This window comes from Jatropha curcas, chromosome 9 (genome assembly GCF_041381405.1).
Source record: "Jatropha curcas cultivar XTBG-Jc1 chromosome 9, XTBG_Jcur_1.0, whole genome shotgun sequence".
NCBI lineage: Eukaryota > Viridiplantae > Streptophyta > Magnoliopsida > Malpighiales > Euphorbiaceae > Jatropha > Jatropha curcas.
Window position 1 is genome coordinate 23,288,674 of NC_143159.1, and position 72,089 is coordinate 23,360,762.

At 29.7% G+C, this 72,089-nt stretch overlaps 3 protein-coding genes and 1 non-coding gene across 4 annotated transcripts; 2 read left to right on the forward strand and 2 right to left on the reverse strand.

Annotated features, from left to right (window-relative positions):
* Positions 1–5,089: 5,089 nt before the first annotated feature.
* On the forward strand, positions 5,090–8,795 carry LOC105643995 (protein NRT1/ PTR FAMILY 5.10). Its single transcript, XM_012229242.4, has 4 exons — positions 5,090–5,434; positions 5,507–5,724; positions 6,819–7,369; positions 7,807–8,795. Exons 1-4 carry the CDS (start codon positions 5,299–5,301, stop codon positions 8,609–8,611), a joined length of 1,710 nt encoding a protein of 569 aa, XP_012084632.1. The 5' UTR covers positions 5,090–5,298; the 3' UTR covers positions 8,612–8,795.
* Positions 8,796–20,590: 11,795 nt separating this feature from the next.
* LOC149493840 (uncharacterized) lies at positions 20,591–21,289 on the reverse strand. The gene has a single exon (XM_089726365.1). It carries the CDS (start codon positions 21,287–21,289, stop codon positions 20,591–20,593), a length of 699 nt encoding a protein of 232 aa, XP_089582491.1.
* Positions 21,290–27,639: 6,350 nt separating this feature from the next.
* Positions 27,640–27,746, reverse strand: LOC149493841 (small nucleolar RNA R71). The gene has a single exon (XR_016322748.1). It is a non-coding gene; the product is annotated as a small nucleolar RNA R71 (small nucleolar RNA).
* Positions 27,747–46,313: 18,567 nt separating this feature from the next.
* On the forward strand, positions 46,314–49,060 carry LOC105643996 (patellin-3). The gene is made up of 4 exons (XM_089726145.1): positions 46,314–47,744; positions 47,839–47,963; positions 48,114–48,255; positions 48,446–49,060. The coding sequence occupies exons 1-4, from the start codon at positions 46,464–46,466 to the stop codon at positions 48,698–48,700; spliced, it is 1,803 nt and encodes a 600-aa protein (XP_089582271.1). The 5' UTR covers positions 46,314–46,463; the 3' UTR covers positions 48,701–49,060.
* The last annotated feature ends 23,029 nt before the right edge of the window (positions 49,061–72,089 follow it).

The window sequence follows — 72,089 nt, forward strand, 5'->3', positions numbered from 1 at the left end:
GATTCATTTGTAAATGAATTTCAAGTAGAATTTATTTGCAATGAATTTGTCATGTTTGGTATGCTACAATTTAAAATAAGGAATTCAATTGAACTCTACAAAATTATTTTTAGAATAAATTCTTAAATGAAAATTCATTTGTCTTTATTTCTTATAATACCCTTGACATAATAATTTAATAAAAATAAATAACAAACACCAATTATATTTATTATGTACAATATAATAACTTGTCATTTTTTATTAAAATATAAATAATAAATTTCATATAATTAAGTACACTAATATTCCACGCTAATTAATTAATTATATAAGCAGTAACATTCATGATAATAAATATATCTAATTGATTTAAAAAATTTTATTGATTTAAGTAATTAATATGGAAACTAAACAAAATATTAAGAATGTTATTATTATTTTTAATTGCATTTGAAAACAATTGTTGATACTCAGTTTTTATAATTTTACAGTAATAATAAATAACGTTATTACTAGACTTCAAAAAGAAAAAAAAAAACAGTGATTACTAGTTTAAAAGTTTTCAAAAAAAAAAAGGAAAAATATAAAAATATAAACTAAAGTCATTATTGGATAAAAAAATAAAGTTGTTATAGTTCGAAATTTTCCAAAGAAAATAAACAAAACAGAAAAAAAGTAAAAATAGTTCAGTTCATAGTGGAGGGTAATTTTGTCAATAAATATTTCAATGGTTAATTTTATGGAATTCATTTACAAATTCCATCAATGTTTGTAGAATTTAAATTAGGCATACCTAATTTCATAGAATTTAATTCGTAGAATTCAAATATATTTTTTTTTTATTCCAAACACAACATTTTGAATTTCCAAATGAATTCCACAAAATTTGTTCCAAACACAATATTTTGAATTTTGTGAAATTCATTTGTTTCAAACGGGCTCTTAGTGTTGGGTGTATAATTAAGTTTTTTTAAAATATTAAGTTATATCATATTCTATTTTACAACAAATTATGATAAATTGGTTTCTTTAATATGTTTAAATGTACTATTATAATAGACCTTCTAAGAAAAAAAAATATAGGTCTAATCATCAGTTTCACTTGAACCAACCTCACTATAGTTTTAAGATCCATTTAATTAGTTGTTCATACGATAACCTATAGCTAGTATTTGGCGATTAGTAACGGTTAACCAATGAATATTGGTATTTGGTACAATTTTGATAGCAATTATTGTTGAAAACTAAAATGATTATTAATGGTATATTTGTTTTTATATATTATGATGTATTTTTAATTTAGGATGAACATAATATTTTTAATGTAACATAACAAAACGCTAACTACATTTTTAAAATAAATATTTAATAGAATTTTGTTATTTTGAATGATTATAAATAAGATTATAAAATATATTAACTTAAAAAATATAATTTTACTATTAACTATTTTCATAAGTTAAAACAACAATATAAATTATATCAACTAAAAATTGATACGAATAAGTTTTAAAATGTGAACAACTAATTGAGACTTTATAGCTATCAGTTTTCTAATTGAATTCCTTACCAAAATCTATAATTTAGAAGGCGTTTGATTCAGCTGATTTCTGCAGTCGATAACTGATTTGCTCTTAATAACTAAATTGCAAGTGTTTGGTAAAAATTTTAATTAGCACTTAATAACTGATAGAAGTTTCAATCAACTGATTGGGCAGCTGATTTCGCTGGGTTTTAGAACATTTCCTATCAGCTCGTAGTTGATTTATATTCATTTTATATTTCGACTTTATTAACCTTTTAAAAATAATTAATAATAAAATTATTTCTTTTCAAATTATTATTTTTTATCATTTTATTTATAGTTATTTGAAAATAAGTCGAATACATATTTTAACCTATGAACTTTTAAAAAAAAATTATGTGTCACTCTCAACTTTAAAACCAGCATAATGACACTTTGAACTTTATTTTTTGTAATAATCATACACTTCCTTGTACTAATAGCAATAATTTTAAGATTTTTTACTTTTATAAGCAAAATATTGATTTGGTACGTGGTTAATGCAATGTTTGGAATAATAATAATTTTTACATTTTTCGATTATTTAATTATTCAATCAAGTATTTAATCGATCTAATTTTATAAGTTGAAGTGTTCAGTAGATCAACTAGCGTATATAGTCACCTAATTCTGTAAGTTGAATGTTAACTGGGTCAAAGTAAAATTTGAATGTATCCCGTAAAGAATACAAGGTAAATTTATGTATTAAGTGATTAAAAGTAATAATTTTCTATTAATATTATTTTTAAAAAATTAATTAATATTTATTTATATCACACATTAAAATGAAAAACGATACATTCACTTTAGAAATTGCAAAAATTATATATAATTATATATCATAATATACAAAACCAATTATATACTTCGGTCTAGCTTTCAGCAGGAATGTACCCGCAGAATTACAACAAAGTATTATTCAGCTGCTCGGGATCCGGCCGATTGACCATTTCAATAAGTATTTAGGTCTGACGGCTATTATAAGGAGGAAGAAAAAACAGACGTTTACAAATCTCATTGACAAGGTGGGGAAAAAACTTAAAGGTTTTCCCTTTCTCGTGCAGGTAAAGAGGTTTTATTGAAATCTGTTATCTAGGTGATCCCAAACTATACCACGTCTTGCTTCTTGCCACCGCAGGACATCTGTGATAAAATTGAAAGTTTGATGTGTAATTTTTAGTGGGGACAAAAGAAGGATGAGAGACGAATCCATTAGGTTAAATGGCAAAAGTTGTGTAAGTCGAAGTACTGGGGTGGCCTTGGTTTTAAGGATTTGCCTTCATTCAATTTAGCCATGTTGGCAAAGTAAGGATGGCGATTAATTCAAGATGACACTTCATTGCTGGCCAGAACCTTGAAAGCTCGATATTACCCAAACAAAACATGTCTTGAGGTTCTAAAGGCTATCGATCCAGCTTTACATGACAAAGTATTATTGAGGCTAGATGGATTGTTGAACGAGGTACTCGTTGGGTTGTGGGAGATGGGTCTCGAATTCGTCTCTGGTTTAATAGGTGGATCCCTAACTTTTCAAATATCCAACACTTCTCTTCTTCATCTGACTTGGGAGAAAACGCAACGATACTTGATTGACAAGGACAGAGGTGGATCGGATAAGGAATTAATATACCGGATATTCCCTAATGAAATTGTTGTGCGAATTTGTCAGATTCCACTTTGCTTGGATCACCATCCTGATTTGCGTTGCTGGATTTTTTCAAAAAAAAAAAAAAAAAAAAAAAGGAAATTACACTGTTAGTTCAGCTTATGCTATGACCTTTGCCTCCGTCCTAGCAATGTCGACACCTAGTTCTTCTGATCCCACTCCTGATTCTAGTTGGAAACGACTCTGGTCCCTATCTGTCCCACCAAAAATAAAGCATTTTCTTTATCGAGCTTGCACTGCCCAGCTTCCTACAAAAATGGCTCTTGCCCTACATGGAGTTCAGGTGGAGACTCTTTGTGCTACATACGGAGAGATGGAGGAGTCTATTGAGCATTGAATTCTTTTTTGTTCTCATGTTTCTAGGGTCTGGCTAGTCAGTCCACTGGGATTGACTGTCGGGTAGGATCAGACAACCTTCAGAGATTGGTTTAGTTCAATTTTGAATGTACTTCCAAAGGATCAGATTGAGCTAGTAGCTTCAACAGCTTGGGCTATCTGGAAAGGTCGAAATAGTTGGATTTTCCAACTGAAAATATTTTCCGTGCTCCAAGTAAGTGAATTTGCTTTCTCGATTCTTTATGAGTACCAAATTCTGCAGGGTAATTTCGCTCCTCAGGTAGCAGAACCGAGATGCCCAAAATGGAAACCTCCAGATGAAGACTTCATTAGAGTAAACTGTGGTGCGGGCTTGGCAACTAATGACAGAAATGCTGGTCTGGGTGCGATGATGAGAAATGCAGATGGTGCAGTAATGGCAGCAGCGTATAAGCGGATTGAAGGTGAATTCATGCCAGAAGAAGCTGAAATGGAAGCAATCTTATTTGCTGATGAGCTTGAAAGAACTTCATCTTTCACCAAAATAGCTGTGGAATCTGATTACTTATCGCTGGTTCGTCAATTCGGCTCTAGGCCTTTCCCTTACACTGAGATGGGAACACGTTTTTGGAATTTGCAACTGTTAGCCTCTCAGTTTAGTTTATTTTCTTTCGATTATGTCAATCGAGTGTGTAATAAACCAGCCCATCAGTTAGCTCATCTTGCTTTGGATGATGATACTGGCTGGAAAGTGTGGGTGGAGGAATGTCCTTCATCTGTCGCTGTTTTTGTTGACTCTGATTGCTTGACTATTACTTTATAAAATTAGCAGTTTCATTCTTTAAAAAAAAACTTATATACTTCCGTCATTTTACATTTTAATAACAGCTACTACTAAAATTTTGTGAAATAACAACGTTAATAAGCTAATCAATGTTAATTATCAATTACATTTACGAGGTATCACCGACCAACTGTCAGTAATCTTTATACACTATATATTTCTTGATATAAATAATTAAATCAAATAGACTCTTTAGTTATTAAATATGAATCAGTTATTAACTAACTGAATTAGCCAAACTAAACCACCTCCTAATGACAAGTGACCATAGCCTAAGTATTGAACTTTCTTGTCTTCTTAACTACATGTAAATACTTTAATCTCCCTCCATGATAATGTCATATCCCTAATTTCTTTCTACATATATATTTTACTTTGGGCACTCTACCTATTACATTCTCAATCCAAACCTCACAAGCAAATTTGTTTTATGACCAAATTTATTTTACATCACAAATGCAAATTTAAACAAGGGCTGAATTATACTTTAAACATTAAGAGAATTAAAAATAAAATTGAAGCTCTTTTAAATTTGGAAGAGACTGAGTATTTACATTTTTTTTTTAAATATAAATAAACTTTAAGAAAGATAAATTGGTTAACTAGCGTCTCCTTAAATATTGAGGGGAGTAATAAAAAATTAGTGCAAAAAAGTTTTGGTTTTGTTTGGTTGGATAAATAAATATGATTAATGGAATCCCTGATTCATTCAATTACAGTCACTCGTTCAAAAAATCAAAAAACAACAATAATTAAAATTCAAATCAAAATAAGGACGAAATAAATAAAATATTTTATGAAAATATCATCCACTTGCTTGCGGTTCTACTGTACAAGTAGTTATTCTGCAATTTTGCTTCTTGGCTAACCATAGAGAAGAGAGCTGGGTTCTGGTGGCTGTTCCAGGTTCGCTCACTAGCAGCAGTGATGGCCACCATAACCGACTCGTCGGACATCCAAACTCCACTTTTATATGACACCGTAGAACCCGCCGTTGACTACAAAGGCCGTCCCGTCTTTAGATCCCGTTCCGGTGGCTGGAGATCTGCCTCTTTCATAATAGGTAAATTAGACATTAATTAATCCATTAGTTTTTTTAGTCTATTGATTAATTTTTTTATATATGTATTTTAAGGCGTGGAGATCGCAGAGAGATTTGCGTATTACGGAATAGCTTCGAATTTAATTACGTATTTGACTGGGTCGCTTGGTCAGTCGACGGCTACTGCGGCGGAGAACGTGAATGCTTGGTCAGGAACTGCCTCCTTGCTGCCTTTGTTTGGTGCATTTGTTGCTGATTCTTTCCTTGGGAGATACCGTACCATTGTTGTTGCCTCTCTTATTTATATCTTGGTAAATTCCTGTCTCTTTGATTTATTTTCACTTCTGTATTTCCAGTTTCTTAGTATAAGATATGCTCAGTAACATTGTAGTATAAGTGAATTATGTGATTTCACCTTATATATGCAATTATTGCTGTTGATGGGATTGTATGACCAATGAGCTTCTTGTATGCAAGTGCCTATATGAAACCAAATTTAATCCAGTTTCACTCCATATTATTCTTCTTTATCTCGAGCTGATTTAACTTAAAATAAAATGGAATTTTTCAAAATTATCTAACTCAAAGAGTATATTATTAAGGCTTTAGTTTAAGAATTGGCCATCCTCCAAATTAAATGTGAAAGCTACTGCGTTCTTCACACCTTTTTGTCCCACTCAAAACTCTATAGTTTAAAGCCATTGAGTTTATCATAAATGGTTGCTTATAATTGTTATCGATTGTGGATAACTGGTAGTTGAGGACTGTTGAGTATTCATTTTTTTGTGAAAAATTTTGTTAACTGACATTATTCATAGACCAAATTACCATTAAGGATATGAGATGATAGTATTTATATATTTTCATTTGTAATTTTTTATTGACTTGTACAATCCAAAAATAGCTAAAAGTATTATTTAACAAAGTCACAATTAATTTTCTTTTAGATTTGGTAATAAATTTTAGTTCCAAATACGAATATGATAACTAATTCAAGTATTGTAATTATAAGATATGTTGCCTACAAAAATTTCATTCAGAATTCAATTAAACTGTAATAGCTACTAAGTGAAAAGGAAAAAAGCCACATATTAGAGCGATTTTACTCAACAACTGCTTGGACTCCCAATTGCCAATTGAAAGATGTACTATTGATCCAAACATACTCCTATGAAAACCTTTACAAAATCTAATTTCTTGACCAACACTTGAATTGATGGGATGTATCTGATTTTGAAAACATCAACATTATATGGTGAAAGCTGCTAAATAGCTGGTTACTCCCTTTTCTTGACCATTTTCTAATGCTTTCAAATGTTTATCCTGATCTATTGGAAATAATCATCATACATGTTTTTATGGCTTTGGTTTTAAGATGTATACCATGTTTGGAATTTAATCACAGGGACTTGGCTTGTTGACTCTATCAGCTATGCTTGCTTCTTCTCACAGTGCTTCTGATTGCCCAAGCACCAACATTATCAAGTCTTGTTCTCCTAGTTCATGTCAAGTAGTTTTATTCTTCTTTTCTCTGTACTTGGTAGCACTTGGGCAAGGTGGACACAAACCTTGTGTTCAGGCCTTTGGGGCAGATCAGTTTGATGGGCAAGATCCTGAGGAGTGCAAATCCAAAAGCTCATTTTTTAATTGGTGGTATTTTTGTATGTGCGGAGGCACTTTAGTTTCACTACTGTTCTTAAACTACATCCAGGACAACCTAAATTGGGCTCTTGGATTTGGAATCCCATGTATTATGATGGTTGTTGCACTATTCATTTTCTTAGTTGGAACTAAGACATATAGGTATAGTGTCAAAGTAGAAGAGAGAAGTGCATTTCTGAGAATCGGTCGGGTATTTGTTGCAACAGTCAAGAATTGGCAAACTTTGCCTTCTGCAATAGATTTAGAGGAAGAAGCTCGTGGAATTCTACCGCATCATAGTTCAGATCAATTCAAGTAAGAGATTATAAATTTTTGCTTTTTGGTAATCAGAAAAAGTAGTGATTGCAAATGCATCAACATGTCCTGAAAAATTTTAACATAGTTGAAAGATCATTTAGGGTTCCTGCACATAAAAATGATCTGAGCTCTATGATCTCTCTGAAGCAATTAGGTATATTTATAGCAATTAAAATGTGTTATTTATGTTTGTACTTGCTAATAACATTCTGAAAAGGCAAAGATGTGAATTTGAGGGGATTTGTAAGAAAATCACTGTTTAATAACTATCATTTGTATGGCAGCAATGGACTCTAAGCTGTGTTGTTTTTGCAATGGACTCTTGCAGCTCTTTGCAATGCTTAAATATTGAAGCAATGCATAACCAAAATAGATTTTGATTGCTACGACACATCAAAGCTCTTGTAAGCAATTTAGATTTTCTAATGTGTCAGGTTCCTAAACAAAGCACTGGTTGCACCAAATGGCTCAAAGGAAGGTGGGAAGGTGTGTAGCCTCGGTGAAGTTGAAGAAGCTAAGGCAGTACTCAGGCTTGTTCCAATATGGTTTACATGCCTGATATATGCAGTGGTGTTTGCACAGTCCGCAACTTTCTTTACTAAGCAAGGAGTAACAATGGATAGATCCATTTCAAAGGGTTTTGATGTACCACCAGCTTCACTTCAATCCTTTATCAGCCTTGCCATTGTTCTTTTCGTTCCAATCTATGACCGTGTCTTTGTTCCCATTGCGAGGACATTAACAAGGAAACCTTCTGGCATCACAATGCTCCAAAGGATTGGAACTGGGATGTTTTTATCTGCACTGTCTATGGCAATTGCTGCTCTAGTTGAAATGAGGAGGCTTGAAATCTCTCGAGAATATGGACTGGTCGATATGCCAAATGTAACCGTTCCAATGAGTGTTTGGTGGCTAATTCCTCAGTATGTCTTATTTGGAGTTGCTGATGTGTTTACGATGGTCGGTCTGCAAGAATTCTTCTATGATCAGGTTCCTAGTGAATTAAGAAGCGTGGGTCTTTCTCTCTACCTCGGCATCTTCGGTGTAGGAAGCTTTATAAGCAGCTTTCTCGTTTCTGCTATTGAGAAAGCCACTGGCGGTGAAGGTCATGATAGTTGGTTCTCTAATAATCTGAACCGTGCACATCTTGATTACTTCTACTGGCTACTTGCTGGTCTTAGCATAGTACAATTGATTGCCTTCTTATATTTTGCAAAAAGATATGTATATAGCAGGTGAGGGCCAATACAAAATGAATTGTTTCCTTGCTATTTATGCATGTTAGATGGTTATGTTTGGTCGATTATGTGCAGCTGAAAAAGTTATATTTCATGTAATAGCAAATGTACAACAATTGTATAAGCCACGGTATGTCTGTTTTACTCAAGATAGTTTGATCTAGTGGTTGAAAGGCATAAATTCATCCTGGTGATTTTATGATCGAGTTGTGAAGTTGCCTATTGAGAAGGGTTTTTAACGTAATCGCTCCTGAACCCGAAAGGAATTAGTAACTCATCTAACCATTAAACGAGAGGTGGGAGGACAGCTTAGTAGTACCAAAAGAAAATGATATGCAAAGAAAATGATATGCCTGTTTTGATGTACAGGAGTTTGAGGTAGTTGCATATTTAAGGGTAAGAATTGGTTGGCTTAATTCAATTTGAAATTAAGCAAAACCAAAAGGCTTGAACGATACACCATAATGGCTGGTGCTTTGCAGGCTGCATGCCAAGGCTGACCCATTGGCCCAGTCTGCGTTGGCAAGAGTCATAAACCAAATGAACCTGGGTCTGGAACAACTTTTGCATCTGAGTGACCCATGCTTAAGACGGGACATTTGTTTAAGAATTAGGTCTATTGCCACTAAAGGTGGCCTACAGGAGGCATATTAAAATCAAATGTAATTTTTTTTTTTTTTTTTTTTGAACAAAATCAAATTGAAATAGTTGTAAATATGTAAACAGTTCACCTTAAATTCATGAGGGTTACTTCCAGCCTGGGATTTGAAGTCAAGTAGAAGTTTGGTTAATCAATTGTAGAGAGCTGTTGTTGGAGAGTGAGGGGTCGTCATAAGGCTATTGCTATTGCTAACAACTAAAATTTTCAATTTGGCGAGTTTTATTTATATTTTTAATTTTTTTTTTTGAGTATTCGGGATAAGGATTCAAATCTGAATTTATTCTTGATTATATACAATTACCATTAAGCTATGTCTCGATATGCTATTATATTTTTAATTTTTAATTACTAACCATTAGACTTGGAAAAGCTATTTCAAATATTGTATTTACCAAATAATCTAAAATAAGGGTTAGAGCTGATACATGTGATAAGATTAATGGATAAAACTTGCGAAGACCTGGTCTATGGGCCATATAAGCTTGTAATTAGCAGTTTGGGAAACCAAATTATAAAAATAAATTTAAAAACCATTTTTGTTAATACAATATAAGCTTAATGCCTGTATGAATGCAGAATGGCAAATGAAAACCAGTAATGTGAGTGTTATCAAGATATGGGATTTGGGTTCTTGCCATTATTAGTAAACAAAGGGTCCTGCATTGTCTGGCTTTTGGGCCTTCAAACTCAAGCAATCAAAGTCCACATAAAGTACATGATGAAAATAAAACATTAAGAAGCAAATTACAAAATTTTGAAATTTAAAAGACTTTTGGTAGGTGGGGTTAACACATATCAATCTCAATATTTAGTCATGTTTGTACTTTTGTGAAAGCAATTTGCAATGTAGGGACACAAGCAATTAGAGTGTTTCCTTTTCCTTTTTTTTATCATTTATTAAATTTTGCAAAACCTTGGAATTAAGCAGCCAAAATAATTATCTAAAGTTTTTTTTTTGGGTACAATAACATTATTACAAGTTATAGTTCGAATAAATTTAGGTAAAATTAGTTGTTTTAATAGTTATTAGTTGTTATAATAATTGTGATGGTAGCATTTCATGAAACGTTAAAAGAAGTAATATTTCATAATACGATTTTTCAAACTCTAAATACTAATATAAATACCGTCACCAAACAATTTAAATTTTAGAGTTAAAATCACTAAATAGTGTATGAAAAGTTATTGCATTACCCATTAAGAGCAGCCTTTAACAAATAAATAAGATTGCATACCTAAATTTAAGAGTCAACAATCAGTAATCCAACTGAAAATAATCAGTTATTTGATTGGTTTGGTTTAATCCTATTTATATAGAGACTAAGATATCTAAAAACATAAAAGATGTAATAAGAAAATTAATACTCTCCAACTATTTACTTGTTACTCCTTTTTTAGACGTCTCAAAATATTTATAAGGTTTTTAAATTTAGATATATAAATAATAATTTTTCTTATAATAACATTTATAATTGTTCATTAAATGAAAGACTTTTATTAATATCTTAATGAGAAGGGTAAAAAAGGACAAAATAACTTCTTGACCAAATTCTTAATATGCATGTTTGTCAAACCATGCAAATAAAATAACACGGAGAGAGTATTTCTTTTCTATTTTTATACAATATAAATATTTAAGAGCTACAAAAACTATCAAGATTTGATCCCCATAACTAAAACCTTTACCTTTTATATGGGTTGAAATCTTTTTTTTTTTTTTTTTTTTTTTTTTTTTGAAAGGAGGTTGAAATCTATTTGAGATAAGAAACATTTTCTTTTTATCATATGCATTAAGAACATGAAAATGTGTTTCTTCGACAAAAAGTCAAGCAAATCAAGGTGCCAAAATTAACAATAGAGACTAAGAAGAAAAGAAGCTTAGAACTTAGGATATGAATGGGGTCCAGTGACAGCTCGACCCATTGTGTGTTTTCTTGGGATTTTTTCAAAGGGATAAAATGTGAGCTTAAGCTTTAAATTATGCCAATAAAAAAATAAAAAGAAGTAGCTTTGTTGGAATATTTTGGAAACCTTGGGGCTTCCAATTTCAATAATTTGCCTATCACAAGCATCAGTTGGATCTTACCTGTCAACCAATGCCAAGTCATTACTCAGGACCACTACTTAATCATTACCACTTTCAACCTAATTGCTTTGGGAATCTAGAGCTAAGAATTTTTTTGTTAAAACCAACCAATTTTTTATTTAATTTTTAAAAATTTTAGTTTGATTTCAGTTTTAATAAAAAAAACTAACATATTTTTTCAATTTTTTTTATTTTATAAAAATCAATTCAATTTATAATTTGATTTGGTTGAATTTTTTAATATAAAATATTCTATTTATTCAATTTATAGAATTTAATTTTGAAACGATACAATTGAATACTTGCATGAAAACTATATTTCATCTACAAAACCACCTCAACTCAATTTCTTGCTTTTATTTTCTTTTAAAAAATAATATTATCCTCAAAAAATGTAATGAACACATGTACATATAGTTGTGAATTTTAATGCTTTTAAAAGTTCAATCTTTTATGCTCTGAGAGTTCATTGATGCAAAAATTATGGTGGCTTGACAGGCTAAACCAAACTATCATCATACTTGTTCTCTATGATAAGCAACTTTGTTTTTAAATTATCTAAATTTAATATTATTTTAAAATACGATCTATATAATATATAAAAGGAAAGCAATTTGTCTTATATGTTAATGAAGTGTAAGTAGCACAATTTGCCACTTTGACAGTATTTTAAATTATATAATGATAAATGATGAAAAATAAAAAAAAAATTTATGCAAGTAATTTATTAGCTGTGTATATCAAAATATCTTTTCATTCCTCAAGATAGATATTAAAAGTATATACACTGATATACATATACATATATATTCTCTTTTTATATATTATATAGATAAACAATCATTTATAATAAATCATAAACATAAAATAAAAAATATTTAATTTCTTATTTCAATCTAATTAGTTAAATTTTCAAAATTATTATCACTGTTGAAAAATAGATTAATAGTGTGTGTGCATTTTTTGATACGGCCATACTATGCATGACTTTTGCTATTGCATATTTGGTGAAGGGATTGCATGATATTTAAGAAGTGATATCTTAGCATTGAAACTTTTTCGGTATATTCAATAAGATATAATTTTGTAATACATTTTATGATCATTTTATTATACAATTTTTATGGGTGTAAATAGGTTATGACGCATGGACACGATTTGCTTAGCACGCGAAATAAACGGGTTATAGTTGAGGTTAATTGATATCAAAAATCATAAATGAGTCATTATTTATAACACGAATATAAACATGTCGTATTATGGGTTGACGCGCACATTAGGTAAGTGACCCACCCGTTTATTTAATGATAAACATAAATCTTCCGACTAAAATCCTATTTAAACTTTATTTATGAATTTTTTTTTGGTTTTTGTTACGAATCTTGAAGAATCCATGCAATTTTATATATAAAAATTTATTTTAAAATATAATTTGAATTAAATAGGTTAAAACTTAAAAATTTATAAGCAGGTTAAATGAGTCGTATATAGGTCAATATGATCTACTTAATTTGTTTATGGTTTACACAGGTCGTATACAGGTTCACACGACTCACTTAACATATTTATAATATTAGACGGGTTACACGTGTCGTGTTTGTGTCACCCGTCTAATTTCCGTACCGTGTACGCGTTGACAAATTTGACAGATTATTAAATGAGTTGTGTTCATGTTGATCCTAATCGCATTACGTATTAGGCGAATCCATATCAAACCCGACACACCAACGATCTTAACACTCCTAATAATTTTTTATTATTTTTAAATAATATTATAAAAAGTTATTTTATTTTTTAATATTGCTCGGCGCATCCTCCTACTTTTAACACCGATTGTACTTCAAATATAAACATACCCATGTTGTATAGTTTAGAGGAAGTTAATTTTTTATATTTTCTTGATTTCATGTTTGAAACGTTTTCAGATTCAAAAAATGGAATCCAACGTGTGAATAATGTCGAATGTACTAATTGATACAAATCCAAAATTCCAAACGTTATTTATTCTAACTTTGCAAAAAAAAAAACAAAAAAAAAAAGCTGTATTTCGTAAAAAAGGAAAAGAAATGAAGTAAAGGATGTAATATTAAAAATAATTAATGGGAGATTTATTTATTGAAAATTCAAAATTCTTGTAGAAATTTGCCTTTTTTGAAAATTAAAATTTTGATAAAAAAAAATTCTAGATGTGTTACATTCTTATATTTGGTTGTAAATATTTTTTTTTCTCTAAGAGAATACAATTATTTTGTTTGAATAATGTATGAAAAAATATATATAATGCAATAATATTCTTAATTTATTTATATTTTCTTTACTTGATATTTAGAATTATACCATAATTATATAAGTATTAAAATCAATAAATATTTTTCTAATAACGTATTGACATAAAATTCAAAAAATTTTTTTGTGGGGACATAAAATTTAAATATTATTCAAAATGTAATTGATAAAATAACATAAGAACACTTTAAATGAACTATAAAACATGAAAGTTAACCTTAAAAACAAAAAAAAACAAAAAAAAAAAAAAAAAGGAAAAGGAAGTTAAGGAAATTTTGATAAAGAATAATTGATGAGATATTTTTATAATCAAGAGTACTGATATTTTTTTTTTTTCATTCATATGTAACTTTTTTTAGATAGATGGGAGTTATAATGTACCAGAAGAATATTATGGGCTAATTTTATTGTAAAAGGATGCGAACTCGAGACCTCTCGCTCTTTACATCTTTTACAAAAGGTAGAAAGATCAACCAAATCACACATGATTGAATTAATATCATTATATGTTCAAAAATAATTAATTCTAAATATATGATATTTTTTTATTCATTTAGAGACTCAATAGGCCGAAACCATACCGCGAACTACACAACAGGAGTAATCCACCCCTAGAATCACTAAATTGGTGAAAGCTATTGTGGTCGAGAGGACTCGAAATTTTAAATATATGATATTTATTTCCTACAAAAATTAACAATTTATTAAAATAATAGCAACTTTTAAATAACTTGTATTATTTTATCTTGCCCATCTCTTTTTTCTTTTTCATTTTCTTAAAATATCATTCAATAGGACTATAAACTAGCTTGGTGCATCCTCGTCAACATTTAATTAGGATTTATAATTTATATATTTGTAAATGCACAATACATGATATATATTTTTTTTTTCTTTTTCTTTTCTTTCAATCTTACTTTTGCTTCTTTATAATTAGTTAAGATGACCAAAATCCATAGCAAGAAAGAGAAGATTGATCAAAACAAGGATGAAGGGGTTCATTTATTGAGTTTTGATTTATTTGAGAATCAAACATAAAAATAAAAATAAAATCGATTATGAGAAAATCGAAATAATTTACAGAAGAGAGAGAGAGAGAGACAAGGAGAGAGAGAGAGAGAGAGAGAGAGAGAGAGAGAGACAAGGGAGAGATAGAGATGGAGATCTTTATTTTTGGTCTTTTTATATGATATTTAATAGAAAAAGTAGAAAATTTGTACGAAATGACATAAGAGATTAACAAAATCAAAAATTAAGGGGAAAATAGTGTATTTTAAAAAATGCGAGGTAAGCTAGTTAATTTTGACAAAATACAGAGATACAATCAAAATTTTTCCTATATAGTATTGTATCTTATCATATTTCGTATAAGTGTTATATTCAATTTAATCAAAATAATATTTTGGACCGATAAAATGTGAAATTTATAAATCTAATTATAGATTTTACTAAATATAAAATTCATGAAACATAAAATTCAAAACAACTGTGGAATGGAAATTCCTTGAATTTGAACGGTATTTTTGAAATAAAATTAAATAATTTTAATTCAATTCATTAATAAAAGAAAAAAAAAACAATGGAATAGAGAAATTCCACATTAAATTGAGATTTCTTTCTCTTTCAAAATAGTAGAATTGAGTGATAGAATTTATAGATTCTACTAATTATAATTACTTTATTTTAATTTAGATAAAATAAATTTATTTAGCTAAAATTTTTCTAATGACAGCGATTTTAGATTTTGAACTCCTAACTTTACATATAAAATTTGCTTAAATATATAATTTATTTTCGCAGATTCAATCTCTTATTATTATAAAATTTAAATTTATTTACTACTAAACAATAGAGAGTTCTTAAAAAAAATAATAGAGAGTATTCAAATATGACTAATTATGACACACCAAAACAAAGCCCAATGATAATCTAGCAATAAATTTAAATTTGAATCTCCCTTACTCCTCCGATACTAAAAAAAACTATGACTAATTATGACATTTAATTATTTTTATTTTTTACTATTTGTTGCTGTTTTCAAATTATGTAATGAAATTTGTGATGTCCCAACCAAAGCACGTGCTCTTTTGATCCGATAAATCTTTTAGCCGTTGAATTGTTGTACTCTTTCCTCATCTCATGATTTCCAAATGCACTCATTAATGGGTCATTCTATTCATGATTTATGAGTTTGAATCCAAGCCAGGGTTTTATTTATATTTCCCAATTTCTCTATCTAGGGAATTTCACCAACACGTGAGATAAGAATATTACACACTTATGGCAATTTTGACAAAATTTATTTAGCCCACATATATCTCACACCCACACCACAAAAGGAAAAAAAAAATTATTTCAATTTGATATAGAATTTCAAGTTAGAGCATGATGAATCATCGCTTGTCTTTAGTGGCAAAGAGGCTGACCTGAAAAAATTTATATTATGAAATATCAAACCCATAATTTAAATTATGGTGATCAACCTTATAAATACTCTTTGTTACTGAGCTACCCTTTCAGACTATCAGATTAGAAATTTTCATAAACTTATACATACTTTGTTTTATAGTTTAATTTCAAGATTTAATCTTGATTGATAAGATGGAGATTAAGTTTTAGACTAACCTTAATATTCAATATTTCAAAATTCAAGCAAAGACTTTCCTTTTTAGGGTAAAAAGACTTTGACAAGAAAAGATCATTAGGATTTAAATCTTTTAACATTCTAAATTATGAACTAGATTTTTTGTTTAGAAGTAGAAGCTTCAACGCTAGTAGGGATTGAAAGACTAGCAAATTATGAAATAGATATATATTCAATTACTAGATTACTAATTAATAGTATGAAGTTGCATTTTTTGCCCTGTTCAGAAGAAACAAATAGGACGGTCTTACTTAGATCAAATTGATTCAGGTCGAATGAGGACATTAATTAAGAAAAATATAATTTTAAGTTTTTATTAATTTACTAAAAATGGATTGCATTATAAAAATAATCTGAATGCATTATTCGTTATATTAGAGAATTAAAAATATGTCATTAATATAATTACAATGTCAATACGATTAAATTAATACATTACTAGAAAAAGAAAAATAAGTTTAAAATTTTTTATATATTTTCTCTTGAAATATAAAAGATTATTACTGGTGGATATGCATTCGTTTTATGGAAACAAAGGAGAGATGATATGTGAAATTTTTATTCATAACATCTGATTTGTTAATTTTATACAATTCACTTCGAAAAGTAACTTATTTAAACAAAATTTAATCTAATTTAATATCACATATAAAATAAAACCCCAAAATTAATTTAAATATTTTAAATATAAAAAAATAAAATCCAAAATAAATTTAACAAAATTTTATAGAATTTATCCTTTACAAACATAAAATTCACCTTTAGTTACCATGTTGAGAAATTAAGCCACTATGTAAATGTCATATTGACCATTTGTAATCATACCGTCAAGTCCATATCTTTAAGATTGAAAATGATTGTATAAAACTACTTTTTGAAATTTTGAAATAGGTCTGGTGCCAATTTTTCTAGCTTAGACCTATTTCGTTCAAGTTCACCTACTTCCCGAAAAATTTAATTTTCAGAAAGTAAAGTTCTAGAGAAGTTATTTTCTGGAAAATACATGTGATTTTGTTTAGTTGATATATTGACTTCTTGAGAAATAAAATTGTGTTAATAAAGTTTTACACATAAAATGTCAATAATACCCTACCATGACTTAATTAAATAATTTATTGAAAATATCCATGAAGCAAGGGCAAAATAGAAATTTCAAATTTTAGAACTTAGGAAGTTCACTTCCTTGGGTTGAGGGAAGTAACTTACTTCTCGTACTGTCAATGAAGTAAGAGTTCTAAATTTTCGGGAATTTTTATATTTTTGGGAATCAAATATGACATTTCTCACTTTCTGGGAACTTCAAGTTTCTGAGTAAAATTATCGGACTAAACGAGTCCCAAAATATTCCTTGGTGCCAATTTTTATTGTACTTGTTGAATACAAGAATTCTTGACAATAAATGGGATGAAATCAAGTCATTATGTGGGAAGCGTACAAAAAATGACAATTAATAATCAATTAGACCATTCATAGTTTAAGCACATTTCAATACAAACCTACATATAATTCTTTTATCTTATTGTTTTTGAAGGAAGTTGAAATAAAATAAAAATAATTAAAAGGTCATTTTTGAAGTGTTATTATAGAATGATCCACCTTCTACTGAGAGATAAGGGTTTGTGAATATTACCCAATCCTTTAGCTCTCATCTTTCTAAGATAATGACACAAATGCTAAATCATCAAATATTTATTTTCTTTATTTGAATTCTTACGTCAAGTCTTTTTAGGAACACTAAACTTTCATAATTAAAAAAATGTATTTATTCGGAATAATATTCGAAAAAAAGGGTTCAATTGGCAAATTTAATAAAGTTTAAAGGCGAAATTATATGTTTAACTGTGTATTAGATGAGAATATGTTAATTTGTATTTCAATCATGTATACAGACTATATATAATTTTGTAAAAAAACTATTAATGGCTCATATATCTATATCATCTCTTCATAGATTATAGAATAGCTAATGTATAAAACGAAACATCATTTACCTTAGAAAAATGAAAGATGATTCGAAAACGATGTGTATTAATTAAGGGAAGAAAAATGACCTAAAAAATTTATCTATATGGGTGTTAAAATAGCAATTGCCTATATTAGTGCATAACGATAAATATAAATGAAAAAAAAAAAAAAAAATAGGCATCAAGATCACCATTTTTTAGATTGATTGGAAGAATTAATATAATGGAATAAAATTATTGTGGTGAAAAAACTATAACTTAGAAACCTTCTACTTCCCATATTTTTATAAAAGTGAAAAGGTCAACTATAACACATTTGAATAAAAATCGGATAGATGATAAATTATTTAATAAAATCAACATTATACTTTATTATTAGCATTTAATTATATTCAAATACACTAATTAAAGTAACCCAATGAGGGTAGTTGTCATGACCCGTTTTCATGGGTCAAACCGGCATTAGAGTTCAGGTAAGCTTCAGGCCTCGAGGCTCAGGTAAGCTTAAGGCCCCGAAGCCCGTAGTAAGCCTAAACTACAAAACTTAACTATATCAATGTCTATTTCAAACATCCAGCTCAGATAGTCATGCACTATTAATCTCATAATTTTATTATTCTTTGGCTCAAATTTAACATCTTAAACAATTTATAGCTCGGGCCCAAATATAATACAATATAGACATAATATGGGCTAACAGATTCAAGCATTTCATAAATAATTTATTTGAACATCCTCATCAATTTATCGATTTTATCCCTACAACTGCGGAGTTCACTAACAGACAGATATAAATAGGTTCTTGTACAAATAGTTATATAGCAAAATAATCACTAAAACTAGGAAAATTTCTTTCTAGCTCTGCAGTGAAGAAACAGAACTTAATCCGAAATAAAGAGGAACCTACTTCTTGAAAAGTTAAACAAGACATGTGAGTTTTATAAGGAATAATAATTATTGCCCAACACATGCATTCACACGAATGCGTAAATATATCAATTTAGTCATCCAACTAGTTATATGATCACGCTGACAGCACACAAATGACATAACAACAACACTCACAATTATTAACGACTTCACATAATCACATCACGTGGAAATTGGTCTGTAGCGTCACCAAAACTCCCGATGAGCTGTCCTCCCACATGGCCCATCCTCTCATGACATGTGCGCCAAGGAGCCGATCCCCATACATGGCCGACCGGTCTAATCCTCACTTGACCAACCCTCTCATTGTTTTTCCATTCTCTCTTTTCTTTTCTATACCAACAGAATGTCACCCTGTGGTTTTTCATATCATCCATATCATCCATATCATATCAACAGGTGCATAAGGGAATGCCAATCTCCCCATACTTGGTCAACGGTCAAATTCCACATTTTCATCGTTTCCAGACCATTCTCACAAACCCATGGTGACCCACATCATCCCAATTCCACACAAATAAAGCATAGCAATATCACAACACAAATAATCAAACATCGCTTTTAAATGCAAGCACATTAATCAATTAAACATTTTCATACAAGAGTACAAATAAACATCCATATACCAATTCAAATAAACACAAGAGTATTAAATAATAATATACTATAATAATCAATTCTTAAAAATAAATAAATAAGTAAATAAATAATAATAATAAAAATAAGTAAAGCGTTTAATTTTAAATATATTAAGGTATAACATTAATCCAAATAAACCTATTAATTTAATTATTATATATAATCAGCCTAGATTCTAGCGAAACTTCGGCTGAACCTTCTCTAGAAATTGGGCTAAATCACCTGCTTAAAACTATAATTCAGTAATAAATTTTCAAGCCCATCCATCGGGCAATTCATAATAATTAATCCCGTCCACCATAACCATTATTCATTAACCACAACACACACATATATATGCACTTAATCATTCTAAAATTCTAAACCTCACATTATTAGCCTATCCAAAATGCTATATAATTACAATAACATGATAATCGATTGACTAATAGTTCATTCCCTTTTAATTATGAACAGTTTACTAACACCATCCCATCATTGCACCAAAAGCATCCAAGATCAACTCATCCACAATTGTACCATAGGTTAATACATTCTTTAACTAACAACTAAATCACAAGTTAATAAAGATAACCAAGTACTTGTTTTTTTTTTTTTTTTTTTTTTTGACATTTGAATTATGGATTATATTAATAAGAGAAGAAACGAGTGATACAAGCGGGAACACTCTCCCAAGTTTGAAAACAAGCCCCACTAGGGACGGATTTAGCCAACATATGGGCTATATCATTTGCTTGTCTTCTAATCCAAGCCAATGTGACATTAGGCAATTAGACTAAGAGTAGCTTACATTCAGAGATGACAACACCAAACTCGGACCAGTCGTGGACAGAAATCCTCATAGCATGATAGACTTGAAGGCAATCAGTCTCAACTTGAATCGTCAAAGTAGGGTGGCCTGACAGTACCCAGGATAATACCTTTCTTAACGCCTGAGCTTCTGCTATTGCTGGAGAAGAGCAGCCATGCAATGAAGACGTTGCTGCTGATACAAACCCGCCATGGCAGTTTGAGAGTACAGCACCGACAGCTCCATGGCCGGCAGAGGGGAGAAGAGCGGCATCAAAGTTTATTTTAAAAGTGCCAGTAGGTGGCGGAAACCATTGACTACCTGCAGAAGCACTGATGCCTGTATCTGACCCTGACAGCTTCAGCTGGGCTTTCTTCCAAGATGCGAGCATACTTCTAGCTCCAGTAACCACATGATAAGGTCCTTCATCCACTTGGTTCCATTTGAGTTCATTACGGCTCAGCCAAACACTCCATAGACCCATAATAAAACTCTCAAAAAAATCGCTTTCCCACACCTTGTGCAAGTGTTCGAACATCTGTAAGAAATTTGGAAAATTGCTAATATTTGGTTGAACACCAAAAAACTGCCAACAAAATCTTGCTTTTGGACACTCAACAATAGCATGGGCTAATGTTTCAGCAACACCACAATAATCGCATCTTGTATCAAGCTCCATTCCCCTTCTTTCCAAAGTTGTTTTAACTGGCAGAATGTCTCGGCAAAACCTCCAGAGGAAATGCCTCACTTTCGATGGAATTTTCAAAGACCAAAGAGCTTTCCAAAAACCTGACTGTAAATCATCTTCAATATCCACACATTGAGATGCTACTATTTTGTATCCAGATTTCACAGAATATATCCCTCAGTCTGTCCAGTGCCATATAAGAGTGTCTTCCTGAATGTTTGTAGCTAAAGGAATAGAAGTGATAAGTTCAGCAATTGAAGAATTGAAAAGACCATGTATCAGAGGCAAATTCCAAGCACGTTCCCCTTGTGTCAAAATAAGGTATGAAACCCTTATATGCTCAAAACTAGGAAGAATAGGCAAGTTAACTTGGAACTGGTTATCCCTTAATAGCCACAGCTCGGTCCAAACATTTACTGACTGACCATCTCCAATTCTCCACCGAAAACCTGAACAAATAGCATCCTTAGCTGCATAAATTCCTCTCCATACAAAACTTGGATTACGGCCAACGCCTGCACCAAGGAAATTCCCACTTGGGAAATATTTAGATTTGAAAGAACTATAAAGAAGAGAATTTTGTATTATGTAAAAGCCTCCAACAGTGTTTTCCTAGCATGGCTAGATTGAAACTTTGCAAATGTCTGAAGCCTAAACCTCCTTTTTCCCTCGCTACAAACAGCCTTTCCCAACTCAACCATCTCATCTTTCCTCCCCACCAATAAGAATTCATTAAACTCTAAATCTCCTGTAAGATGGATACTGGTATAAGGAAAGCACTCTTACAGAATGAAGGAATAGCTTGTGCCACAGACTTTATTAGCACCTCTTTACCCGCTTTCGATAGAAGTTTCTAATTCCAACCACTGACCAACTTCCTCACTCGATCCTTCAAGAAAGAAAAAATGCGTCTCTTTTCCCGACCAATTAATGAGGGCAAGCCTAGATACCTTCCGTGGTTTAAAGGAGCAAGCACACCAAAGACTCCTTTAACGACATCCTTATCCAGTTCAGAAGTGTTAGAGTTGAAAAAAATACTGAATTTTTTTCAATTTACCGCTTGACCCGAAGCTGCTTCGTAAGTAACTAGAATATTTTTTATCTCTAAAGCTTGAATCCGTGATGCCTCAAACAAGAACAAACTATCATCCGCAAACAACAAGTGAGATAGCCGAGGCGTAGCTCTCGAGACTTTACAGCCTTGGAGACGACCTTCATTTTCAGACTTACTAAACAGCTTTGACAGTCCTTCAGCACATAGTATAAATAAGTAGGGAGATAATGGACAACCTTGTCTCAATCCCCGTCCTGGGATAATTGGGCCAACCTCATCCCCATTCACTCCAACCCAATATTTAACAAAGGAAACACAAACATGATCAAGTCAACCCAACGCTGGCTAAAACCCAAGCCCTGCATAACAGCTCGTAAATAGCACCAGTTAACTCTGTCATAGGCTTTAGAAATATCAACTTTTAGTGCGGAAGCTCCTCATCGACTGGTCATTTTGGATTTCATAGAGTGGATTAATTCGAAAGCAACTAACACATTATCTGAAATCAACCGGCCCGGGACAAAAACCGACTGAGATAATGAGATAAGACTAGGTAGGATGGTCTTCAGCCTGTTTGCCAGAATCTTAGCAAACACTTTGTAAACTACGTTACAAAGTGAAATAGGTCGAAAGTCCTTCACTACCTCTGGGTCTTCTACTTTTGGAATCAGCACAATTAAGGTATCGTTCAGATTATCTGGAAAAACACCTGCATTAAACCAGTCTCAACGACCTTGAACAACATCATGGCCCAAAATATCCCAAAACCTCTAGTAGAATCTAGGATTTAGTCCATCCATCCCTGGGCTTTTATCCGCATGCATTTGTTTCACTACTAATTTAACCTCATCCACTGAAATATCTCCAAGTAGCATAAAATTATCATTATCCAAAACCAAAGGAGAGAATAAACCCACAACAGGACTTAAGTCAGCATCCCCTGCCTCAAATAGATTAACAAAATAATCACTCACCATACCTGTCAACAGATTGTTGTCACTTATCCACTCGCCATTTGCTTCCTTCAGCCGAAAAATCTGCTTGGATTTCTTCTGTTTTTTAGCAGTTGCGTGGAAGTACCTAGAGTTCATATCCTCTGATTTCAACCAATGGGATTTCGCTCTTTGAGACCAGAAGACCTCTTTACGGTGCAGAACATCATCAAGCTTACACTGCAAACCTTCAAACTGTTCAATATTACCGTTGATCCGAGGATTCTCAAGCTGCACTGTCAACTGCTTGGCATCCTATCTAAACTGAAGCTTTAGTCTCCTACCCCAGCTCTGTAGACGTTGTCCACAAACCTTTATCTTCCCCGTTACATCAACACCGTCATAACTGGTCCAACTCTCTCTAACCACAACGTCCACATCAGATTCCTCTAGCCAAAAATTCTCAAACTGAAAGCGTTGGTGCCTCAGATTTTTTATTCTGGGGGTAGTAAGAATGAGAAGAAGAGAGTGATCGAACATACTTGAGACTAAATTCTAGACTTGATAATTAGGAAAATGGTTTTGCCAAATGACGTTTCCCAAAGCTCTGTCCAATCTTTCCTCTACCCGATGTTGACCTCTACGGTGAGCCCAAATAAAAGGATACCCCGACATTCCCAAGTCAACCAGACCACAGTCAGCCACAGTATCTGAGAAACCCTATAATAAGCATGGACGATGAGGATTACGCCCTTTCTTTTCTTCAGCGAACATTAGGTCATTAAAGTCTCCACAAATTGACCAGGGAAGATTTTTCAGCCTAGCTAAGGATCGGAGGACATTCCATGAAATTTGCCTATGGTGTCTTTCCGGCATGCCATACAAACCAGTGAGGCGCCATGTAAAACCTGCAGCTTCCATTATTTTCATATCAATAAAATGCGAAGAATAACGCATAACTTCTAAATTAATCTGGGAATTCCACAAAATTGCTAAACCACCACTGTGTCCCACCGCGTCCACAGCAAAACAACAGTCATAATGAAGGCTACATCGGAGCTGCTCAATTTTATTCGAAGCAACTAAAGTTTCAGACAAAAAAATGACCATTAGCTTATTGCATCGAATAAGTTCATGAAGAGCATTAACTGCTCGATGGTTACCCAGTCCTCGACAATTCCAACAAAGGATATTCATGGTTCCTCCTCAGCTTCCACCTGTGGAGCATCCGCGATCAAGTCTTCATCATTCACAAGAAAGAAATTTGCAAACCGTGCTTTATAGAGAAGAGATTAGTAGTTGACATTTCTGCGCTCAAGCAATTGCAGGAAAAAAAACATGCATATCGCAAGAGATATTTCCCAAGTACTTGTTATTGCTTCATGATTTACACTTAGAGGTAATAATGCCCAATATCAATTCTAATGAACCTACGTTATCAATTATCTAATATAATCACAATTTCTAACAACTGAATCTCAAGTTCAAATTCTCCTAAAAACTCCAATTATTTTCACGAACTTCAAAACCTAATATTTCAAAGTCCTTCTATTCCTTATTTATTCGAAATTAACCAAATTAACCAATAAATTTAAGTTTAGAATTTTTAACAAAAATGACGAACTAAGTCTTAGAGCGTACCGATTGAGAATCGGACTACGATTCCCTGATCCGCGCAAAAGAGAAGATCATTCTGTCTCTTAGGACCCCGCCGGCTGGTCGCTGCCGGCAGCCGTGCACGGTGGCCGGCAAACAATGGCTACTCAGATTCGAGCGTTCTTCACGCCACCTAGCTCGGATTTCGCTCAAGAATTCATTTTTGGCGTTTATTTCACGAGATTGGCCCTACACTCGGTCAGAGTGAGCTTGGCAGGGGTCTAGTACCGTCGTCGTTGTCACCGCTGATTATAAGAATAAAACTGCAGTTCCTCCGTGTTCAGCGCTCGCCGGACTCGTGAGCGGTAAGAGAACGCGATGTCGAGTAGCGCCTGGAGGCGGGGTGGTGCGGTGATATGTGCATAAATTGTCACTTTTATTCTTAGTATTTTTGGTATTTTTGAGTTTCTTTCAAGCTTAAATCAGTTGGTTGAACAATTTTATCAATTAGACATGATCTAAGTTATTTTTTTGAATAATACCATTTAATGGAGGAATTTTCAGCATTGTTAATATTTTGACCATTGTTTGCTTCTTCAGGCATAACTAATTGTATAGATGTTCAAATTGATTGATTTATGATTCATTGGAAAGATAGAAAGGAGCTCTACAAATTTCTAAAGGAGGAAAGATGCAATTCAGCTTGAAATTCATCAAAAAGAGCTCTGAATCTAGAATAAATGTCATGAATGAACATGCATGGAGGGGTTTTATTGTCTAAGACATATCTGGAGCTCCAAGAGTCAAAATTAGCTCAGCCCAGGCCCATTTGAATCTTAGAAGATGGCCCTACAGTTGCTATGAAGACAACTAAATGAAGTGAGGTCGTTTTGATTGTCAAAAATGCCATAAAAGATTACGTTTTGAGCAGAAATATCTGCTTCAACCTAATTTGGTTTTTAGGTCATATCTTCTACTGTGAGTGTCTGTTTTGGTCGAGCCTTAGTTTGTTAGAAAGGTGAGAAGGAGATCTGCAAGTTTGTTGAAGAAGTCAGAATCAGATTCGAAAAGGAAATTGCTGAAAAATGAGAGAAAAATCAGACAATAAAGATTTCTGTTGAGTGTTTTTTTAAAGTTCCCAAGTGATTAGAGATTCTTTGGGTCTTTTGAGAGGCTATATATAGTTGCGATTCTGGAGCAGCAAGAGGCATGTTTTTCTTCCCACATAGTTCATCATCTAATTTGAGATTTTGTTTCGTATTCTTTTGTTTTGATGATTGAAAGCCATGAATATGAGTGACTAATTTCTTAGTTCAGTTCAAGGCATTCAATTTCCATATGTATAATTGTGAGACCTTTTCTTAATTTAAATAATTTTTCTTTGAATATCTGTTGTTCTTGTAATTAAGGTGTTAATTCTATTGGGTGATTTGCTAAAAAGGCCTATTAGTTAATTATTTGGTAGGATTAAGTGCTATTTCGTCTTCATAATCCGTAATTGTTTTGAAAGATTGAGTGTTAGTAGCAATTAGGTTTTATTGATTATGTTCCAAGTTTTCGGTAATAATCTAAAGAAACAATAGGGTTGAATTAAATAATTTATGCTTTTTAAAATTTGTTCAAATTTAACCGCTTCCTGTCCTTACTGCTTTTATTAGATTGAAAAGGATTGCTTAATACCTGCTCATTTAATAATTATAGTTAATAAGGGTGCTGGGCTCAAATTAATTGTAATAGGGAAGCCAGGGAATTTATCATGCTTGTTGGTAAGTTTCAGTTAAGTATTCAAAGAGTAATTCATTCAAAATTTGTCTGTGATCATTTATACTTTGGATTATAAATTGCCTTGAATTGAATGTTTATTAGATTGAGTTTCAATTTAAGTTTAATAGTCAGTTTTATTTTGATTTCTCTAAGTGAATTTTCAAAAGCCAACCCCCCTTTTTCTCTTTACAAAATATCACAAAATTTAAGATTTCAGTCTCTAGGGTTCGACCTGAATTTACCACTTCTGCAATTAAAATTCAGTAATTAATTTTCGGTGGAATCGACAACCATCAAAATTTTGGCGTCGTTGCCGAGGACTGAAAAATTATTATATTTTGTGTTTTTATTTTGTTAAAATAGTTTTCTTACCTTTGTGTAGTGTTGTGGTTTCAGGTTTGTGGTAAAATTTGTAGAATTGAAGGAGAATTGAAGTCATTTGTTTTATGACAAGAAGTTCTCAATCTGGTGAAATTCTTTTTGATCATGAAGTAGAAAAAACAGCTAAACGTTTGAGGAAATTAGCTAAACAAGCTAATTTGAGTCAAGCCTCATCTGAACGGACGATTACTGATAATTCAAACAATTCTCCGAGGGAATCAATTTCAGATTCAGATTCTGGAATTGATACCAAGGCTGCCAGAACCTTGAAAGAATTGGCTATACTTGACCTAAATCAGCAACCTTTGTGCATTCAATTTCCTACTTTAGATGTTGCTTTTGAATTAAAATCTGGACTAATCCTTTTGTTGCCTAAGTTCCATGGTCTTTCAGGAGAAGATCCACATAAGCATTTAAAAGAGTTTCACGTGGTGTGTTCCAGCATGAAACCTCAGGGAGTTTCAGAGGAGCAAATTAAGCTTTGAGCTTTTCCTTTCTCATTGGAAGATAAAGCTAAGGATTGGTTGTAGTACCTTCCTTCCGGATTTATCAACTCATGGAATGAGATGAAGCGAATGTTTCTAGAGAAGTATTTTCCTGCTTCAAGGGCTGCCAACATAAGAAAAGAAATTTGTGGCATTCGACAATACAATGAAGAGTTTTTGTATGAGTATTGGGAACGATTCAAAAAGCTTTGTGCAAGCTGCCCTCATCATCAAATTAGTGAGCAACTTTTGATTCAATACTTCTATGAAGGACTTCTACCAATATACCGTAGCATGATAGATACTGCTAGTGGAGGGGCTTTGGTTGACAAAACACCGGAAGATGCAAGGAGGCTGATTGCTAACATGGCAGCAAATTCTCAACAGTTTGGAATGAGAATGGATCACACACCTAAAAAGGTTAATGAGGTAAGTACATCTAATCTTGAGAGACAAATTTCTGATTTAACTTCTTTAGTGAGACAATTGGCTGTGGGGAATATTCAAACTGTTAAGGCATGTGGAATTTGTTCTGCTTTGGGTCATGCTACTGATATGTGTCCTACACTCCAAGAGGATGAATTAGTGCAGCATGCCAATGCAGTAGGTAATTTTGGACAGCAACAACACAGGTGTGACCCCTATTCTAACTCTTATAATCCAGGATGGCGAGACCATCCAAATTTGAGCTAAGCAATCAACCGGTACAAAATCGATGCCAGCAGCAAAGACCACAAGTAACTCAATTGCCTTCCTCTTCCCAAAATCAAGGTATGTCACTTGATGAAATTGTTAAGGCTTTAGCTCATAATACATAACAATTTCAACAAGAGACTAGTAATAGCATTCAGAACATAGAGAAGCAAATTGGTCAGTTAGCTTCATCTGTGGGTAAACTTGAAGCTCAAGGTTCCGGTAAGCTTCCATCACAAACAGTGATAAACCCCAGAGAAAATGCAAGTGCTATACTTTTACGAAGTGGAAAAGAAGTTGATAATCAAGTTGTTAATGAGTCAAGGAAAAAGAAGCAGCAAGGTGCAAAGGATTGTGAGGTTCCTGAAGTTGAGGTAAATTCTAAACTTAAAGTTAATGATGCTATTATGTTCCTCCATTTCCTAGTAGGTTGGCCAAGACAAAGAAAGAAGAACAAGAACAAGAGATTTTAGAGACTTTCAGAAAAGTAGAGGTTAATATACCTTTACTTGAGGCGATCAAACAAATCCCCAAGTATGCAAAATTCCTTAAAGAATTGTGTACTACAAGGCGCAAGTTGAGGAATAATGAAAAAGTTAGTGTCTGGGAAAATGTGTCAGCATTTATTCAACGAAAATTGCCCCCTAAATGTAAGGATCCAGGTTCATTTTCTATCCCATGTAGAATAGGTGATTCTAAATTTGAACGACAATGGCAGATTTAGGAGCATCTATTAATGTTATGTCATATTCAGTTTTTCAAACTTTGAATTTGAACACTTTGAAGGAAACTAGTGTTATTATTCAATTGGCTGATCGTTCTAATGCTTACCCTGTGGGAGTAGTTTAGGATGTTTTGGTGCAGGTTGGACAATTAATTTTTCTAGCAAATTTTTACATTTTGGATATGGGGGATGGTGTTCCCACATCAAATTCTGCTTTGATTTTATTCTGAAGATCTTTCCTAAAAACTGCCAAGACAAAGATTGATGTGGATGGTGGCACTTTAACCATGGAGTTTGATGGAGAAGTTGTTAAATTTAATATTTTTATGCCATGAAGCATCCTGCTGATTATCATTCTATTTTTTCTATTGATGTAATTGATACATTTGTGCAGGATGTCTTTGAGTTAAGCAATGAGGATGGGTTAAAAGTAGTGATTAGTCAAGGAATTCATGAAGATAGTACCAATCAGCCACTAAGTGCAGAAGTTCAAGATGCAGTAATGGCATTACAGTCATTACCATTAGTTGCAAAAAGGTATGGAGTTTCTAATATTGATTTACCTCATCACACAAAACTATTGCCTTCTATTTTAGATGCACCAGTTCTTGAACTCAAACCGTTGCCTGAGCATTTGAAGCATATTTACTTGGGAGACAATGAGACACTTCCGGTTATCATTTCAAGTAAGTTAAAAAAGATTCAAGAAGAAAGATTGATAAGAGTTTTAAGGATGCACAAAGAAGCTATTGGTTGGACATTAGCTGACATCAAAGGCATAAGTCCATCGGTGTGTATGCATAGGATTTTGTTAAAAGATGATGCTAAACCAAATAGAGAGGCTCAAAGGAGGTTGAACCCACAAATGATGGAAGTTGTGAAGAAGGAAATCTTGAAGCTATTGGATGCTGGGGTGATTTACCCAATTTCAGACAGTAAATGGGTAAGTCCGGTTCAAGTTATGCCAAAGAAATCAGGTGTCACTGTTGTAGCAAATCAAGATAATGAGCTTGTTCCAATAAGGATTCAAAGTGGATGGCGTATATGCATAGATTACCACACGTTAAATTCTTCAATAAGGAAGGACCACTTTCCATTACCATTCATTGATCAGATGCTTGAGCGGTTAGCAGGTAAGTTTTGTTTCTATTTTCTTGATGGCTTTTCGGGATATAATCAAGTTGTGATAGCACCAGAGGACTAAGAGAAGACTACCTTCACTTGTCCTTTTGGAACTTTTGCGTTTAGAAGAATGCCATTCGGACTTTGTAATGCCCTGCAACATTTCAGAGATGTATGGTTAGTATATTCTCAGATTTTATTGATAATTGCATTGAGGTGTTCATGGATGATTTTACTGTGTATGGAGATTCATTTGATGCATGTTTGTATAATTTATCTTATGTTCTTGAGAGATGCATTGAAAAAAATCTTGTTTTGAATTATGAAAAGTGTCATTTTATGGTAGAACAAGGAATTGTTTTGGGGCATGTTGTTTCTAATACGGGTATTAAGGTAGATAAGTCAAAGATTGATTTAATTGTGAATTTACCTTACCCCACAACTATAAGGGAATTGCACTCTTTTCTTGGTCATGCAGGTTTCTACCGAAGGTTTATCAAGGATTTTTCTAAGATAGCAATACCTTTTTCTAGGCTCTTGCAACAAGATGTTAAATTTGAGTTTGGTGAAGAATGCAAGGAGGCTTTTGACAAGCTAAAGTTAATATTGTCATCACCTCCTATTATTCAAGCTCCTAACTGGACTAAACCATTTGAAATAATGTGTGATGCAAGTAATTATGCAGTGGAAGCTGTCTTAGGGCAGCATGTGGAAAAGCTTTTTCATGTGATTTATTATGCATCCAGGACATTAAATTCAGCACAGCGCAATTCCACGACAGAAAAAGAGTTTTTAGCTATTGTTTTGCTTTAGATAAATTTCGGTCATATTTGCTTGGTTCTAAAGTGATTGTGTTTTCTGATCATGCATCTTTAAAGTTTCTCTTAGCAAAGAAGGAAGCAAAGCCAAGGTTAATTAGATGGATTCTTCTTTTACAAGAATTTGATCTTCAAATTAAAGAAAAAAAAGGTGTTGAAAATTTGGTAGCAGATCATTTAAGCAGGTTAGTAACACAAGAGGATCCAATTCCTTTGTAGGAATTATTTCCTGATGAGTAGCTTTTTGAACTATAAGGTATGATCCCTTGGTACACTGATTTGGTAAATTATTTGGTTACTAAAACTATGCCTTCTGATTTGAATAGAGCTAAAATGGAAAAATTGAAAAGTGAGTCTAGGTATTATGTATGGGATGAACCATATTTGTGGAAATTTTGTTCTGACCAAATTATTAGGAGGTGTGTTCCTGATAATGAGATTCAGTCAATTCTGGTTTTTGGTCATTCATTTGCATGTGGAGGCCATTTTGGACCTAAGAGAACAGGTAGGAAGACATTGGATTGCGGTTTTTATTGGCCTACCATATTTCGTGATGCTTATATTTTCTGCAAAAATTGTGAACAATGTCAAAGAACAGGAAGTATATCTCATAGAAATGAAATGATTCAGACCCCAATACTTGTATGTGAGATTTTTGATGTGTGGGGTATTGATTTCATGGGTCCATTTCCTTCTTCTTTCGGTTTTACTTATATATTGCTTGCTGTAGATTATGTTTCTAAATGGGTGGAAGCTAAAGCCACCAGAACTGATGATTCTAAAGCTGTTGTAGATTTTATCAAGTCAAACATTTTTAGCAGATTTGGAATTCCAAGAGCTTTAATTAGTGACAGAGGCACTCATTTTTGTAATAGAGCTGTGGAGGCATTATTAAAGAAATATGGTGTTTTTCATAAAGTGTCTACAGCTTATCATCCTCAAATAAGTGGGCAGGCTGAGGTATCTAATAGAAAGGTGAAGTCTATCCTAGAGAAGACAATGAAGCTGAATAGAAAGGATTGGAGCCTTAAACTTGATGATGCTTTGTGAGCTTATAGGATAGCCTATAAGACACCCATAGGTATGTCCCCTTACAGGCTTATTTTTGGTAAGATGTGTCACCTTCCAGTTGAGATAGAACATAAGGCTTATTGGGCTGTTAGACATTGTAATTTGGACCTAGATACGGCTAGTGTGGAAAGGAAGTTACAATTGCAAGAATTAGAGGAAATTCGGCTTGACGCTTATGAGAATTCTAGGATCTATAAGGAAAAGACAAAGGCATTTCATGATAAACTCATATTAAGGAAGCAGTTTGTGGTTGGGCAAAAAGTTTTATTGTATAATTCTAGATTGAAATTAATGCCAAGTAAGTTGCGTTCTCATTGGATTGGACCGTTTATTGTTACTAATGTATTTTTCTTATGGTGTTATTGAAATTCAAAGTTTAGGAACTAACAAGTGTTGGCTCAAGGGTCAAATTCTAATCTCGGATTTTGATAATTAATACAAAACAAATAAATTTAAAATTATATTATTTGTGCTAATATTTTATGCAGAATTTGTTTGGAAAGAAATTGTACAAGGCAAGTACTACATTGAGCATGAAGATAATCCGAAGATCCTAGTAGCTAGGTATTTAGGATATTTTGTAGGATAGAGAGAAAATCCATATATGAGCACAAAAATCTATTTCTCTCTCAAAAATATTTTTCGAAAATATTCCTTTAAATCGAAAAGATTTATTTTCCTAAAACTAAAGAGATTTCTTCTCTAAATGTTTTTGGTAATACAATCATACTCTTTTCGGAAATATCTTTTGAAAGATCTAAAATACTTAAAATTTATTTTCTTACCTTAAAAATGAAGGAGAATATTTTTCGTTTTTAGTAAGAACATTCTTCCGCAAAAGTATTTTCCAATTATTGCTGCCGAATATCTCTTGTTTAAAGGAAAGCAAAATCGTGTTTTATTCTCTTACCAAAAAGGATAAAATAAATTTTTGGTAACAAAGATTTTCATATCTTCTAAATAAGGAAAGAAGATATTTTGATTTTAATCTCTTTCCAAACGGCGACAGCTTCTTAACTCCCTATATAAAGGAGCTTTCACGTCATGAACATTGGTGAAGTAAGAGTTTTTGTTTTAAGAGCACTCTCTCATTGAACGAATCTTTATCTCTCAAAACTTACTCTCTACCCCCATTTTCTTTTCATCTCTACACTTAACGTTTTTCAATATTTAAAGCGAAAAGAATTTTTTTACAATTACTTTTGAAAAACAGTTCTGTGTTCTAATCGATCTTCTAATCTGATAAAACTGTTTTTCCTGTGCTTATATGGGCGTATCTTTCTATCTATTTAGATTGTGTAATCTATAGTAGACAGGCTCTCTATTTGTTAAACTTTTGTGTGTAATAGCTTAGGTTAAAAGCTATTGAGATAGAGGTTATCAAGCGACCTTCTCCATGTGTGGGATATTAATGTCTTGAATCGAGTTTTCTGTACTCTGCCAAAAACAGAAAGGGTTGAGGTTAACTAGAACCTTTGAAAAATCTAGTGGGACAAAAGGGTAGATCTAGGAGTTGATCTATTGCCTTGTACTATTGGTTTGTCTCTTACCCTTTAAAAGAGATGACTTAGTTGAGGATTTCAAGATGCGTCTTGGGGAGTGGATGTAGGCGAGTTAGTGCCGAACCACTATAATTCTCGGTGTTGATCTCTTTATTTCTGAAGTTTGCTTAATACTGTCTCTATAACACTTTTGTTTAATTTTTAGAAACGCTAAAATTGTTAATGATTCAGATGTTCTAAAACGGTAATAAGTCTTATCTATTCGGAACATTAGAACTTTGGTATTCAAATAGAGTGACTATACCATGTTCTAACTGATGTTCTATTCACAGTATATTTCACTGATTGGGTTTCTAATTTATGTTCTAAACTTTATGAGGATGTTCTAATCTTGATAGCTCTCCATCATAAAGTTGTTCTGATATTTGATTAAGGCTCTGTGAAGAAGTTCTGAATTTAATAACTGTCTTTCACATAGCTTTATATGTTTTCTCAAACTTTATGAGGAAGTTCCAATCTCTATAACTTTCCTTCATAAAGAAGTTCTGATAGTGTATAAGTCAGTGAGAAGCTGTTCTAATCAATAGCTGCACTTCGCACAGACTTTCTATCTTTTATAATTAGAACATTGTGAGGATATTCTAATCCATATTCTATTCTCACAAAGTTCTGTGTGTTTTCCGCTGTGCTTAGAATTCTAATTCTTGTTTAGAATTTCTAAAATTTATTTCAGTTTTTAGAAAACCCAATTCACCCCCCTCTTGGGTAGTGCCATATATATTTGGGACCCACAACAAGGTGTTCAAAGTCAACGGTCAGAGACTCAAGCCATTTTATGAGGGGTTTCAAGAGCATTCATTGGAGGAAATCCATTTGAGTGATCCAATTTATTTGGATTGAAGAAGCTTTGCTATGACTTTGTCGAGCTAACAACGATAAACAAAAGGGCTGCTTGGGAGGCAACCCTTGGTGGCTAGCTGCCACAATAAGATTTGTTTTATTCTTCCTCTGATTTTATTTTGTTTGGAGGCAATAAATGAACTAAGTGTGGGGAAGGGAATTAGAGTTTGAAAGCTGAGATTTGGTGCTAAAATTCATTTTAATGACAGATTAAGTGGATGGATGGGTAAAATTTAAAGAATTTTTATCTTGACTTAGAGCAGTCCTTTGAGAAATTGAAAGACTTTCTTGATTTGTTTAGAAAAGTTAAATTGAGTAGCTGGTTTCTCTTGTGCATCTAGAATAACTTGTTGAATTTATTGATTCTTTTTGGCATAAGGTTTGAGGCTTGACCTAATGATGGAGAAACTAATGAATTGCATGAACATAACTCATAGCCATTACTTTTAGAATTCTTGTATAAACTGCTTAGGCATGGATATGAGCGTTGTGTGTGTGTTTAAATGAAAAAAAAAAAAAGAAATATAAAAGAAATATAAAAAAAAAGAAACAGCAATTAAATAAAGACTTGAGCAGTTGAGTTACTCCGTTGTCCGGTAATGGATAAAGAGTAGTGTTAGTCTAGCCACTTGAGTTTGTTCCTTTCTAAGTAGCCGGGTACGGGTATCACCAATACGCGTTCTCGCGTCGAACGAATAATGGCAAACTCAGGCATTCAATAAATGCTCAAGCAACTAATAAAAAAAAATTTAGCTTATTGAATTTTGTGTGGTTGCGATGAATTTTAGTGACCTGTTAGATTATCAAATAATTCTTCAAGCAATGGTTTAATTGATATGAAACTTAAATTGCATGCTTTAAATCACAATATTCGAGCCTTGTCTTTTATGTTAGAAAGAATTTTAATTCAATTCTTTATTCTCTATGGACTTCAAATATGCTTATTCAATTTAACTTTACTTTGTAATTAAGATAGTTTTTCTTAAAATGTTCTTTTGAGGATTGTGAAGAGTTGGATGAATTTTCTTTTGGACCATGTTGATAAGTTGAGTTATGCTTGAGGACAAGCATGGATTAAGTGTGGGGAATTTGATATGTGCATAAATTGTCACTTTTATTCTTAATATTTTTGGTATTTTTGAGTTGTTTTCAAGCTTAAATCAGTTGGTTGAACAATTTTTATCAATTAGACATGATCTAAGTTATTTTTTTGAATAATACCATTTAATTGAGAAATTTTCAGCATTGTTAATATTTTGACCATTGTTTGCTTCTTCAGGCATAACTGAATGTATAGATGTTCAAATTGATTGATTTATGATTCGTTGGAAAGATAGAAAGGAGCTCTACAAATTTCTAAAGGAGGCAAGATTCAATTCAACCTTGAAATTCATCAAAAAGAGCTATGAATCTAGAACAAATGTCATGAATGAACATCCATGAAGGGGTTTTATTGTTTAAGACATATCTGGAGCTCCAAGAGTTAAAATTAGCTCAGCCTAGGCCCATTTGAATCTTAGAAGATGGCCCTACAGTTGCTATGAAGACAACTGAATGAAGTGAGGTCGTTTAGATTGTCAAAAATGCCATAAAAGATTACATTTTGAGCAGAAATATTTGCTTCAACCTGATTTGGTTTTTAGGTCATATCTTCTGCTGTGAGTGTCTGTTTTGGGCGAGCCATAGTTTGTTAGAAAGGTGAGAAGGAGATCTGCAAGTTTGTTGAAGAAGTCAGAATCAGATTTGAAAAGGAAGTTGTTGAAAAATGAAAGAGAAATCAGAACAATAAAGATTTCTGTTGAGTGTTTTTTTAAAGTTCCCAAGTGATTAGAGATTCTTTGGGTCTTTTGAGAGGCTATATATAGTTGCGATTCTGGAGCAGCAAGAGGCATGTTTTTCTTCCCACATAGTTCATCATCTAATTTGAGATTTTGTTTCGTATTCTTTTGTTTTGATGATTGAAAGCCATGAATATGAGTGACTAATTTCTTAGTTTAGTTCAAGGCATTCAATTTCCATATGTATAATTGTGAAACCTGTTCTTAATTTAAATAATTTTTCTTTGAATATCTGTTGTTTCTTGCAATTAAGATGTTAATTCTATTGGGTGATTTGCTAAAAAGGCCTATTAGTTAATTATTTGGTAGGATTAAGTGTTATTTCATCTTCATAATCCGTAATTGTTTTGAAAAATTGAGTGTTAGTAGCAATTAGGTTTTATTGATTATGTTCCAAGTTTTCGGTAATAATCTAAAGAAACAATAAGGTTAAATTAAATAATTTATGCTTTTTAAATTTTTGTTCAAATTTAACTGCTTCCTATCCTTATTGCTTTTATTAGATTGAAAAGGATTGCTTAATACCTGCTCATTTAATAATTAGAGTTAATAAGGATGCTGGGCTCAAATTAATTGTAATAGGGAAGCCAGGGAATTTATCATGCTTGTTGGTAAGTTTCAGTTAAGTATTTAAAGAGTAATTCATTCAAAATTTGTCTGTGATCATTTATACATTGGATTATAAATTGCCTTGAATTAAATGTTTATTAGATTGAGTTTCAATTTAAGTTTAATAGTCAGTTTTATTTTGATTTCTCTAAGTGAATTTTCAAAAGCCAACCCCCCTTTTTCTCTTTACAAAATATCACAAAATTTAAGATTTCAGTCTCTAGGGTTCGACCTGAATTTACCACTTCTACAATTAAAATTCAGTAATTAATTTTCGATGGAATCGACAACCATCAAAATTTTGGCGTCGATCGCTAGAGAAAGGGATCACAGCTCACTAGTTTGTTGCGCCCGCCGAAGATGGAAATAGGAGGGGAAGGAACTGCAGCACGATGGTGGCGCGACGATGAGGAGAGGGCGATTCAACTGTCTCAGGTGGCCGGAACAAGAGGGAAGGAGAGGGAGGAGAGGAGAGACGTGTCGCCGGAGAAGAAGAAGAAAAGAAAAAGGAAAGGAAAGGAGAAATCTAGAGCTTCTAGACCATTCCGATTCGATTCGAACTGGTTTGGTCCAACTTAGTGATTTGGTTCGATTTTTATTTGGTTTATGGGTTTTTCACCTGATTTTTTGGAAATTTCAATTTGGTTTACAAGTTCGGTTTTTTTATTTTAATTAATTTAGTATATAACGTCCAATATTAATTCTTAGGAAGTCTAGAAGGTTCTCAATTAGGAATTGCGATAATATATTTTGAGTTTGGGCCCAACTCGGGAATTTGGATGCGGATTGAGATTATACAGTACTTGCAGCTCTTGCAGCTCACACAATCAAAAATTCTGATTTTTGATTTATAAAAATTCAAAAGTTTCGAAAATAAAATTACTGGGTGTTTCAGTAGCTTAGTGGAAAAAAGCACTTGCAGGGTTGATCACCATAGCTTAGGTCATGGGTTTGATCCTCTGCAATGCAAACTCTTCCTGGGATAGCCCCTTTGCCTACAAAGGCGAGCGAGAGATTTATCAGATTTGTGGACCGTTAAATGGACACGGGCTTGAATACTTTGTGCAAGTTTAAAAAAAAATATACACACCAATTAAGGTTTCTATTTTGAAATTTTAATTATAATTTATCAATTTTTATCTCTGTTATACTATATGTAATTTAGGCATGGTCGATTCATGGAACCGACGGTTAAAGATTTTTAAAATATTGAACTTGAACAGGCCCTTGAATCGTCTGATCTAGTCCAATTTTGATTCCGAGTAGTTTCGACACGGTTTCAATGAACCAACGATTCTTCACAATTTCTGGCAATATGTGTATTAATTTTTTAAAAAAAATAAAAATTTAATTCTAAGGCATTTTTCTTTTCAAAAAGTTAATGTTGAATATAAAAACAAATATTAGTAAATTTTGTTTTAAATAACTTTTTGAATACCCGTACTCATATAAGCAATAAAATTAATTAATTTTACAAAAATAATCAAATAAAATTATCATTTTATTTTGTCTAAATATTATTAATTAAATAAATTATTAGAAAAAGTTTAAAAATGCTTCAAACAATGTAATTTTGAACTAAGTAAAACGTTTAAAAGGAAAAAAAATTTAGACTCCCATTTGTACTAAACAATATAATTATATACTAAATTTTATAAAATAGGCTAAGTGATTATATTTTTAAAAATAAAAAATTTACGGTTTCTGGCGATATATGTTTTTTTTTAAAAAAAATCGGTTCTAATGTTACATTTTTCTTTTAAAAATATTAATATGAGTTTAAAAAATATTGGTAAATTTTATTTGAAATAAATTTTAGAATGCTCATACTCATATAAGAATAAAATTAATTAATTTACAAAATAATCAAGTAAATTATCACTTTATTTTGTTTAAATGTTATTAATTAAATAAATTATAAGAAAATTTTGAAAAATACTTCAAAAAAATGTAATTTTAAACTTAGTAAACAATTTAAAAGGGTAAAAAAAAAAAAGTTAAGAACAATATAAATTTAGACTAAATATTTCTCTTCTTTTTTTACCATTTTACTTTTTAGATTTTTAACTTTTAAAGTAAAGTGTATTTAAAAAAAAAATCTTAAATAAAGTATATCATGTAGTAAAATATTATTGAGACTTTTAGAGATGTATAAAATAAGCTAAGTGATTGTCATTTTGAAAATAAAATTAGAAAATTTTCGGTTCGAACCGGACAGGAACCGCCGGTTAACCACCGGTTCAAGGGTAGTTCAGGTTCAGATTTTAACATTCACATGAATTTTAACCGGCATTTGAACCATCGGTTCCGGTTCAAAATTTTGAACCAACAGTTTCGATTCGATTTCAGTTCATCTACGGTACGGTTTAGCTCCGATTCAAAATGAACCTGTGGCCATGCTTAAAAGGATAAATTATTATCTAATCCATCTATTATATTAAATACACTAGTTAAACTTCTTATTTTTAAAATTTAATTACATAGTCCCTTGATTTTGTAAATGTTACATTACTTAATCATTTTGAATAATGGTAGATGTAACAAAATGACGAGATAATATAGCGGAAATGAAATTGAGAAACTAGATAATAAAAAATATTGAAAATACTTATGAGTTGTGGTTCAATCAGCAATACAAGGTGGGCATGTGAAAAGAGCTTTCATATTCGATCCTCACTAAACACATTTGTAGGGAGGATTGAAGAGTTTTAACTATAATTAAGCCCCGAGTTGGATTTAGTCAATCCCTAATAATAGAGTCTAGATATCGGTGATTTACACAAAAAAAATATTGAAAATAGAAATTTTGAATGACTGATGCATTAAGTAGTAATACATTCTACATAATTTAAGAGGAAGTTTAGTTCAGCTAACGCAAATTTTTTGCTGAAATCAGGTGTACAGTAGTCTTATATACCAAATCAATAAAAAATTTAGAAAATGCTATTATTTTGTCCCTTTTTCCTCTTAATGTATGGTGAAAAATACACTCGCTTAGACTAAAATACTGTTTATAATTAGTTTAATGTATATGTGGACCCGTACACGGTGTAGGTTCATAATTGATAGAAGTTTCAATCAGCTGTTGATTCCATTAATTATGTTTTGAAGCTTTTTTTTTTTTTTTTTTTTGTATGGGCATGTAGCTGATTGGTATTTATATTATTTTAGACTTAATTAATCTCATAAAAATAATTGATAATAAAATTATTTTTTTAAGTTAATATTTTGTATGATGATTTTATTTATAGCTATTTAAATATTATTTTAAATTTTTATTTAATATTTTTATTTATATAATACATTTAAAATAAAAAATAATATTTAAATAAAAAAAATAAAAATAATTATATTTTTAATGATCATTTTATATTTTTAACAGAAATTAGTATTAAACGTTTACCAAATATGTTAGTAATCAACTAATCGTTATTAATCATCAGCCATAAACTATCAAGCAATTGCTATCAACCGAAACGAATCTTGAAATTTTCAGTAATTTGTGATAGGGCTTACTATATAATCCAAAGTAAATTTTTTTTTCTTTAGCAATTGCGAGCAATTTAATAGTGAATCTCACAAAACATTCTTAAAGCATAACCCGACTCTAGTGTCTTCAAACTTCCAACACGAGAGACAATGCACTTGCCCTAAATTTGTAATCATTGATCAACACTACAACTCCTTTTTCTATTCCTTAATTCTATCAAGTCTCAAATGTGTCCCCACAAATATTCACCCCACACGTAACCTCTTCTTTTATTAAGAAAGTTCAGTGAAAAAATTAATTTTTAAACAACAAAAATAATCATTTCATTTAAAAAAAAAAAATCAAATGCAAAAGAAAAAGACAGCAAAGAAAAACCAGCCAACAGCTTTGCTTTGCTTTGCTTTTAGAAGCTTATTTAACAAAGATACTGACCTGGCTTTTGTGGGTCCTGCTCTTACTATCTGTGTTGGGCCGGCTTTTTATAGGACGACAATGTCAATGTATTTATCTCTATCAATTAAATAATTAAAATAAACAATTTTGTTTAAATTAATTTCAGAAATCCCCTTCCGATTTGCTTTGAAAATATATTTTGATTCCTAATATTCCAAAATTTAATAATTTATGTTCCTATCAATATAAAACTATGACAATTCACTAAAAATTCTTGTAATTAAACTATTTTTAAGACAATTATAAATTTCATTTAATTTAAAATATTTGAATGTTAGTTAAAAATGAATTGTAGATGCCTCAAAGTATTTGGTAGATAAAAAATTTTTTTAAATTAAAATATCAATTATTCATAATTATAATTAAAACATTAACATTATACATACGATTTGCGATGGAATATTTATATTATATTACTTTTTATTACAGTGATGAATTATAAAAAAATTATAATTTTAATATTAAATGAAAGAGTATAATTCCTGGCAAATTATAAAATAAAATTATTAATTTTGTAAACATTAAGAGATCCAGATATGTATTAGAAAAAAACATGTCTTTTTGTAATCCTGTTTTCCATTTGAACTCGATGACAGCCTGTTAGGATGTCATGACACGTGTCTAAAGGAAAAGGGTGTGACATTTTGGGTATATTGGGTGGTCAAAGGAATTAGAGGACGTGAGAAGTTCTGTTATTTGATTCTGGCTGACAGCTCTGTGATTGTGTATATTTGTTGTATTTAGATTTTTGAAGAATAAAATCTTGGCGTAGAGAAAGACATAAATGTATCTATCTGTAAGTAAGAGTCATTCAGGAGTACCTGATGATGATACCTCATAACGTGCATAGAGGTTTTCTTTTTTTAAATATTTTTAATTACATTTTCAGAATTGTAAATGTGAGGTTGTCATGGCCCATTGTTCTATAAGAATTGGACGGCTTGCCCAATGAAATTGTATAGCTATTAATTGACTTTATTACTCTTTTTATTATTTCATTTTAAAAAAAAAAATAAGAAAAGAAGAGAAGATTCGTACAGTACAAGAAAAGCCAATAATTTTTATACTGTATATCTGCTTCTTTTTTTTTTTAATTCATTAAGAGATCATATGCCGAAAGAACACTATTACAAATTGAAAAGGTAGAGGTAAAAACAAACAAAATAAATTATACAATGTTGATAGCCCTCCATCAACTCACTAAATTGGTAAAAACTATTATGATTAAAAATACTCGAATTTGAAACTTTCCACTCCTCACATTAATGAAAAGATTAATCAAACCTTACATACGTTTGATCACATGTCTCTATATTTTTTACCTTCTTGATGAAGATTCTAGATTGATCACATGTCTCTCAACAACTATAATAATAAACAATAAAAATAATGATAAGTAGATGGAAGAAAAGAAAGGGGTTTCGCTTCACAATTTGATTTATCATGTTTCACAATTCAAATTTATGAGAAAGAGTAGAAGTAGAGACATTTAGAGTTTGTTTGTAGAATAATACCTTAGCCTTGGAGACTGGAAGATTGCTCCAACGACACTGTTAGATTTACTTTCTTTTTGATTCACGAGGAAGAAAATTAATTAATTGAAAAAATTAAATTTAATTAATTTTAATATATATATTTGTCTAAATTAATGTATAAAGTTCATCTTATCTATATTTTTTACCCCTCTTTTTTTTAAAAATTATATATTAATCCCAAAAAAATATTTCAAGATTTGCTTCTATGTGCGACAATTGCCAAGAGAAAGTGCAGCAACCGCAAGTGGTCTTGTGGCAGCTGCCACACCTACGCAAGAGGCCAAGAGGTGATGCGAAAGGCCCTCTTTTAATCTAATTTTGACCTTCTGATATGATTTTTAAGGATCCATTTGAGCATTTTTTAAGTTCAATTTTGGCATGCTACATATCTTTGGAAGTCTAGTTTACAATGACACTTAAATCATTGAAAAAAGAAAAAAAAAACACTAATTATAGCTAAAATTATGATAAAAAGAGTAGATAAATGTCACCTTTAATTTCTTAGGTTTAATTCCGATTCTTGACCAATTAAATACCGATTCGAACTAGCCTCTTGTAATTGCTTTATAATAATATAAGGGTTTAAAAAATAGATTCGCAAAAAAATAAATATGCTTGTATGAATTAAATCACTAAATTGCTTATCTGAATTTGCAAACCCAATTAAATCTAAATAAAAAAGCTTCAATCAAGAGTTGTTTCAATGAATAGAAGATAAAATTACCCCCTTCAATTATAAAATGACACCATACACTATATTTTTTCAGAAATGAAAAGATAATATTGCTCCCTTATAATTACAAACGATACCATGTCCTATGCTCCTCTAATGTAAAAAGATGAAATTACCCTCTTACAATATAAATTTGATGTATTTTGTAAGTTTGGACAACTTTTTTATGAACTTTCATTTATTCATATATTTAAATAATGTAAATTATTCAGCAATTAATATGATCGTCCTAAGAGGATCTCCACCACTCAATTTTAACTGCGACGATGGATTAAGGTAAATGAATGAATCTACTACATCATAGAGACTGTTGCCCTAGTAATAAAACATATATCCGAACTTGAATTAACTATATATTTTTCTTCCAAAGATCTCGAATTCTTTGTTTGAAAATGTAACATTAGCAAAGGAATCAAAATCTTAAAATAGATTAGTGGTACAGTTTTGTCTTTTTTGATTTATAAACATTAATTGGAATTCTATTGTTACTAAGAATATTTTCACTTCAGCAATTGCGATTAATAATTAGAAATATCATTTTCAATTTTAATTATAATTTTGAATTACCAAATATTAGTTTTTAGTCTCACCAAAAAATGTGTTGATTTCACAGAAAATGTTAAAATTTTAATTTCATCAATTATGTATTTTAACGCTCCATTTGGTATAAATTTAAAATGTGCAATTTATTTATAAATAAATTCTAAATAAATGCATTTACAAATAAATTTATCATATTTGATATGTTTAACTTGAAACATATAATTTAATTGAAATTCACAAAATTATGTTTGAAATAGATTTAAGACTGAAAGTATATTTGATTTTATTTTCAAAAATATCTCTTAATTAATAATTTTAGAAAATTAGAAAAATGAATAGTTTTATCATAAAATTTAATTATCCAATTTTGTAGAATTCGTTAAATCTATCTATTTTAACAAAGTTTAGTTTAGTTAAGTTATATTCAATAATTAATAGATTCGAAATTGTTTTTTTTATTCTAAATATAAAAATTTAGATTTATAAATCAATTTCACAAAGTTTTGGAAACAGAATAAAACAACAATGTACAAAAAAAACGCATAGGATTGCTATTTAGAGCCCAACACTTCATGTCTCTTTTTGTTGGGAAGAAGAATTGGAAAATTAAAAAAGCTAATGCTCTCATAGTTTAATTAACTAGAATTGTAAAATAATAATTAATACTGATGATAATAATAACACTCCATTTTAAATAGTAAATAAATAATAATAATCACCATTTTTTTATTTTTTTATTTTGCCATTGGTATTATAAATTCCGGCTTATAAAAAGGTTTTATAAAGTTACGAGACATCTTTTTCTTTAATTTTAATCATACGATGTTCGAAATCCACTGGCTCAATTAATCTGGATTCGCGTTGAGCAGGTTACAAAGGAGGAGCAAAAACGCTTCCTCATATTCAAAGGAACTCCATATCCAGTTTTAAAACTTAAAACTATTGATTAAGGGAGAAGGAATCTCCATCATTTCACACTTTAAAAATAGTTATGACACATCTTTCATGCAATATATTAAATATGAAACGCAAATTTATCAACAAAAATATTGGTTTATATAAGAAATAAAATCCTAATCAATAAGTAAGAGAAAGCAACTTGTCAATTAAATCAATCCTTCAAAAATGATATTTAATTTGAAACTTTTGAAAAAAATTGTTCTTCGAAACAACTAAATCAGCTTGATTTATTTAATTTTGGCATTATTGAGACTTTTAGAAGGGATTTGCTTTACCATTTCATTTCACTTAATTCAAGTTTGGTATGGTTGGTGAATTCACATCACCCTAGCAACAAATTGCATTTAACTTTAATAATTAATTATACATTATAAACATATTTAATCTTAGCTAATAATGGAGTGTTTCCAATATAATGCTTTCTCGTTTATATAAACTTTGATATCCATTTTTATTAAATTGGAACGATTTTATTTTGATGAGTCAAAAGAAGACTAATTCTGTTGTGTAACTCATTATATTATTCGGTTATTAAACCTTTAAAAAAATAAAAATAAAAATAAAAATGAATCCATTATTCTTAATTCGTATGGTTCTTGCATGAATTGCCCAATCACTTTTTTAATCTAGCAATGAATGATTTCTTGTGGATGAGCCTATATGAGTTGGATGACATTGCTTCTTCTTCCCTTATTGCCGGACATGTTCAACTATGGAAGGTCCAACTTTATGTGACCATCTAATTTTTTATTTATTTTATCTAAAAAATCGAATTCCATTATTTAATTAAGATTATATAAGATATACATTGAAATTTAAATGATTTATGTAATAGTTTTTTAATTTCTACAGCCATCTATTCCATTTTGAATTTAAAACGTGAAACTTTTTTATAAAATTTATTCATTAAAATATCTTCTTTTTTTTACATATTATTTATTATATACTAATGATAAAGCACATAATATTTTCAGGTATCTAATTATATTTTACTTAGAACCTAATTATAATTTATGGACAAATAATCGAATTTATATAAAATTAGGATAAAATTAAAGTATATTATTCCTTATTTAATAGATAAGTCGAGAATCCGGTCTTGAAAAGATATATATAATAGCTCAATTTATTGATTATCTTCTTCAAATTCCCACAAAAAGTTTTGAATGTATCAATTAGTTTCTGAATTTTGCTAATATTTCTATTTTAATGTCTAAATTTTTAATTTTTGTTAATCAAGTATTTGAACAAACAAATATTAAATGCATTTGGCTTCATCATTTTGTTATAAAATTCCAATGAACTATTCATGCAATAATTACCAAACATTAGAATACATTCAATTCATCTCTTTTTTTTTTTTTTTTTTTTTTGCTGTCTTATATATTATATATTAGTTTTGAAAATTCTTTATAGTTTTCTATTCTAAAACAAAATAAAAAAGATGGGAGTTTGAATAAAAAATTAATTTTTATTATCATCTAATCCCAAATTTTGAATTCTTTTTTTTTTTTTTCCATTGACTAAAATGCCTGTAAAATGAAAGTAGAAAAAAAAAAACAACTAAAAGATAAAGCATAGGAGAAATAAAAATAGAAAGGCATTCATAAAATTTTTTTGAGAAAAAGAGGAATGATATTTATGGACAAGAGACTAAAACGAAAAAAAAAAAAAACAAATACAAATACAAAGCAGTAAGTAAACCATAGCGGTTAAGAAGAAGTTTGGAAAATGGGGTCCACTAAACAAAGTGGCGTAATAGCTGGCAAACCGGTCTGACAGACTGGTTTCTTCAACCCTCGCCTCCACTTCTCTTCTATTAAGCCCTACCACTCCCTCTTTGCTTTCCTGTTCCCTTCCATCTCTCTCTCTAAAACCAAACAAACAAACACTCTTGTTCCCCCTTATAATTTTTCTTTCTTTCTTTCAAACCCAATTCAGCCGGAAAATCAAGAATCAGCCATGGCTGAAGAAACCCACACGCCAGCAGTAGCACCGTCGACAGAGGAAGTAGTATTGGTGGAGAAACCTGTTACTGAGAAAGATGCACCGCCGGCACCCGTGCCAGAGCCAGAGGCTCCGGAAAAGCCAGCTCCGATTGCTGTTGAAGAGGAGGTTGCGGCTGTTGAAACTGAGAAACCGAAAGAAACTGAGGAAGTACAGATTACGCAATCGGTTTCTTTTAAAGAAGAAACTAACGTTGTTGGTGAACTACCTGAAGCTCAGAAGAAAGCTCTTGATGAGTTGAAACAGCTGATCCAAGAAGCACTTAATAAGCATGAGTTTACTGCTCCGCCGCCGCCGCCAACCAAAGAGGTGGAGAAGCCAGCTGAACCAGAGAAGGTGGAGGAGAAAGTTGTTGAAGTGAAGGAGGAAGAGAAAACTCCGGCTTCTACTAGTGAAGAACCGAAAACTGAAGAGGCTGAGACAGCAACCCCACCACCGCCACCAGCGGCGGCGGAAGTGAAGGAGGAGGAGAAAGTTGAAGTGAAAGAAGAGACAAAGGTTGAGCCACCGGTGGTGGAAACTGTTGTGGTGGCTGAAGAGGTGGTAGCCAAGGTGACAACTGTTGATGAAGATGGAGCTAAGACTGTTGAGGCAATTGAAGAAACCGTGGTGGCGGTTTCAACAACCACCACAGCTAAAGACGACTCCGCTCCAGCTAAAGAAGCTGAGGCATCTGCAGTAGAAGAGCCAAAAACAGAGGAAACCCCAGCTCCCCCGCCACCACCACCGGAGGAAGTATTCATATGGGGAATTCCAATCCTTGGAGATGAGAAAAGTGATGTGATTCTTTTGAAATTCTTGAGAGCGAGAGATTTCAAGGTGAAAGACGCTTTCGCTATGATCAAGAATACTGTACGTTGGCGAAAAGAATTTGGAATTGATTCTCTTCTTGAAGAAGACCTTGGAAATGAATTAGAGAAAGCTGTTTTTATGCATGGATTTGATAAAGAAGGCCACCCTGTTTGTTACAACGTTTTTGGTGCTTTCCAAGACAAGGAGCTTTATCAAAATTGCTTTGCTGATGAAGAAAAGAGAGTGAAGTTCTTAAGATGGAGGATTCAGTTCTTGGAAAAGAGTATCAGAAAGCTTGATTTTAGTCCAAATGGTATTTGCACAATTGTTCAAGTTAATGATCTCAAGAATTCTCCTGGACCCGGTAAGAGAGAGCTTAGGCAAGCAACTAATCAGGCAGTTGCCTTGCTTCAAGATAACTATCCTGAATTTGTAGCCAAACAGGTAAACAATCACAAACCCATGTTTTATTTTTGAATATTTAATTCATTTTTATTTATTTTATCCTAATTTTTCACCCGAGTTTTTGTTTCTGAAGGTGTTCATCAATGTTCCATGGTGGTACCTTGCATTTAATAGGATGATTAGTCCTTTCCTGACACAAAGGACTAAAAGCAAGTTTGTATTTGCTGGTCCATCCAAATCTGCTGAGACTCTTTTCAAGTAAGTGCAAAAGTTTATTCTTTTATCACTGGATCTCCAGGAATGCTTTCATGTATGGTTGCTTTTCATCCTTATTGGTCCTTTTCCTCTTTATTGCTTAATACATCTTTCTCTAAAATCACCTTTTGTTCTGTTTTGTCTAATAAACAGATACATAGCACCTGAACAAGTCCCAGTTCAGTATGGTGGATTAAGTAGAGAAGGTGACCAGGAATTCTCAGTTAATGATCCTGTCACAGAGGTTGTAGTTAAACCCACAGCAAAACACACAGTCGAATTCTCATTTTCTGAGGTGGGTATTTATAATCTATCAATTTCGTTTTTGAAATTCCACTTATATCTCCTGGATCCCAGGTTTTTACCATTTAAAAAATCCTTTTAAGACGATCTATCTTGAATCTTAAATGTGCAATAAGCTCACTGATTTTTTATAAATTTAGCATTTGGTGAAAATACTGTTTGAATTGTTGAATTTATTGCAGAGAACCCTTTTGGTTTGGGAACTCCGAGTTTTGGGTTGGGATGTAAGTTACGGAGCTGAGTTTGTGCCGAGTGCAGAAGATGGTTACACCGTTATTGTATCAAAGACTAGAAAGATTAGCCCAACCGATGAGCCTGTAATTTCTGATACATTCAAGATTAGTGAACCAGGAAAGGTAGTGCTCACCATTGATAACCAATCCTCCAAGAAGAAGAAGCTTCTCTATAGGTCCAAGACCAAATCACTTTCTGAATAAAATTCAAGAATCCAATGCCATTTGTGGAGCATTGCAGAAATAAGGAACAGGGTCTTTTGTTTTTTGTTTAAATTTAAATTTTTGTTCTATAAAGTATGGGGAAATTTATTTATATTTTTTATTGGGGGGTTTTTGTTATTTGGTGTTTGGATTGGATGCAAATCACTGGTAAAGAATGCACTGGACAAGACACATCTGAGGTTGTGTTGTGGGAGGTTACAATGTTTGTGTCTCCATTGTGGACAGTAACTCTGTTATGATTCTTACTTTTACCTGTAAAATTTGTGTAAATGTGATGGTGTAAAACTTCTCTTCTATTACCATTTGTTACAGATTAATTTTGTTTTGCTCTTTGTACAATTGAAGTCTAATGAACCATTTCAATTTTTTTTTTTATTCATAAGGAGCTTCAATGGACCGAAATAACATGACGTGTCGTACAATAGAGGGTAAATTATTTTCTTGACTCAGCAAATCGGTGAAAATTTTAGTGACTCACCACATTTGCGAAAATTTTTATGGTGGAAAGAATTCGAATTTAAGACCACCAATTCCTCACAGTAGTGAGAAGATCAATTGGATTAAAACACTTAATTTGTATTGTAAGGTCAATTTTGAAATCCATCAATTTCGCTAATCACCTAAATTATTATCCTTTAAAAATCAATGGCAAATAATGCATACACTGACATCAATTTAAGATGAATATCATCAATAAGATTTTACCCAGAATCTGAAGGCAATGGGTTGCAAGTCTTTCGTTCACTTATATGTTCTCACCTCTTTGGATACTTTTTTCTGAACTTTTTTCTGAAATTTGGCAATATTATAATTTGAACTGAATTTGGTATCTAGATTAGATTTTAGTGTGAAGTGTGAACATATATACTTGAAGAAAAAAACAGAATAAACATCTTCATGTTATCAGTTGCTTTATGGAAACGTAAACAACAACCATAAAAGCTATTTAGAATTTTGTTTTCATTTGTTAAGACAGCTATTTGATAGTGATTTTAGTATTTGGAGTTTTCTAAATTTGTTGGGTCTGAAGAAGAAAAATGGTATGGTAGAAAACAGCATCTTCCCTTGAACTCTTATTGTCCCTATTTTTCTTTTTTCGAGTTATCTGAAAATGTTCTTCCGATACGATTGAAACGATTCTGCAGCTTTGTCAAACTTTTGTCGTAAATAATACTCACCTAACATCATTAGACTTTTCTTTAGCTAATTTGTAAACAATGTAATAAAAATTTAGTTGAATTTGATTTATCTGTATAAAAATTTATATTAATTCAATTCACCAAATCAGATTAATTTATTTTCTTGATACTTTGAACAAGTAACAATTAAGGTTTATTTTACGTTTATTTAGTGACTGTTATCAGATTATTCCATGCTTGCATGTAGAAAAGTGAGTGGATTATGATAATTTACTATTAAAATAAGTAAAAAAAAAAAAAATCTTCGCTTTACCTTAAAACAGAGGAGGCGGCAGTAAATCTGTCGATCACTTTACCCCAAAAAAAAAAAAAAAAAAAAAAAAAAAAAGAATAACGTTGTGTTGTGTCTTTTTGGGTTATATTTTATGTTTTAGATTCCTCTGGCATCAACTAATTATTTTCTCCACCTCTATTTGAAAACAAAAGGAAAGAAAGTCATTTTAATAAAATTGCTTTTAATTCATATCAATCAATAGTCACAAAGCCATCATTCCTAACTTTATCTATAATTAATTCTACTCTATAAATAACATGTACTATAAAATAATCAACAACGGCTATAGTAGTTAGAGATTCTTTCCTTTACCAATGAAATTTTCTTCTAATTATTACCAATTTTAAAAATTAGTTGAGTCACACCCTATTTGATTTCATAATTATTTTTATAAAATTGATATAATTTAAATATAATATAATATAACTTTATGGCGTATTCAAAAACATTACCCATGTACAGTCAAAAAGACTACTGAGTTTTTTTTTTTTTAGAATACCATTTTTTTTTGAATACCATGTTATCTCTAATGCGTATTCAAAAAGTCAATTAAATGTTCTGTTACCCATGCGGTTGATATTTTAGATAAAACCGATTATCCTTTTTTAATTAAAAAATTAATAAATAAAATTTTAATTAAAAAATTAATCTATTAATTATTTAAAATACATAACCCATGTACAGTCTAAATAATTAAACCACAGTAGGGACCTCAAGAATAAATTAATAAGGCTACAAATTATAATAAGAATCCATACATGACCAGTATATTCTTATTATAATTAACCATAAATTATTCCACTAAAAATTCACAATTGAATTCCTTATGAATTGAACTTTCTATAACATAATAATTTATGTTCCCCATGTAAAAATTACATATGCTTGTCAAATAAAATAAATCACTGACAGTTTATTTAAATAACAATTTTAATTTTTAAAATTGTCGCTTAACTTATTTTATGTGTCGGATTAAAAATCCACCTGCGAGGTTTACACAATGAAACCAATACATTGATTCTATCATTAATTAATATTTCACAAATACAAGTTGTCTTTGCCCGGTTCACAGAGAATTATTGTCCTGATAAATGAAACTCACTTTTTAAAGAATTAAAGCACAGAATAATTTATATTTGCTCATATTAATTAAATTGAGATTAAAAACATAAATCTCATTTCTAATATCCTAGATAATATGTTTTAATAGTCAGTATATAATCATTATCTCCTTAATCCAGTTAGATATATACAAAATGTACTGACACTATCACTATAAAATATGTTGAAAATTTTATTCATTTAATACAAATGTCAAATTAAATACATAAAAATAATTATTTAAAAAAAATAACAATAAAACCATACTATTACATTTACATGGTTAACAGTATATCTCTGTCAGTTACTCCTCACCAAACCCAAAAAGAAATTTGACAATTCTTGATTTACCGTTTTGGGTGGAGATATACCAAATCAATTCCTAGTTTTTAACTTTATCTTGTTTTCTTAGCCTTTCCGGTCGCTATCCGACGTCGTTGTCAAGTGAAAATCCCGTCGAAACTTGAAAGAGAATAAATAAATAAATCTTTTTCAATTGCACGGGTGAATTAAACGTCTTAAGATTCCCATATCATGGCCATACTTATCTATTAATACAGTTTAATAATAATAATAATAATAATAATAATAATAATAATAATAATGTGGATGATTAATTAATTGAATAAGTCTTTGAGCGTATTCTTGATTTGCTTGCAAGAAATTGACAAATTTCCAAAACAACTTTAATGGTTGGATTAGATGAACTTGAAATTTCCAGATTTTTATTAATATAATTTCTTAATCCCCTTCACTGTATTTGCATATTCTAATAATTTTTTCTTTTCTTTTACTTTTCTCAAAAGATACTTAAACATTAAACATATCATCTCTTTTACTTAAAGGGTTATTTTCATTAAAAGGACATAGACTATATCGGTAATCACTTAATGAAAATACCAATACTAATTTGTAACTTAAAAATATCTAATTTTATATTTTTGTAACAGTAAAATGTCTTTTACCGCAATCCAATTTTTAAGTTACAAAAATATAATATTAGGTATTTTTAAGTTATAAATTCAAACTGGTACTTCATTAAGTGATTACTCATATATATAGTACAAATTAACCCTTATTTTAACACATCATTCGATATGATATAAAAACAACATATATTGGTAGTAAAAGTATTATTAACAAATATATAATTTTAAGAATTATTCGTTTGAACTTAATTTTAAATGCCGAAACTAACTTTATTATCTTATTAAACTGAATGATTAATAAGAAGTATTAAGAAATTATTGCTCAATAATTAAGAAATAATATTAAGAGACGATTGCTCAATATAGTGTCATTTTATAATTATAGGGTAATTTTTTTATTTAATAAATTACAAAACTTATTTTATCAGTTTTGAAAAGAAGCTTTTTTCATTCAAACAAGATTTGACTTGTAAATTCAGATAAATAATAAAGTAGAAAATAATAAGAAAATCAATTAAATTCAGTTAATAAAATAGAGGAAATTATCAGAATTCAAATTTTCTAAAACCAGCCAATAGTTAGGTAATCAAAGATGCAAAAATTATTAAACTTAATGGAGAGATTGAAAGTAATACCATTAGCAAAACTGATTTTGGAGGAGTCAGTTAAAATTAGCATACTTAACATTTTTATTCCAAAGACTATTCTTTAATATATAATTTTATCTTCCCTTTTCATTTTTCTAATTGTTTTTAAAAATATTTTAAGATATCCATGGTGGTTGGATATTTGCTATAAAGAACAATCACTGAATACATAAATTCACTGTTTTGAAACTTTAACTTTATGGCGCTTTGAACTTTATGTATAACTTATCATGCACTTAAATTTATAAATTTTAGTAATATTATACACTTTTCAACACTAATATCAATATTTTAAAGATTTTTGGCTTTTATCCATAAAATGTCCACTTGATATGTAGTTAGCATGACTTTTGAAATAATAATTTTCATAAATTTTAACTTTTAATGAGTATTTAATTGATCTAATTTTGCAAATTGAAATGTTCAATAAAATAAATTTAAAAATTTAAGAGTTTAATAGATATAATTTATAATTTAAAATATTTAATTGATCAAAATAAAAAATGAGAGTCTAATAAAATTAAAACAATAAAGTTTACGGTTGAATTTATGTTTTCCGCAAACAATAATCGTTCTTTTGCCGGGAAATTGGTAGGAGGAAAAAAAAAAAAAAAAAAAAAAAAAAAAAAAAAAAAAAAAAAAAAAAAAAAAAAAGAGAGAGTATGATTACATAAACATGAGAGATCTCGACAGTGACCATTCGGATATGAGCAAGTGTGCAAATAGTACAAATGGCTTGCCCCTCATGCCTGCCTGCTCGGCTGCTCGCCTTATCCTGCATTAAGAGCGAAGAGATTTCCATTTTAGAATAGCTAAATATAAAAATTTGCCCATAAAATTTAATATTTTAATTTTATGATACTTTAAATTTTTATTTGAACTTATTAAATATTTTAATTTATAAAAATACATTTATTAAACATTTCAATTTTTTAAATTATTTCATTAAATATTTCAACTTGTAAAATTAGATCAATTAAACACTCATTAAAAATTTGAAATTTATAAAAATTATTATTTTAAAAGTTGTATTAACTACATATTAAGTAAATATTTTATAGATAAAAGCTAGAACCCTAAAAATTATTAATATTAGTGTCAAAAGGGTGTATAATATTATTACAATCTATAAAATTCAAGGAGCCACGGGATTAAAGTTATAAAATTTATGGTTACATTTATATATTCAACAATTTTAGAACCTCACAATTAAGATAGCTAACATGATACGTAGCGGCACCATTATGGAGGTACACATCAATTTACAAATTATCACCTACCCTAATGAAAGGGGCCACGCTCTTAGATCCTAGGATTACAGGTTTAATTTTTATATATAAATATTTAATTGTAATATATATTTTTATTCATTACGGATTATACTGATGAATGAAAAAAAAAAGAAAAATTAATTTAATAATAATAATTAGCATAAAGCAGGTGGGATTATCTTTTCAATAGGGTGAAAAGAACAGATAAAAAAAAGTTGATAGGTAATCTATTGTTGTTTAAGTGTATAGGAATTGATAGAAGTAAACTGAGAAAGTTCAAAATAATAAGGTGTCCTCTTATAAGATATCGTACAAGTATTTATAATACATCTCTTGTTGTAACTGAAAATATAAATTTATGGTAAGAATTTTAGTTATGAATATAATAAAAATTTTGATAATTAATAATTTTTAATGACCATTTTGACAGAGCATTACTTTTATTCAAACAGATACAGATGTTGCCATATCTTGCTTAGTTGTTCGGTATAATCTTTGTTTTTACGAGGAATAAGTATACACCAACTAAGAAATAGTAAATCATATATTTTTAAAATAATATAATATATAAATTTAATTTCTGAACTTTGATCGATTCTCATTGTATTCCTTTAAACTTTGTAGGAATTCAATTGAACCTTGCATCTGATCAAATTTATGCATTAGGTTGTTTTAAAATAAATTAAATTTAGGCATTTGGCTGAAATACGAGAATTTAAAAATTTTAAAAAATATCACATTGGTAGTTGTCAAATTATTGGACTTGCTTAATAGATGGAGGCTTGAGCTGTAACGATTAATAGTGGGTCGGCCTTTATTTTCTAATCTAGCTATTAATTTATTTGTTTTAATTTTATAATAATGCTTCTTTTAACAAATGAAACTATATACATAAAACGAGAATGAGCCACCAATGATTTTTTTTTTTGGTTAAAAATTGTTGGGCCTTGTAATTGGTAATCAAGGCCCACTAATGAGATTGTCGTTTGCTAATCATGAGTTTCACTGTTACATGAAACTTATTAGTAGTAGTAGCAATGGAAATAACTTCTTGGAGGGTCTTTGTGACTACTTACTTTCAACTTTTGATTGAAAATGTATTTTTAGAGTGTTTCGTATGACTATTTATTTTCTAAGAGAAGCATAAATTGGGGCGAGACAAAAATTATGTAATTTTTAATTCCATTTACAAAATATTACGATATAGAAAAATACAATTTCAATATTTTTCCATTCATTTTTTTAGAATAGAACAGAAAGATAAAATAAATGAATCAAATTAAAATTTTCTATATTTTTATTAAGTTATTTTTTTATTAAAAAAGATAAGTTGTGATAATTATTAATTATAATAAAACAAATTTAACAAAAGGAATGTAGTAAAAGAAAATAAAAAAATTCTATATACTTGACATGAAAGGCCTAAACCCCTTGCTCGGTAGGGTTGGGAATATTTGGAGTTGAACTGATAAAAATGGATGAAACATAAAAGCATAACAGTGACATTTCATTTCAAGTCACAACCTAAACATAAAAGCATAATAACAAAAAAGACAATTTAGATGAATCAGAATAAAATAGAGACACTGTAAAATTTATTTTTTAAAAAAATAAAAGAAAATTCTAAGTTGTGAAGTTTATCCTTTTTAGTGGTCCTGAAACGTCTTTGACAAGTTTACTTCTAACTCAAGGAACTTGGCTTGTAACTTCGTCTTTGGCTAAGGATGCTCATCAAAATCTCTCCATATGCTTTTCTTTCTTTTCTTTTTCATTAGATACTGCCTACAAGGGATATATACAATTTACATGTAGACACTGCTGCAATTAAAATAGACTTATACCGTTACAATTTTAAATATAAAATTACATCGAAAGCTTATTAAAGATAACTCAGTTCATAAGGATAAATATACAAATTAGAATGTTGAGGAGGGAGATAAAATCCGCCACATACGTAAATATCCTTTGAATTTTACGACTGACTTTAATTATGTGGAATTTGAAACTTTATGAATGACCTATATATCATGCACTTGAATTCGTAAATTTTGTTAACATTTTACATCTTTCGACACCAACGACAATAGTTTTTAGGATTTTTGATTTTTTATATGTAAAATACAGATATGCAATTAACATAACTTTTGAAACAATAGTTTTTCAATTATTTAATAGATATTTAATTCATCTAATTTTACAAGTTTAAATATCAATAAAATAATTATGCAAATTAAAGTATTAAATAGCAGTAATTTTATAAGTTTAAGTGTTTAATGAATCAACGTAAAAATTGAATGTGTCAATCAGATGTGATTTGATTGATCTTCTTATCTCTCTTAGAAGGTATAGGGAGTGAGAGATTTCGAGTTTGAATCTTCTTTGCCATAAAAGTTATTATAAATCTGGTGAAAATTTTTATAAATTTGGTGAAAATTATTCAAAGAAGAGGACTATCCCTGCCGTATAGCCCATAATGTTATTCCGATCCATTGTATGTCCCACAAATAAAAAAAAAAAAAAAGTTATCTGACCATGACTGTCTAGGGTGAGGGTGAATGACAAAATCTCTCCATGTGTATATATATGAAGATGAAAAGGAAACGTTACTTATCTTTCTTGAATTTGATGCAAAGAGATATATATGTACATAACGTATCAGTAGTAGTAGGGAAAAAGAAACCATGTGCACAGCCGCTGTTTTGTCTTTACAAAGAAACAATACCCTGAGGTCTTCCATTCATTGTGTTTGTTGGATTGTCCCCTTTCTTTTTTCTTTCCACATGTTCTTTTTTTTTTGACATTTCTTTCCACATGTTCTATTTCAATCTTCAACACTTCTTTTCTACATGCATATACATTTCTATAATAATATATACAAATTTGTTTAAATTAATTTTTTATTTTACCATTTTTAAAAACTTTATCTACATATAAATTTTTAAAACTTCCCTTAAACTTTGATTATTTTCTACTAGATCATTTTCAAAATTATGAAATTACAATTTGAACTATAATAAAAATTTAATTAACAAAAAAAATGTATTCTATTGAAAAAGAGAGTTATTTTTAAAATATTAATTACGTAAATATATTTTATGATGTGGATAGGCCATCAGTCCAAAAATACTGATAAATTATAAATTATCCTTAATTATATACTTGGTGAGGTTTAGTATTTGGAATGAACTAAAGTCGAATTAACCAATCCGATTCGATCCTGTTTGATTTAATTTTATTTTTAGAGCTGATTTATTTTGGATTACGATCGAAAACACTGAAATTTTATATGTTATGACTAAAAGTAGTCTTTCAGGAAACAATCAAAACAGTTAAGATTTGAAATTTTCATAAGGTAACTCTCAATTAATTAATACGGTGAAAAGAGGTTTTAGAAAAGGGTGGAAAGAGTTTATGAAATTGTTAATTTTTTACCCTTGTTTGGATGAAAGTTTTCTTTTCTTTTTTTCTTTTTTTTTTTTTTTTTTTTTTTTTGTAAAGAAGGAAAATAACTATGAAAATTTTTCCTTATTTAGAAAAGAGTAGGAAAATATTGAACTAAATATTATTCTATTTATTTTTATCCAAATCTACATATTTTTATTGTCAGATCATACGTGCACTTACCACATGTTTTGAATCTCTTCAATTTAGATAGAAAATAATGTTAGAAAATGAGAATTTCACTCATTTTTATTAAATTACTTAAATACCCAAATTAATGAACAAATTTTAACCCTTTATCAAATATCCAATTACTTAAGCAAGGATATAATCATTTCTCTAAAATTTTATTCTTTCTAAACAAAGAAAATAAATTTATTTTTCTTTCCTTCATCCTATCTAAAAATAAGAATGGAAAACAACTAAAAGTTAACAATTTCTTATTATTTTCCTCTCTCATTCTCCTCCCTCTAATATTTTCCGTGTTTTTTTTTTCCCTTCCAAACAAAGGTGAATTTGCAATTTCAAATGTATAAAAAAAATAGTAATAATATACAATAATAAAATATATAAAAGAATAAGATAAAAAGATATTAGACTTCGAAATAAATTCTAACCAACAGATAATATAAAATTTTTATAATTCTTATCGTAGCACAATTATTTTTACTCTAATATATATATTCCAAATTTACTTTAAAAAATCAGGAATTCTCAAATATTCTCAATTCTAAATTTTGATAGTTAATATGTAAGAATTCCTGGACCACATTTGCCTGCAGAATGGGGAAAGAAGAGACAAGAAATTTGATAGACAACATGAATTTCTTCTTTGAATTAACAATCATATGCTTAAACGGAATTATGCCAGCTATTAGAAATAGACAACTGAAATTGACTCTGGACCCGTTTCTTTTAAGGTTTTTGAAGCTTCCAGTCCAAACAAAGGATCATATGTCTGAAAATAATATTGAATTCCATTCATTTTAATAAAGAGATCAGTTGGCCCAACCCAACAAATAGGCCTATTTGGATCATGCATACAGAAAATGAAGGCCACCAACTAGGCCCAAAATCCTCTCAAGGGTCGAGACAGTTGCTTCAAATGGATACATGGGTTAAACCGTCAATTCAAATGAGATACTGCACTGTGCAGATATATATTATTATATAGGCTACAAGAATCATCAATTCAAAGAGAAAGATATAAAGTCGCGAGGGATCATCAATCTAGAGGAAGTCACGATAGGCAAAGGTCAAGAATGGATTGAAAAATAAGGAAAATAAAGAGATTAAAGAAAATTAACCACTATGAATAATAATATTTTAAATTTTTATTTGATTAAGCATGAAATTTGCAAATGAATTTAAACTTAATTAGTGGATTTGAAATCTTATTATTTATTAATTTATTAGTATTTTTTATTTAATTATCTAATTTAAAAATTAAATTATAAAACTTTTCATTTCTTTATTCAATAATAAATAACTATATATTTACCAAAAAATATTATATAATAGTTTTATTTCATTAACAAAAAAAAAAAAAAAAAACTCTTTGGTTTCTTCTTTTTTTCCAATAATTAATAATCTAAATAATAAATTTTTATTAATAATAGAATATTAATTAATTTTTTCAATAATTAATAAATCACACTATAAATTGATCTAATATTTTGTTATTTTATAATTTAGTAATTCTTTATTTTTTTCTAAATTTTAATTCACTTTTGCATACTATGTATATGAGTATTTCATCTACTATATTTTGTCATACAAATTTTTATTTTCTTTTCAAATTCAACATTTTTTGATACGGATAAAAATTAATATTTTGAGAAAAAGATATTTAATGGTCACTCATTCATGAAGTTTCTTTTTATTTTTTTCCATTCAGGTAACTTTATGCTTTGGGTAAAATAGATTATTTCAATTTGCAAAAGCAATATTTATGTTTATTGTTTTTAATTTAGTGAAAAATGTGAATCTTTCATTTTAAATTTATTAGGGTAGAGTGCCTTTATCATTTTTAAATTTATAAGAAACGTTGGATTAATAGTTTTTGTTATAAAAGTCAAAGACTAAAAAAAATATTAAAAAAAAGAGTTATATGTTATTTCTTTGAACATAGAATAAAACTTAATTCGTATAAGTTATTTATATATTTTTAAAGTCTATTTTATTATTTTTATCGCCTTTTATGAATCTTTTAATTTAAAAAAGATATATTAATTAATAAAATGATGCAATTATTTATAGAGTATAGATGAAATAGAATAAGTAATAACTAAAATAATTTTCAAATATAAAAGTAAGGTAATTCTTTTATAATAAATCATTTATAAGCATTAAACCGGACAAATGTGCGGGATACGATTAGTTTAATTCAAAACCTAAATTTTATATCACAATATTTACACTAACTCTCAAAACTAATTTTAAAATACATAATTATAATGTGAATCTCAAATTTGTGAATTATTTTTAATTTATTAAATTAGAGAACTAGTTCAATAGAAAAATAAATCATTTTCAAATAGAATATATTGGTTTTTCTATTATGCACATTTAGAAACTCACTATTTGTACCAAATACTATTTAATTGCCATATACACATCCAAACCGAATAAGCAGGTTACATTTGACCTGCCAATCACCTTTTTAAACTTTTTTTTTTTCTTTTATATGTTTGGTTTTTAAATTTATTCCTGTTGGTATGGAAAGAAAAGAGAGTATAAAAAAAATGAGAGGGCTGGTCAAGTGAGGTTGAGACCGATGGACTATGTATGGGTGATCGGCTCCCTGGTGCACACGTAATGAGAGGGCAGGCCATGTGTGAGGACTGCTCGTCGGGGGTTTTGGTGACACCACTGATCAATTTTCACGTGATGGGATTATGTGAAGGTATTAATATTTGTGATTGCTGTTGTTTTATCATTTGTGTGATTAACTGCATGATTATATAACTAGTCAAATGACTAGATTGATTTATTTATGCATTTGTGTGATTGTGTGGGATGAGATGGTTATCTAACCCAACTCATTGAGTTTGGCGCTCACCCCTGCCTTCTCTTTTTTTTTTCAGATAATAAGAGAAAAGGAGAACCCTATAGAACCAACTGAGTTGAAATATAAATATAGAAAATTATTAAAAGTTGTATTAAGCATGTAAATGAAAAGGATTGTAAATTATGGAGTTCCATAATTGTATTCCAAATGGATTGTAATTGAATAATATGTATACATATATTAATTATATAAATTGTATTTTGATACGTCTGTGGAATATTGTTAACTGGCCTGAAGCCATGACTATGCTTAGAATACGGGTTTAACTAATATAGGCTTATTACGGACCTAGGAGGCGTTAAGCCCAACAGGTCCTAGTGCAAGTCTGGCCTTTTTGGAAATGGATTGTGACATTTACAATTGTAGCTCCTATCCAATTCCTCCTTTTCTTTTTTGGTATGCCAGATAGTCATCATTATATTGGAATAGATAATGTGAATTTTTAAATTTCAAATTTATTTCTCTCTCCACTAACCAACAAAATCTAGACTAGCGAGAATCTATTATATGACGAACACTAATTGGGCAAATTCTTTCAGGACTCAAATTATTTGACTGCTTAGTGCATTGGAATAGAAGCAATAGGTATATAACTTAATCAAGAATTCAAATTGAAAATGTAAATGAATTGGTGAAAATGCTATAAGTGAAGTAGGATGATATAAAGTAGAAATTTAATGAATCAATTGAGGTTCACATTGCATAATCAGAAGAATGCTCAAGCTGAGGCAGCAAGGCAAGCAGAGATTGATGCCATGAAGCTCAAGCCTAAGAAAAAGAGAAGAAGTAATCAAGGAGCAAATCTGATCTAGTACTTCGGCTAGACTGTTAATATTCATTCCAGCATGCGTCTGCATACATGCATCAAGCTAATAAATACAATCTTTAGTGAGATTAATATTCTATATTAGATTCTTACAATCTCTTTTGAAAAAAAGGAATAGACAACAATATACAGTGAGTTAGGTTTTGAAAATCTTCTTTCTCACTGTAAGATCAGCGTTTATGGATCTCGAAACTTTTCTTACTACTCATTTGATTTATTATAGGTATTGAAAGGACTGTTAAGTTTTAATTGATTTTTTCTTAGTTGTATTTCAAAATCTATGCTTACTTTATAAATTTAAAAATTTTCAGGTTCTTTACAAAAAAATCTAGGCATGGCCACCGGTTCGGTTCTAACCGGAACCGAACCGTACTGTAGACGAATCGGAACCGGATCGAAACCGGCGGTTCATAATTTTAAACCGGAACCGGCGGTTCAAGGGCCGGTTAAGATTCATGTGGATGTTAAAATATGAATCGGAACCGGCGGTGAACCGGCGGTTCCGGTCCGGTTAGAACCGGATACACAAAAAATTGTAGCTTAAAATTTTTATAAAAAAATTTATATCAATTGATTTGATTGTAGTTGATTTGATTTATGGTGAAAAGAAGTAAAATGGTATATGAGTTAAAAAAAATTGTGAAAAAAAATACACATTTTTTGACTTAATTTATATAAAAAATGGTACATGAATAGTTGATTTATATAAAAAAAATACTTTCAAGTGTACAAAAAAAGAGTGTAACGGATAGTTTTTGATATGATAGGTGTTTTTTATTTATTTTTTGGTAAATAAATTTTATTCATTTTAATCATTTATTTATTTATTTACTGTAATTTACTAAATTATATAAGGGACAATTTGGAAAACTAATAAATGAGACACATGTATAAATATGATGAGTTGATGATTTTTTTATTTCACAATCAATTATATCATAACTCTTCTCTTATTCTCAATCAAAATTCTCTCAAATTTTCATAGTTTATTATTTTTTCTATTGCTTTATTTTCCTTAATGTTGGAATTATCTATTGTTTATTTTTTATTTTCTTACATCCAATTCCAAATTCTTTCTCTAATCCCAAATTTTTCAATTCATAAATTTACTTCACTTGATTTTTTAAATAATTTTCTTAGTATTTGAAAATAATAATTTCCAACTCATTCCATTAATTTTATATTCCATTTATAGTTTTTTATATTAGTAAATTAGCAAATTTTGAAAATTTAATGTAATAATAGTTCTAAGTTAGTTAATAGATGTTTTTCTTTTAAAATTTATAATAATTCATTTAGTTAATAAAATTTAAACATTTTAAAATTATTATTTATTCATAAATTCGGAATCAAAAATTTTATTATTTTTTTAAAAATTTGCGTAATGCCGGAACCGAATCGGAACCGTAATTTAAATCGTCGGTTCGCTGGAACCATGCTGAACCGTGCCGAAATCGGAACTGAACCAGAACCGGAGGTTCAAGGATCGATTCCGGTTCAAAATTTTAAACATCTCGAACCGACGGTTCAGTGAACTGGAACCGGTGGTTCAGTGAAGCGGCCATGCCTAAAAATCATTCTTAATTCTGAGCCGGAAAAGAAGGTGGTATTTCAAACTGGCTTTTACTTTAATTAGTTTATACTATATTGCATAATATTGTGACTGAATTTATGTTACTACCATGGTATGCATTATATAAGACGACTTTAATATTTAATATAGTCTGAGTTGAATTTAGCTTATAGACTAGCGATATCTTCATTATATTATCCAGCAAAAAATATCGAAATATATTCGTGAAAATGAAAAAAGCAGTTCAATAATGAGCCCAATCTTGGAGCACATGAGCCCAACTCCTCACTACACATGTCAATAACCTAATATCAAACACCCATACATAAACTACTTTAAAAGTTCCTACGTAAGCGATGTGGAATCTTTGAAATAGACTTCACTTACAACAAGTTCTTTCCTGGCTAGTTGAGTTTCAAAATCTGTGGTTACTTTATAAAATTCAAAACATTTTAGGCTCATAAATATTTAATGATTTCTTTTATAATATACGTATGATTTAAATTGATTGTTATTATTTTTGTCAGAAAATCTTCTTCGTCGACTCTAGGATCAAAATTTGATGGTTCTTGAATCGAAACTTTTCTTACTTCTCATTCAATTTATTATGAGTATTAATTTACGGTTCTTCCCTAGCTAAATTCTCCAATCACAATGCCCAATACAAAGCAACTAAAAAGTACATGTATTAGCACGTCACGCCAACGTATAAACTTTGGTTTTGGACTTAAAATGAAATTATTAAAATAATTTTTATTGTAATGGTTAGCCTTTTATTTCATTTTTGGATAATATTTATAAATTTTGATTTTGCACTTGAGCCTTAATGAGATGTAAATTTGATTACTTAGGAAGGGTTGGTAAGAAATCTAATGGAACCAATAGGTTTAGAAAAAAATTCAAAATGATAGATAAATGTATTATAAACACAATTATGAAAAAAAAAAAATTACAATTCAAATTCTATTGTTGAAAGTAAGAGATAATAGGCCAGCCATGGAAAAGAGTTTTCTTATGAATCAAGGAGATTAGAGATTGTTGAAACTATCTAAATAGAACAAATTAAGTATTAGAAGAATTGTTGAAACTATTTTGAACGAATAGAAATTTATCCCGAGCATAAATTCATATTTTTCTTAATGCAACTCCTTTTCTTAGACACAAATTAAATGCTGTTGAAATCAAGAAAAATCAAGATTAATGAGGATGATATTTTTTTTTTGAGAAATATTTTTCATTAATAATAAAATCAAGATTAATGAGAATAATATTAAATGTTGTTATTATAAAAAAATTATTAATTATTTGAGTTGATAAAGTACATATAAACTTCTCCTGTGGACATATATAAATAAAAAAGTACCTTATATTGAAAATAATAGTTTACATATATAAATAAAGTAGATTCAGAGTTTATATGTAAGCTTTTGTAGACCTCCAAAGCTTTTGTTCCAAAGTCAGCGAATCAAATGGGAAAAAAACAAAACCTTAATATTATTAAATTTAAAAACTAATGAACCTAATGATGCTTTCCATGCGAGGCATGACACAGAACTCGCAAGCCATTTGTTGTATGTCCCTTAAAATTTCAGTATTGAGCATCAGCAGGCAACTAGGTCTACCATGTCATCATTTTCGATATACTAATCTATTTTTATAAGTAAAGTCAATAAAATGTGTAAATATTATATGCTTCGTATACTTTTCCAAAGAAAATATTATATATATATACATACGCACAATGATAGTGTAAAAGCATGTGATTGGTTGTCGGAATCATAAATAAAATAATTTTAAAATAAATCATTATTATATATAAACATTAAATATAAAATATAAGTATCTATTTAGCTGACATCATTTGCATTTTTGAACTATTTCAAAGGTGCACTTCTCATATCAGTTTAATATATTTTATTATCTCTAAAATGTTTCCAACAATGTTAAACTTTGCTTGATGATGAAATGAAATTTTCATCCTATGTTGTTGATAAAAATGCAATATTCTTACATATAATTTATTTCATTACAAATTTTCAACTAAATAAAAAACAGTTGAAAATAGAAAAACGTCACTACCAAAATAATTAAGTTTGCTCGCCCCTATTTTTATTTTGCGCCAAGTTCGCTTGTATAAATATAATTAAGACTATTTTCTTTTTTTTTTTTTTTGAAGGAACCAATCTATTTTTTTTTTTAGTTTGTTATAAACTTTTATTTATCAAGTTCACTTTTTTCCCGTAAATTTGGCTACCTATTTTTCGAAGTAAACTCAAAATTTCTTAATCCCGTGTGATTGGTTGTAGTATAATTGTGACAGAATTCATTACTATTTTTTTATTTTTGACGAGTATCTCCATATATATTATTTTTCAGGTATATAAGACTAATTTTCTTTCAGAATTTATAATTGCGATATCCCGTAAATTCTTTTTCATGAAACAAAATCTAATTTTATAAAAATCATCCATTGAACTCAAACTCATTACTTTATAATTTAATTTTAAACAATGTTCAAAACTTCTCTTTCTAATTAACCAAATAAAATAATGCCTCTTTCTAAAAAAAAGCTATCACTAAAACTTTAAAAATGGATGTTTTAATTTCTCATACCATTTACAATCAGATTTTTTTTTTTTTTTTAATATCAATGATGAAAATTATTTGAAAACTCACTGACTTTCCAAATAAAAGTAATACTTTGTGACAACCAGACACCCACTAGCATTTGATGTTTAACATTTGTTTTAGGATAGAAAATGGTCCAAAATGAGACTAAAAAAGCCAGAAAGCAAATGATTGTAATACAAATAGGACCCATAAATATGAATTTGTTCACACCTTTACAATAAAAAGCATAGTTAGTGATAAAAACATTAGAAAGAAAAAAAGTTAAGTTACCCACCTAACTTATACTTAAACCTAAAAATTGAAAGCCCAACAAACCAATTCTATTCAATGAATGAAAGGTTGTTTGTTGTTCATTTGTAGACCTAAAATCGGTAATAATTAACATGAACCAACCCATTTTAAAAAAATGTTAATCATTTGGCATGGAAATAAAGGACCCAAAAGACAAAACCTGCATTTTTTTATTTTAAAATTAGGGGGTCCTTTTGGGTCTAATATTAGATACAGCATGGCCAAAGAGGCTGCTCAAAGATGGAGAAAGGATGAGTGAAAAGCCAACATTTAAGGAGGTAATATTGTAACACACTGCGAGAATGAGAATGACTTGCCAAGATTCGGTCTATAGTTCCAGCTATGAATTAAATTAATAAATAAATATTTTTTTTCTTGAAAACAAAAGTATTTTTGATCATTCACCGAAAAGAAAAAAAGGATAAAATGAAAATAATGTTTAAAAATTTTTATTTTCATTAGTTTGGTTGATAGATAGATCCGTTAACTGGATTTAGACAAATTTTATCTCTATTTTATATAACTCATTCCACCTCCGCCTTCAATAAATGTACCTTTATCTAGTTTGAATAGAGTCGAGATTATTATTATAGCATTTATAATATTTAAGAAACAATTTCAATCTCCATATTTTCTTTTATTGTTGTTTTACCCTCTATTTGGGAAGAAGAGGAAAGAAAATAAGAGATACTTAGTTACTTTCCACTCTATATTTAGATAAAAAGAAAATAAAATGGAGGAAATGACATATATATTTTCTTTGAAAAAATTTAAATTTTAGAGGAAAAATATCAGTAGTGCATTTTTACAATTTTACCTTTGATAAAAAAATAATAATAAATATAGCAATTGCATAATAAAGAACCATACCTGCACAATCAACATCAAAATTGATAATAACTTGATGAAAAGTCGCTATAAGAGAAGCTATGAAGATATTATAGTGTGCTTGTTAGGAGATAGTTTTGTAATTTCATGCTGAAATAGTAAGACTTACCTCGAACATAAACCATTTTCTTTATTTTGGAAAGAGTAAGAAGTGATAGGCTCGGAGGGAATTTATTATACATTTTTCTTCAAACCATCAGTTTTTTGGAAAAATCTTGTCTATACCGAATTTATAGCCCTGTTTATGAATTAAACCAATAAGACTAAAAATTTTTTAAAAAATATTTCGATTTTATCATTTTTCTTCTAAGTGTATGGTCAGAAAATAAATATCTTTAATCTCATTAGTTTGGTTTATAAGTTGGGCTGTAGACTCGTCTAAGTAAATTTTTCCTTGGTTTCTTTCATGTTTACAAATAAGGTAAAGTAACTTTCGTCAGTTATTTTCTTTTCATATTTTTTTTCCTGTTCAAATTTGCTTCCTTCCTAACAGGCTCTTAATTCTTGATTTCAAACGTTAGAGTTGGAAAATTGTTTAAGCGAATTTTTTTTAAAGGTAATTTAAGTGAATTATTATTTAATCTCTCTATTATACTCAAATATATTAATTACAGGATCTCTGTTTTAAAAATTTAATTATATACTTCAATGATTTTATTTGAATTATATTATTTAATCCTTCTATATAAATTCATAGTTAATTAGAAATGATTCAACAATGTAATGGAAATAAAATCAAAGGACTACATATGATTCAAAATTCTAAAAATTGAAGGTATATATTAGTGCATTTGAATATTATAGGGACTGTACAATAATTTATTCTTTTAGCATTTTTACATGCCATTGAACAAGTACATCGGTTTACGAAGGACCGATCATTAGGAGTGAGCATTTTTAGTTAGTTCAGTTTGAATTGGAAGGAATCAGAATCGAATAATTCAAAATTTTTCAAAAATAAAAATCGAGTCAAACTGAATAATATATAGAAATCAAAATAAATTGATTTGATTCAATCAATTCGGTCGGTCTTTAACTATTTTTTATGATTTTCAATTTTATGAAAGTATCCAAAAAGAATTAACTTTTTTATAAAAATTGAACCAAACAGTATTTTTAGTATTAAAATTAGACAGAATTAACTTACGGGTTTTGGCTCAGTTGGCATGCAGGCTAAGCATGTGGGAAGAGCTTTCGGATTCAATTTCCACTAAAAGCACCTATAGAGAAGGGCGAAAAGTCTTAACTGCAACTAAGTCCAGGGTTAGCTTAATGCGTAACTAGTAAGGAATACATAAAATATAAGTTTGATGTCTAGTTAATACAACTTTTGAAATAATAATTTGTACATATTTCGAATATCTAACAAGTATTTAACTGATCTAATTTTATAAGTTAGAAAATTCAATAGAATGGAATTTGCAAGTTTAAGTATTTAATACATGTAATTTTATAAATTAAAGTATTCGATGGATGGTAAAGTAAAAAATTGAAAATGTAATGTAATTTTTTGTTAAAAAAAAAAGGATGAATTTATATATTTTGATTTTTGATTATTTTTATCACACGGGTGTATACACACATGCAAAAAATTAAAAAGATAAGTTTCTTTTTTTGAAATTTATAGAATAACTTAAAATTTTAAAACTTGTTATGACGTTTAAAATTGTTAGGGTTGGTATTTTATGCTGTTGTTTCTATTATTAGACATGATTACCTCTTCAAAAGCATGGATTTGATGTAGCGAAAGTTTTTGATCCGTTGCAGGATGAGCAAGTTGTGAATAATAACGGTTTTGGGAAGCAATTGATTATCGATATTCCATTAAAGGACCGTGCTGTGGTCCAAGATGCATAAGAATTAGAATTTGGAGAAGCATGAAAAATATATGGGCTAATTTGTATTTTCATAAATAAAAAAAAATCTTACAGCACCATCAATTTTAATTTAAATTTATTAAACATTTTGACTTATTACTTTAAATTGACCCATTAAACACTTATAGATTAATTATTTGTTTGATAATTGAAAAATATGAAAATTAATTATTCAAAAAACTATAGTATTGCATATCAAATGAATATTTTACATAAAAAAAAAACAAAAACTTTAGAATTTTATTGTTGCTAGTGTGAGATTATTATAAATAAAATAAAATTCAAGGTGTCGCTGGTCGATTTTAAAATTAAAAATGCCATAATTTCTTTTGTGAAACTTCAAAGTCTAAATTATAAGTTTAATCTTCAATTTCACTCCGAATTTTTTGAATAATGGCAATTTTACTTTAAATTGGCTTTTGTACCCTAGGTAATCTAAACTTATCAACCTAGTGGCAATTAACTCTAATTTGCTTTTAGAGTGCAATTGCACCATAAAAGTAAATTTCAACACCCTAAACTTGTCAATTTGTTGCAATTACATCCTAAAAGTAAAAGTAAACTCAGGTTAGAATTTCAATTAAAATAATGTAAAAAAATGAACTCCATACCCAAGTATTTAAACAATAAATAATAAATATAAATATAAATAATAAATAAATCAAGAATGAGTATTTTATTTTAAAATTGAACTAATTTTAAGATGCAAAAATAATGAGTTGGATATTAATTCAAATTAGGGTCTAATTGTAACTAGTTGATAAATTTAAGGTGTTCAGAGTACAAAAGTTAATTTAGAGTGAAATTACAACTATTCGAAAAGTTCGGAGTGCAATTGAAGTTTAGGCCTAAATTATGTATTGTATTATTCTCATTTCCACTAACTTCGTTTATGAAAGAGACAAAATCTCATTAGTTTATTTTAAAAAATATATATATATATATTTTTTTTATGACCCTATTTCAAATTGAATTCATATTCAATACTTTTAGTTTGATACATAGGAAAATTGAAGTTGACTACATACATTCTACATTTATAGATGGTTCAAAACGAATCAAATAAAAAAAAACCAAATATATTTTTTTATTTTATATATAGAAGAAATTTAATCGAGTCAAATTAGTCCGATTCCATTTGTTGAATTTTGATTTATTTCCTAAGTTCAATTAATGTATTTTTTAAAGTTTTAAAAAATCAAACAAAAGGATACTCTAATCATGCTAGAAGTGGAAAGCTTTCCTTAGTATGAGCATATAAGGCAATGAAATAATAAATAAAAAATGATATAGTAAACGGTCCAAATACATGTCAAGTTGTTGAATTGTTGAAGCCATAAACCCATATATATCAATTTGGCACACAAGCGATAGACGATACCCCGAGATAGACAATGCCAGGCACATGTATCTGCTGACATAGATCACCCAGAATTCTTCAAGGACTAATTCAAACATTGTTCATCTCTTTTTTTTTTTTTTTTTTCCTCAAGGCTAGGAAATTTATAGGAATTTACATTGATGTATGAGCCCACCACCGTACACAGAGAAAAAAAAAAATAGTAACATTTATATATAATATATAGAAGTAAAGAAGTTTATCTTAAATAACATTTAAGTATAAATCTTTTAAATTGTCAAGTGTAAGAAGAGCAGTTATTTAGTATAATTGTAAAAAGATAAATTGTATTTACAGCAATTCTTAGAAGATAAGTTGTTTTATATTTTCAACTAATGTCACATAGGAGGAAAAAACAAAATAAGCTAAACTAATATTAATAAGAAAAAACTATTTTATTTGGAAATAAGAAAATAATGTAATGGAAAAGAATTCTGATAATTTTCTCTTCAAATTAGAAAGAAAATAAAGAAACTATAAAAATAAATTTGTAGAGAAAAATTAATTTTATTTTCATTTATATCCAATAAAATAAGTAACATAAGTTTTTTTCGAAAAAAATTTAGTCCTTTTTTATTTTTTTTTTTAAATTTAGTTCCGAACAATAATGTCAGTATTCAAGAATTGGCCGGGTCTAATTTTTTTCCCCTGTTCATAAGTTTTTTAATCCAATAAACCCCCCTCATGTTTAGAGTGACGCTTTGATGAAAATTGATTAATGAAAGAATTAACTTCTAATCTTGATTCTTTACTCTGCATTTTCCTTCCTTTATTAATTTTATTTTTCTTTTATATAAGAAAACTAAGTAACATAAGTTTTTTTCCAAAAAAAATTTAGTTCTTTCTTATTTTTTCTGATCATTTATTAATAAAAAAAAGCACAAAATAAATTTTAAAAAAATACTTCATTTATTCTTGTTAATAAAAAATATCGGTTGGTTAGCTTGGTAAATAGAACAGTCTTATATACTAGGAGTTAAGTTGCACGGACACAGACATGAGATACAGAAACGTACATATTACAATAATTTTTAACAAAGTAGGACATCCACATGCTTAGGACACACTAAATTAAATAAGTATAATATATTAATATTTCAAATAAATAAATAATCATTTATAATAAATCATAAACATAAAATAAAAAAATACTTAATTTCTTATTTCAATATAGTTAGTATTCTCAAAATTATTATCACTATAGGAAAATACATTAATAGTGTGTGTATTTTTTGATGCAGGTCATACTAGAGGTGTCAAAATGTACCTGACATGCGAACACAATTCGCCTAACACGCGAAATAAATAAGTTAAGGCTGACATGCTAGAGGTGTCATAAATGGGTATTTTGTTTATAACACGAACATAAATGTGTCGTGTCGCGGGTTGACACGCAGGTTAGACAAGTGACCCATTTATTTAAGAGTAAAAAGATAATTTTAATGTTAGATATAAATACTCCAACTAAAACCTATTTAAATTTTATTGTTGCATTACTTTTTTATTTTAGTTATGAATCGTGAAGAATTTATGCATTTTATGTATGGAAATTTATTTTTAAATATAATCAAAGTTAAATATGTTAAAATTTAAAAATATTATAAACAAATTAAGTGGGTCCTATACAAGTTAAATGGGTTAAAATTTAAAAATATTATAAACAAGTTAAATAGGTCCTATACAAGTCAACACGATCGACCCACCTAACTTGTTTATGATATTAAAAGGGTTACATGAGTTATACATTTGGTCAACATGACCCATTTAACTGTGTCATGCTCGTGTTAATTAATTTTTGTATCATGTTTGTGTCAATAAATTTAAAATAATTATTAAATTGATCATGTTCGTATTGACCCTAATCGTATCATGTGTTAGACGAATCTGTATCGATCCTAACACGTCAACTCATTTTGACACTCTTAGGTCATACGATACATAACTTTTGCTA

Excerpts from the sequence above, each read along its gene's own strand:
- LOC105643995 (XM_012229242.4), top strand. The coding sequence starts at position 5,299 with ATGGCCACCATAACCGACTCGTCGGACATCCAAACTCCACTTTTATAT. Across the intron at positions 5,435-5,506 it reads ATCTGCCTCTTTCATAATAG|GCGTGGAGATCGCAGAGAGA; the intron begins GTAAATTAGACA and ends ATGTATTTTAAG. Across the intron at positions 7,370-7,806 it reads CATAGTTCAGATCAATTCAA|GTTCCTAAACAAAGCACTGG; the intron begins GTAAGAGATTAT and ends CTAATGTGTCAG.
- LOC105643996 (XM_089726145.1), top strand. The coding sequence starts at position 46,464 with ATGGCTGAAGAAACCCACACGCCAGCAGTAGCACCGTCGACAGAGGAA. Across the intron at positions 47,745-47,838 it reads CTGAATTTGTAGCCAAACAG|GTGTTCATCAATGTTCCATG; the intron begins GTAAACAATCAC and ends TTGTTTCTGAAG. Across the intron at positions 48,256-48,445 it reads TCGAATTCTCATTTTCTGAG|AGAACCCTTTTGGTTTGGGA; the intron begins GTGGGTATTTAT and ends AATTTATTGCAG.
- LOC149493840 (XM_089726365.1), bottom strand. The coding sequence starts at position 21,289 with ATGGAGCTTGATACAAGATGCGATTATTGTGGTGTTGCTGAAACATTA.